The following is a 60948-nucleotide window of genomic DNA, read 5'->3' on the forward strand; positions in this document are numbered from 1 at the left end:
CTGTTGTTGCTGAAAACTTCTGCAAAAACTGTATCTGTGCAGCTCACAATGCAGCGGGCGCTCCAAAAGTCCCACAGCACAGTCCTCCGCCCCTACAGGCCCAGGACAACATTGGATGATGGATTTCATTGAACTCTCAGTCTGTGAAGGTAAAAAGTGCTGTTTGGTCATGGTGGACATGTTCAGTAAATGGGTTGAAGTTTTCCTCTCCAGCAAACAGGATTCAACAGCAGTGGCAAAAGCACTGCTCATGAGTGATTCCCCGGTGGGGGATCCCTGGTAAGATAAGCTGTGGTAATGGTCTTGCTGTCATTCATCAAGCCATCTGCGTCCATCTCCATCCACAGTGTATGTTTTTATTTATTCAGTATCTTTTAATGTGTCAGTTGTGATTTTGAGTTTTGTTTAGAAACTGATTTTGTATTTCTATGTGCCTGATTGTGTTGTAGTGTTACATGTGGTGTCTTGACGGTGATTTGGGGGTTTGATTTAAAACACCACTGCTCCCATCAGCCTCGGGGTGCAGGTGCAGTAGAGCGTGAAAATGGTTCCTTTAATGCTAAAGCTAAATGCTAAAGCTGAGGATGCTGAACTTCTATGGGTAAAGATGTATCTGCTCATGCTGTTTCACATGCGGACGCGGGTGTGTGCGGAGGTGGATTGTGCTGCGGTTGTGGCTTCTTGTAACGTTGTATCACTTTCTGCTAATAATGACTTAGAGAGGGAGAAACAGAGTAACGCTGAGAAGCAGCAGGCATCTGTGGCTGCAGAAGACCTGAGCAGCTCTCAGTCTGCAGCTGCTGCAGGACAAACACAGGCTGAAGGGCATGATGAGGAAGAAGCTTCCACAAGGTGTGCAGGAAGAGATGTGCTCACTGGTGAAGGACAGGCAGTGTGCAGTCAGGCATCATGTGGGGGAGAGGACATGGAGGAAGATTGTGAATCAGATAATGTGTCCACAGCTGAAGCATCCAACAGGAGCACAGAGCTTTACTCTCTGGGAGAAATTAACCAGTTCATGGATGAAACATTCAATAAGAAGTCTGTTAAAGTGAGTGACTATTTTAGTGACATCGAAACATTCATCACATCCGTCAGCACGCTGAAAAGACAGGTTTGTTTTGACCTCCTGGAAGAAAAGAAACGCTTCCGTCTAAAGAAACACCTCACTGCACCGAGAAGAGCCGGCAGTCAAACTGTTAAAAAGATTAAAGAATAAAATGATCATGCCTCACAGGGTGTCGTCCTCTCTTCACTGTCCTCTGCTTGGTCTGTTTCTCCTCTCTGACCTCTTCATGCAGAGCCTTAAGATCGGGTCCTCAAACATTGCTGGTGGGAGAGACAGACAGAAAAGGGCTTTAATATCTGAACCACTCAGAAGATGATTGATGTGTTGTTTCTGCAAGAGACACACACTAATCCATCCGATGAGACAGACTGGGGTTTATGCTGGGAGGGTTCATATCACCTCAGTCATGGAACCAACTTCAGTGCAGGTGTAGCGGTTCTGTTCAGAGCGTCTGCCAAAGCTTCTGTTTTATCTTGTGCTGAGGTGGTGCGGGGCCGCCTCTTAATTGTTCAGGCAGAAATAGAAAGCTCTACTTTCTGTTGCCCCAAACAATGGAGCAGAGCGAGTAGGTTTTTACACCCTGCTGAAAAACCAGTTAAATGCATACCAGCAGGACCAAATTATTATTGGTGGGGATTTTAACTGTACTTTGGACTTCACTGTTGACAGGATCGGTGAAGAACCCCACCCCCAGTCCTCCAGGACTCTGAGCTCTGTCATATTCGACCTCGATCTGTTTGACACATTCAGAACAAAACATCCACAGTCCAGACAGTTCACATGGGTCAGGGTCAGCGACAACAGGGTGTGTGCAGCCAGACTGGATAGAATATACATGTCAAAAACCCTCAGCCCGTACAAAAGGTTAAATCCTACTGGCACTTTAATAACAGACTCTTACAGGATAGTGTTTTCTGCCAAAGTTTTGAACGCTTTTGGCACCAGTGGAAAACAGAAAAAGCTGAATTTGGTTGCCTGAAGTTGTGGTGGGAGGTAGGCAAAGCTCAGGTTGGGGTCTTCTGCCAGCAGTACACCTCTCACTCTTCTGCCTGGATTAAGGCAGCTGTCAAAGATCTGGAGGTCCAAATTAAAAACATTGAGGAGGGTTTAAATAGGAGCTCTGAACCCACCACTGGTCCTCTGCTGCGGGAGAAGAGGTTGGAGTTGAGCTCCTTCCTGCAGGAGAAAGTAAAGGGAGCGCTGGTCCGGTCATGTTTCCTCCAGCTTAAGGACATGGACGCCCCGAGCACTTTCTTCTTCAACCTGGAGAGATCGGTGGCACAGAGGAAGCTGATGTCTTGTCTGAAGCTACCAGGGGGCAGAGTGACCACAGATCCGGCTGAGATGAGGAGCCATGCTGTGGAGTTCTACTCACACCTTTTTGGGGCAGAAACCTGCAGCTTGGAGTGCCGTGGGGAGCTCCTGGAGGGTCTTCCTCAGCTCAGTCAGGAGGAAACAGCTGCTCTGGACTGTGAGCTGACTCTGGAGGAGTTAACGTTTGCCATCAATCAGATGACATCTGGGCGGGCACCGGGGATTGATGGCCTTTCCACTGACTTTTATAAAAGGTTCTGGAACGTTCTTGGTCACGATCTACACAGTGTTTTGGTGGAGAGCTTTAAAACAGGATCTCTTCCTGTTTCCTGTCAGCGAGCGGTGCTTTCTTTGTTGCCAAAGAAAGGAGACCTGGCCTTACTGAAGAACTGGAGGCCGGTGGCTCTTCTCTGTTCGGATTACAAAATACTTTCCAGAGCTTTATCCAATAGACTTAGGGACATCCTGGGAAACATCACACACACCGATCAGAGCTACTGTGTACCAGACCGGACAATCATGGACAATATTTTCCTCATCACAGATGTAATTGATGTTTGTGGATTTTATGATGGAAATGTTGGTCTTGTGTCTTTGGATCAGCAGAAGGTGTTTGACAGGGTGGATCACTCGTACTTGTTTTCTGCACTGAAGGCTTTTGGTTTTGGTGACGGGTTTTTGTCTTGGGTTGGTACGTTGTTTCAGAACGCACAGTGTTTGGTGAAGATGGGGGCAGGGCTGAGTCGGCCCATCCCTGTACAGCGGGGGATCAGACAGGGTTGTCCCATCTCAGGCCAGCTCAGAGCCCTTGCTGTGCAGGTTGAGGGACCGGCTCAGCGGGCTCTCTTTGCCCGGGTCCTGTGGCACTGAGCGTCCCCCAACACTCTCTGCTTATGCGGATGATGTAAACATTTTTGTTTCCAGTCAGGGGGATGTTCGCTGATGTAAAGCTAATGGTGTTAAAACTAAAAAAGTGTCAAAGAAAGAGCAACAGGCATCTTCTTCTCAGCCAGAGGGGAACTCACAGAGCACACAGGGTGACATACAGAGCACACAGGGTGACATACAGAGCACACAGGGTGACATACAGAGTACACAGGGTGACATGCAGAGCACACAGGGTGTCACAAGTCGAGTACGACTCAGAGACCAAAGTTCACAAAAAAAATAGTTTCTTTACTGAAACAGTAAACAGATTACAAGGAAAAAAATATCCAGGCAGGCAAACCAAGTAAGAGGGATCAGGCTGAGGCAGAGTCGGGAAACAGGCAGGGTCGATAACAGGATCAAAAACAGATAATCAGGCAGGATACAAAACGCTGGAAGGTATAGGTACGAGACACTATGACAATCTGGCAGAGGGTGAGTGGGGAAGCACATGTTAAATAGTGTGGGGAGTGATTAGGGAATGAGGAGCAGGTGAGGTGAGACTACAGGTGCAGGGACTTGTCTAGATGAGGTAGGAGTGGTTAGGAGCTGGAACTGGAGAGGAGGCGGGGTGAGTGAACTATGGGTGAGGGGAGCCGAGAGATGAGGATGACCGGGTCTGAAATGACAGGAGAATTAGTAAACAGAATATTGCAGGCAAACAGAATGAATATTGCAGGTGTATAACTAAAACCATGACACAGGGTGACATACAGAACACGCAGGGTGACATACAGAGCACACAGAGCACACAGGAGAGCGATGGTGAGAGTGAGAACATGCAGGTTGAGATGCAGACTGGGTACTCGGTTCAGAGAGTCAGAACGTTTCTTAAAGAAACAAAGGGTCTGCGAGCTGTAAAGGTGGAGGAGTACTTCCCTGACTTGCAGCTGTTTCATGTCAGGTTTTTCATGAAGAATGCTGGTAACTCGGGGCAGCCTTCTTTCACTGATCCTGAGGTTTTCAGGTTAAAGAAACTGTTGCTGAAAGTTCGAGCTCAAATAGCTAATGATGATTAAGGGCCCGATCAGACAGAACGTTCTTTGCAGGCTGTAAAACACGAGGCGCACCGCACTGCCTTTTTTGTGGAAGTAAACACCCGATCAGACAGAGCGCGTTTTAGCAGCTGGGGCGGCTTTTTTCCCCTACTGTTGTTAAGACAACCACCGAATCATTAGCTGTCATTAACCTAACCGTTACATCGTAAACTGACAGAAGGCCCGCCTCTCCTTTCATCTGATTGGACAATGAGAAAAAACGCCCATGACGTCAGGCGCTTTTCTGCTTTGAGTTGAAGTTTTTTCAACTCCTGGCGCTCGGAGCGTTTCCTCAAAAACGCGAGGCGCACAGAGCGGAAAAAAAGCGAGGCGCTCTGCAAAGCAAAAGCAGCGCGCAAAAAGCCTCTCATTGAAAACAATGACGAAAAAGCCGCCCCCAGCCCCCCCTGTCTGGTCGGGCCCTAAGTGTACTTTGTTTTTCTTTTCTTTGCTTGTGTCTTTGTTGGGATGCAGCTCTATCACTAAAATGTGTGACATTAAGCTGGGATCTTTGAATGTTAATGGTGCTTGAGAAGAGGTTAAAAGAGCCTCTCTGTTTGCTCTGTTTCAGAGTAAAAAGTTAAATGTCATTTTCCTCCAGGAAACTCACAGCAGTGCTGATAATGAATGTGGCTGGAAGAAGGGATGGAGCGGGGAGGCTTATAAAAGCAGTAACAGTGGAGGGGTTGGTATTCTCTTCTCCAGAGATTTCTTACCTTTGTCTTGTGCTGTTGAGGAAATCATTCCAGGTCGCTTATTAAAACTAGACGCTGAATTTGAAGAAGTCAAAATGGTGTTTCTAAATGTGTACGCTCCAACGCTGGGCTCAGAAAGAAAAATGTGCTCAGCAACTGTAACAGTGACGAGTTTCTGTTTCTGGGAGGTGATTTGAACTGCACAGAAAATCCTGTGTTAGACAGGAATCTTGACCGAGTGTATTGTTTTAAACATCATATGAATGTATTTAAAGGTTGCTCTATAAGTCTGGTGGGTTGATCAGATCATTCCCTGGAGCACTGCCTGATCTTTATCAAAGATGTGAAGTGTCAAAGTGCTTACTGGCACTTTAACATCACTCTGCTGTCTGATAACGTGTTCAAAGATATATTCAGGTCTTTCTGGTATAACTACAGACACACTCAATGTGAGTACAGCTCCCTGCAGCAGTGGTGGCATGTAGGTAAAGTCCAAATGAAACAGCTTTGCCTACAGTACACTCTCAATGTCACAAAGGACATGGCCAGATCTATGAGAGCTCTGGAGAATGAAGTGGTGGAGCTGCAGGACGTAGCAGACTCCACAGGAGAACGAGAACATATTAAAGGTCTCAGGGTGCTCTGGTTTGATCCAGGTTTCACAACGTTGCTAAAATGGATGCTCCCTCTCACTTCTTCTTCGGTCTCGAGCCTAAGAACGGCCAGAGGAGGCCGATACACTCTCTGCGCTCTGACACCGGGCAACTGCTGCAGGAACCTGCTGATATTCATCAATGTGCTGTTGGTTTTTATCAAGAACTTGATAAAACAGAGTTCCAGGAGGAGCCAGAGGTGGCGCTGTCCTTCTATGATGGCCTTCCTCAGGGCTCTGAGGAGGACAATGCAGAGCTGGAGGCTCAGCTCTCTGCTCAGGAGCTACAGGAGGCCCTGCAGAGCCTGCAGAGCGGCAAGGCTCCGGGGATAGACGGCCTCCCTGCTGACTTTTATAAGACTTTCTGGCCTGTGATAGGTGAAGATGTGTTGTCTGTTCTCAGGGACAGTCTGAGAAAGGGGCGGCTGCCTCTGAGCTGCAGGAGAGCTGTCTCACTCTCCTTCAGGAGATGAAGAACTGGCGTCCTGTGTCTTTGCTCTGTACGGACTACAAACTGCTGTCTAAAGTGTTGGCAAGGAGACTGAGAAAGGTGATGGAGCATGTCATCCATGTGGACCAGACATGCTGTGTACCCAGCAGGTTGATATCTGACAACATTACTCTGATTCGGGACATTTTGGACCTCTCCGGTTCATTGGGCTGTGAGCTCGGTCTGATTTCTATGGACCAAGAAAAGGCTTTTGACCGAGTTGAACACCAGTACTTGTGGCAGATGCTGCAGGCTTTTGGGTTCAGCTCTGGTCTCATAGCCAAGATCCCGGTCTTGTTCAGTGACATTGAGAGTGTACTCAAGATTAACGGTGGTTTAAGTGCTCCTTTTAAGGTTCAGAGGGGAGTCAGGCAGGGAAGAGGAGGGATTCAATATCTTTACCTCGGAGATGAAATCTTTTCCAGTAAGAACTGGGACAATGTTCTTGAGAAGGTTGATTAAAAAATGGAAATGGATTTTACCGTCTTTTAAAGGTTGGATCCTGATCTTTAATCATTTGGTGTCTTCCATGTTGTGGCACCAACTGACGTGTTTGGACCCTCCTTCAAACCTGCTGTCTCGGGTGCAGTCTGTTCTGGTGGACTTCTTCTGGGACCATCTGCACTGGGTCCAACAGAGCGTCCTGTTCCTGCCGAAGGAGGAAGGGGGACACGGACTTGTCCACCTGGCGAGCAGGGGGGATGCTCTCAGGCTCCCGTTTATCCAGAGACTTCTTACTGGACCTGCTGGGTGTTACAACCCCGTCTAGGGGGTGAGGGTGCAACATATAGGCAACAGGAGAAAAAGTGTAACTGCAAACAATGAGCAGTTTATTTGCAATAACAAATAATTTTATGTACAACAAATCGTTTGTACAATGTACACAAGACAAAGTAAATGAATGAACGAAGCTCAGGCTTCAGGGTGAATCCAGGCCAAAGTAATAAACAAAACGAAGCTACCGAAAACCCAGAGAAAAACTACACTGGTCTGGCACTGAACAAAAATATGAACGCAACACTTTTGTTTTTGCTGACTGGTTTTCTGACCCCCCCGGACCCCCCCAATACAGTGAAACTGCAAATTTTAGAGTGGCCTTTTATTGTGGCCAGCCTAAGGCACACCTGTGCAATAATCATGCTGTCTAATCAGCATCTTGATATGCCACACCTGTGAGGTGGATGGATTATTTTGTGTACATAGAAAAAGTCTTAGATCTTTGAGTTCAGCTCATGAAAAATGGGAGCAAAAACAAAAGTGTTGCATTTATATTTTTGTGTAATTCACCAGCAAAAAGGCAAAATTCAAAGTAGACATCTGTCTATTGCAAGAAATGCATCTCATCAATTAAAATCTTGATCAGTTAAAACCAAATTGGGGCGACCAGGTATTCGCTGCTTCTGATAACTCTAAGAAAAGAGGTGTTGCAGTGTCGATCAACAGAAAAACACCATTTAGCAATAACTCAACCATAACAGATCCCGAGGGACGATATATAATAATCAATGGATCCATTGGGGAAGTTCAGTTAACAATAGCCATCTGTACGGTCCAAACGAAGATAATGCAGCATTTTTTCATGAATTCTGGAAACTTAAAAACCCCACCAAACGAGAGTATACATTTTACTCACCCCATCACAACTCTTCCTCCAGAATAGATTATTTCCTCACTAGCAGCTCCATCATATCAAAGACACAAGTAAAAATCCATCCCATCATCATTTGTGACCACGCTCCAGTAAGCTTTATCTTTATTAATGAAACCATCCTTAAACGTTGCACAAGATGGCGTTTTAACACATCGTTACTTGCAGATCATAACTTCAATGCATACCTACATAGAGAGTGAAGCCAAAACATTTCGGGCGCCCCCTGCTGACTGGCTGCAGTATAGGTCATAAAGCCCGCCTCCTCCATGTTAACAGATGGGACATGAGTCAAACTATAAAATCAAAATTCACGCCCGAGGAGTTTTTCTCAAACATGGTTTCTGTCATTATAGTTAGTTATTATCATGCTGACTGACGTCCAAGTGTTCATTTTCTGACAAGTTTATTTTTAATTAGTTATTTGATGCTGTCAAAATGATGATTGACAGCTCTGTTGACAAATTAGGCTCCTGCAGCCAATCAGTTCCAGGTGAGCAGAGCGGAGGACGATCCGCGTGTAGAAACGTAACTACAACAATCACTACAGTCATTGAAGTTTCCATACCTGTGAACGTTAACCTCAGACCAACACAGAGAAGCTGTTCTGCTGTAAACACGCCTGCGTGCGGGATCCTTGCTGTTTCTTCGGTAAGTCAAGTGTGTGTTTTGGTTAGCGGAAGTGGCTACCGCCGCTTCGCTCGCCGATCTCTACTGGGCAGACTCTGGCTCCGTATGACGTCACCATCGCAAGATGGCAGCGCCTATCACAGGGGCTATTTTGGCATCAGTTACGTACAATGGGAGCAGATGGAGACACGTTGTCCATCTATATATACAGTCATTGCTTTAAACATGTAGTAGTACATGAGAGAGACAATCATGTTCCTCTGTGTTATGCCTCGCCTAGGGGGGGCCGAGGCATAAAATGAAAGAGACCCATTTCCCTCAAGTCCCAAGCAGCCACAGACACAAAAGTTACCTTTCCAAAGATAAGACAGATTTATTTTATAACAAAAAGTATAAGTTTAACAATGCCAAAATGTATTAAACTGAACTTCAGGGTGAATCAAAATAACAAACAAGCAATTCTAACTCAGAAGGCAAATGATCTAACCTAACACTTTCCTCCCTGACTAAGATAAACAGGAGAAAACAACCTTAAACAAATAAGATTCACCATTTCATCTTTTTATATGAAACTAAACAGACTGAATTTGAAACAAAGGAAAGCGTGGCCGGTTGGAAGGAGAGGGAGACGAGGTTCCCCAAGCTGCTGCGGTGATGTCACATTGGCTTATCCCAGCCATCTCCAGGCGCAGCCAACCACCTGCGGACACTGATGTGGTGCCAGCCAATCAGCTCCGGGGACCTTCTATTTACATATACGCTGACTCAGGCAGGACTGAGCGCTGCGGAGAGAGAGGGGGAGGGACCAGGAGGTTGTAATCTTTCAAATTTTAAAGAAAAGTCCGCTCTCTTCTCCATCTTACCTACTGCAGCTTTAAAAACTCAGAGGGAGCTACTATGTGCACCCCAAATGATATATCAACAACATTTGGAACTTTCTATAGTAACCTCTATAAACCAGATTGCACGCCAAACTTAACTACACACATTTTTTGATGATATTGATCTTCCCAAGCTGCCAGAACATCATGCAAATAACCTAGACAGACACATCACAGCACAACGTGGCAACGGCTCGACTTGTTGGCTGAACATCTTTCACTGCATTTAATAATAACCAAACAATTACATGTCATGACACCTGGGAGCCATTAAAGCTCTGAATTTGCCTGTAAACTAAATCCTCAATTCCTCACATATTTATGTACTTATTTTATAATTCTTTTTTTATTTTTTAACTGTGGATTTTCTGAAACATTTTGATATGTATCTACTTATTATTATTATTATTATTATTATTATTTTGCAGTAATGTTGTTGTAAGTTAAAATATCTTTGTTGAGCTATGATATCATCTCCTTGTTTTCTTATGAATGTGTGTGTATATATGCATGGGCGTATGTGTATGTATGTGCATGTGTGCATGTACACGCAGTGTGTGTATGGGTGTATGTATGCGTATGTAAGTTCATTAAGTACATATACATGAATAGAGAGGTGTTTTTGTTGGGTACCTTTTTTCTGTCCTTGTTTTGTTTTTAGTTTTTTTCTCTTGCACCATATGAACATATCAATGTATACTCCAGCTGTACATCAATATCTAGTGGGATTAACTACAAAGCAATTGAGTTTTGTCTGTCTGGCTGTCTGTGTCCGTCCGTCCATCTGTCTGTCATCTTTCTCTGGGGGGTCTGCTTTTGGTTTCTTGCTTTTTGTTTGCTGTTTACACTTTGTCTTGGTTCTGGAGCGGCCAAATCTTGTCTGTAAACGGTGAAAAAAAATACAGAAATAACACAAATAAATAAATGTAATGATAATGAGACATGAGTGAGTACTGACTAACTGTAGAGGAGACAGAGTGAATCTTTCACATGTTGTCTCTCCTGATACGGGACAGAAAAGAATCAGAAATTATTACAGTTTTTTCAATCGCTAAGAAGCGCTTACCCATACTTCAGATACTTTTTCTAAACTCTTAACACAGACTCACACCTACAAACCACAATTGGCCAAATGGATAATTTTCTTCTCAAAAACACATTTTGTTAAATATATACTAACTCTTCATTTCAAAATAGAACACATCTTTCTCTGCACACACTAACTTTACCAAAACACTGGAAATCTGACTCAAAATGAAATTATTCTGTCAAAGAATAACTCTTGTTTTCACTTCACAAGGTACATGCAGTCAATCAAAGTACACCAGGTTTCAAAATACTGGCTATTGCTGACATTACAAAAACTGCATAGACTTTTATGTTTCAGTTTTACAGGTATTTGCATGCAAAACATGCAATCCACTGTTTTTACACTAAATTTCTTGGTTGGGAACTGTATGTCCACATGTAATGTTCACATTCAAAAGCATTCCAGTAAAAAGCAAATCAGTTTTTTTTCCCTTTACTGTTTACTACAGGAGGTACAGTAGAAAGACTGTTTACAGTATGATAGAACAGAAAAAGTTTTACAGTATTGCTTACAGTGAACAAAATGTCCATGAAACACACAAGAGCATTCTGAACAAAAAACAACGGCAAAAAGCCCAGATAAAAAGGGGGGGGACTAAAAAAAGCACAAAATTCCTGTATCTAATCTCTGCGATCTTCAGGGTTAGGCCACATGTTTTCATCAACATCGCATCTGATATTATCTAAGGCGATGCACCTGGGATAAAACCGCTTGGAATGTTGGATCCACCCTTGGCAATCATCAACTGTGATGTCTCTGCAGCCAGCATCCATGGCTTCAAGGAGGGACATCTGGTCATGTGGCTGATGGTCATAAACCTTCCACCTCCATGCAGAAAAGAACTCCTCTATGGGGTTGAGGAAAGGTGAATAGGGTAGAAGGAAGAGACGTACCAGTCTTGGGTGGACTTCAAACCATGTCGTTATTGCTTGCGAATGATGGAAAGCCACATTGTCCCAGGTGATTACAAAGGTCCTCATGTTTTCACCCTCCTGATCCTGCTCCGGAACCAGGCGCTGGTGGAGATCATTGAGAAAGGCAAGGAGGCGCTCGGTATTGTAGGGTCCAACCTGACATCTGTGAAGGAGTAATCCTGCATTTGCAATCGCTGCACACCTGGTAATGTTTGCCCCTCTCTGTCCTGGCACATCAACTGTGGCCCTTTTTCCAATGACATTTCGTCCACGTCGACACCTTTTGGCCAGATTGAATCCTGCCTCATCTATGTATATGAATTCATGAGGGGCCTGGTTGGCCTCCAATTCCATAACTCTCTGAAACAAAGTTTATGTAAATCATGTCATTACTGTATACCATACTGTACTGTAACCTATTACTGTGTAGGTTACCTACTTGAAAAGTGCAAAGCTTATAGAACTGGACATTGAATTGAATATACACTATACCTGGACATATTGTCGTCGTAGCTCCTTGACTCTCTCACTGTTCCTCTCAAAGGGAACAGTGTAGAGCTGCTTCATCCACACTCTGTGTTTGGACAATGTCCGCGTAATGGTTGTGAGGCTGATGCTATCGATATTGTCAAATATCTCATGGTCCTCCACAATTCTACTTTGAATTTCATGCAGTTTTATTGCATTATTTGCAACAACCATTTCTACAATGGCAAGCTCTTGATCATTATTGAGGAGCTTTCCTCTTCCCCCAGAGGGAGGAAGACGTTGCATTCTTTAGGGACAATAAATTCAACATATGCATTACTGTATGGCCTTATTGACATGTCAAGTGAGAATAGAAACAATCCATGTAAAATGCAATACTTACCTGTTGGTTTGTTGAAAGATGCGTATAATGGAGGCAACCATTGACCGCCTCAAATTGGGCTGCACTCTTTCACCAGCCTCTCTTAGTGAAAGACCGTGGTTGATTACATGGTCAATGATAGTGGCACGAATTCCATCACTGACTACTGTTCTTGCAGCCCTTGGAATGCCACCACCACGCATTCTTACACCTCTACCTTGCCCTCTCCTTGGGCCTGCTCTTCTCCCTGGCCCTGCTCCTCTCACTGCACCTTCTCCTCTCACTGCTCCTGCACCTCTCACTGCATCTCTCACTGCTCCTGCACCTCTCACTGCATCTCTCACTGGGCCTGCTCTTCTCCCTGGGCCCCTTGCTCTTACTCTTCCTCGTCCAGACTTTACAGTGTTTGTCTTTTTCTGTTTCTGTTTCCAAAAACATCACTCCTCAAAGTCCTCCTTTTACTGTATAAGTAATGCCACTGAGTCTAAGCCAGACTGGAATCAGCTGTGGTTTGCCCAATTTACCCAAAATAAATCAGCTGTGTGTCAATTATTCAATTGTTTGTTTATTATCAGCTGAGATATATTGTTTTAGAACTGATATCATTGCAGAAGAGGTTTTTAGACTGTATCCCAGGTTTGGAATACTGTTTTTGCCATTGTGGGATGTTGTGTGTTAACATTCGTAAATAATACAAAAACAATCCATAATTTTGTTGGGAGGTATAGCTTGTCTGTTAAGAAAATGTAAGCATTGTGGAAATGTGTTCACTGACTGCATATTGTGTGAAAACGACATGAAATGTGTGAATGGTATGGCCACAAAAGACCGATGCTGTGCTAATTGTGTTTAGAGTTTTGAAAATGTGACCACTGGTTGGACAAACGCTTGTTAGCGACTGAAAAAAACTGTAACATCACAGAACATGTCACAGCACTATCATCCTATTGGCTGTCCTGCAAGGCTGTCAGGCTAGGGGTGGGCTTACCTAGTTGTGGGGCATGCCAAAGTCATTAAGAGAGACAAGTGGACACAGGTGGAGGCCAGCGGTTTGCACAGAGATGATTGCTGAGCGTCGCAACCACGTTTGAGAGTGACAGTGTCCTCCTTTTCCCGACAGTTTTGTTTTCCAGGGTTACACTCATTTCCTGTCTTCACCAGAGTGAAGGGAGTTCGACTTCTCTATAAATGAATGACTATTTGAATATTCCAAATTCATGACCCATCCCTCACAGGTAGCCCAGAGTTTCACAGAATTCAGTGTTTCGATGATGCCCATGTCGTAGGGTTGTAATCGGGGGTCTGTGGGTTCTCACCCAGGACATTTTGAGCATCTAACACTTAATTTCCTGCATTCCTGTGATTTTAATGCATCAGTTTGTGGTGGAATTTTTTTTTTTTTGGTAAAAGGGAAAAACTAAATTATTAATTGATTAACTAATTATTTCAGAAAAAATACCTTCTTGCATGAAGCTCACATTCTGTGAAGATTGAATCTGTCATTATTCCCACGGTCATTTTCTGACTGAGTAGTTTAATGTAACACAAACACAAATCACAGAACAGAATTCTGTTGACTGCTTTATCACTTGAAATAAATCAATAATGAATCAATAAACAGTCTTTCCATAGTAGTAGACTTCACATACAAACATTCTGTCATCCAAACATATATAACCAGAGATTTCAGCACAAGAAGAGGATTCATTTCATGTTTAATTTCTGCAAAGGAACGTTTGTGTTTGAAAATCACTTTTTAGTTTTGAGTTGATCCACCATGGACACACACCTCGTTCAATACTCTGCAAGACCTAGAAACACTTTTTAAACACATTTTTAAAATCTAAATCTAGTTTCTTTCTGACAAATTTAGGGCACCTTTAAATCTCTATCATTTGGCCAAGTGAAGTAGTCGTAATATTTATTTGATTTCTTCTTCTTCCTGTTTTGTTTTCTTGGTTTTGTTTCCTCATCGTAGTCTCGATGCATCGAGGCCTTCATGCCTGGGCCTGTTATGTTCCCCAACCACAGGTCACTGTGAGTTCCTCCTTTCATCAGATAGATAGAAAGCTAAAGTTAGCTTGTTGGTGTGATATGTAGTGATATCATTTAATGCTGAGTGGCTTTACTTGATATACAAACTGTAGCCCTGTCACATATTCCCCAGTCAAATATAGAGCTTCTATAAAGTCACCAGCAGAGGTCCACATCCTCTCCATGAAGTTACACTGACATGGTTTTAAATGCTAATTAAAGTTATAGTTGATTTAAATATAACTTACATCTCACACAACAAAACAATGAAACTACATTTCCCAAACACACTCCTGTCTTCTGTTGATTTGACTGACACCATGGCCTCTCCTGTAAAGTGTTAACTAATGACACCACACACACACCAACATGATCACTGCCTTTATTACACGTCATCACTGTGACTTGAATTATTCCAGAGTTGTTGTGATTTCTTCACACAGCAAACAATCAGTTCTATAAATTCATCACACACAAGCTGTCTACATGCTGTTTAAAAAGCCCCCAAAGCAAACTGTTCATAATGACATGTTCAAATGTCATTTTTTACACTCGGAGCAGAAGAAATAAAAACTCCATTCACCTTCATTGATTTGAGAAGACGACAGATTTGTGAAAACCTCGGCACATGAAACAAAGTATCTGAGAACCTGGTTACAAAAGAGAGAGAGAGAAAATACACGTCTGTCATCTGAACTGAGCCAAGTTTCATCTGTTTATCATGTAAGCTGTAAAAATGTGACTTTATGTAAAGATAAGAACAACATGTGAGCAGTTCATCACCTGACTCCATCATCATCATCGTCTCTGCCTTTACTGTCCCACTGTTACAGAGACCTTCACTGGTGAGATCTTCTGAGGACGTGAATCTGCAGTCAAAATGTATGGAAACAGCTTGTCAGAGAAAGTGTGTGTGAAGGTGTGTATGTGTGTGTTAGTGTCAGGATCAGAGAATGACAGCTTTCCTCTGTCCCAGTCCAGATGCACTCTGATCCTCTGAGGCCGTCCTCTCACTGACAGATCAATGTGTTCACCTGACGGGGTGAATGCTGTGTATTCATCACTATAAAACTCTATTCTCCATAATCCATAGTCAATGTCTTCCTTCCTGTCTGCAGACTCCTCACACACAGCCACTACCCAGCTTGTGTTCTGTCCAACCTCGACGTCCCAGCTGTGAGTCCCTGAGTTGAAGCCCTCAGAGCCCAGGACAGAGCAGGGATAATCCTGGATCCTCTCTGGATTATCAGGAAGCTGCTGTCTCTCTCCTCGTCTCACACTGGTCAGATCTTCAGACAGGATGAGGTCTGAACCAGCAGTGTTTGGGTCCAGAATCACAGGAGTGCAGGAGACCATGTCCTTCATCTTGTTCCAGATGTTGAAGCTCAGGTTGCCCAGGTGTTTGGCCACATCTATCAGAGCTCCTGAGGGCAGCTGTGGATCCTCCAGCAGGGGGCGCTGCTGGACTCTTTGCACTGCAGCCTTGTAGTTGAGCAGGAATGAGACGTCTGCAGCTCTCAGCTCCTCCTCTGTGGCTCTGACTGTGTCTGAAAGAGCTGCTATCTCTCTGCTCACAGCCTCCATCTCCTCCTTCATCCTCTGACTCTTCTGCTCCTCTTCCTCCCTCAGTGCAGAGATTCTGGCCTCCTCTTCCTCCTCTAGAAACTGGTGAAGCTTCTTAAACTGCTCCTTTATCTGCCTCTCTGTGTTTGCAGCCTGGGCCTTGATGTGTTTTCCTGTTTCATCACGGTCTTGTTTGACTTTTTTAAAGCGCTCCAGTTTCTCCTCTAAGGGCTTCAGGGATTTCTGGAGTTGTTCCCTGAGATCTTGAGCAGCTTCATCGATGGGTCTGAATGTGTGGTTGGAGTGTTTTTTAGAGTCTCTGCAGACGACACACGCTGGCTGCTGATGATCCAGACAGAAGAGTCTGAGTTTCTCAGAGTGCAGACTGCAGAGAGCCTCAGAGTCTGATGAAGCTCTCTGATCTCTCTGCAGTAAGAAGGCCTCACACAGGTTCTTTAACACCAAGCTACTAATTGGTTCAGGCTTTGAAGATCTCCTCTTACAGATGGGACACTCCTGGGTCTGTTTCTCCGTCCACCAGCTCTGCAGACAGGCTTTACAGAAGCTGTGGCTACATGACAGGACGACAGGATGTTTGAAGATGTCATGGCAGACAGAACAGCACAGATCCTCCTCTGAACAAGAAGCCATTTTCCTCTGAGTGAAGCTAAACTCACGACAGGCAGACAGCTCACACAGGTCAGACTGCTGAGGCTCCACTCACTCCTGCACAGAGTTTCTGTAACTTACTTTCACTTTGACTCGTGTGTTTTCTAAAGCTCCGTACAGTGTGCAGTCAGTAACTGGTTGAAGTGGCAGTATTCCAGTATTCCCAGTATTCCCTCCTGAAGCTGTCCTCTCTCTGTGGAAGTCGTCTCTTTTATTTCTCACAGTGAAAGTTATCTTCTGTCTGCGTGTGTGTCAGTGTGTGTGTGCGCCTGTTTCCTGGTGTGTCTGTGTTGAGTCATAAACAGGGAGGAGCTTTGTCGGCCTGTTTCTGGTTTTAAAGTCACAGTGGAGCAGAGACGATAAAGTTGGAGCCTTAAAGACAGAGTGTTAGTACTGGGTGTTACAGCAGCTCTGTTTTCTACCTTTGTTTACATGGAGGAATGTTGGTTCTTCAACACAGACATGAAATCACCCAAAGCTCAGGTTTTACAGAGTTTAACTCACAAACATTTATTGAAACTAAGTTTGTTTCATGATCAAAGAAAAATAGAGCGACACAACAAACATCTCATCCCCCTGCAGCTCAGCACGTCACTCCTAGTGTTTCACTTTTGCCTATTTCGTAGAGGACAATTGTCTGTTTTAGTTCAGAGTGCTGCAGGGTAGCCTAAAGTCTTCTCATGCTTCTGTTGTACATGTACTGTAGAAATACAACCTTTGTTTTATTGTTGATTGTTCTTTTTATTAATAAGGGGTCACAGACACGCGGTGATTCTAAAACGTACATTTTTAATCTGGTCAGTAAATGACGGTCGGCTATCGCTTGTGAAAACACTCTGAATTAGCATACCTAATATTTATATGTTTATATGATGTCTATGGTTCAGGTCATGCAGTGACAGAAAGCTCCATGGAGGTCATTGCAAAATATCAAGTGCCAGTTCACGGCCGGAGTTTGTATGACAGGAAGTTAGAGCTGATGTTGTTATGACTTGAAACGTCTCATGTGATAACAACATAACTTATTCAATCATCACATAATATGTCTCATGTTATTACAAGATAAATCAAGTTTTAACACTGATCTGATTGTTTGCTGGGGTGGCAGCAGCACCATCCTGTGAGAACATGTGGAGATCTTCCAGCTGAGACTCTTCACAGTTTGGGTCGGGGCACGTCTGCGCCCACGGCCTCCACCTGTCCACAGTTCTGGGAGCTGAGAAAGGTGTGGTCCTGATTCAAGTAGGAGGTGATGAATTCTGGGAAATCTCTCTTTAGGACCACCTCCAGGAACATGTCTGCTGCTGTGTGTGACCTCTGTTTAGCCCTGAAGAGCACAGACAGAGAGAGAAGCCACAGAGCAGATATCATCACTTTCCATCCTTCTTACACTGATTCAAAAAACAACTATAGAAGAGGAAAATAAGAGTTCATGTCGTGGAAAAAATCTGCATTTTACAACCAAACAAACAAAAACAGCTTAAGGCGGTTTATCATCAAGCTTGGTGAGTCGTTACTACGGTGACAATCAGGCTGCGACGGCCCAAACGGTTTTCATGATAAGAAACAGGCTGCAAATTCAGATACGATACCAGCTGATAGTACCGCTAGCTGCAAGTTAGATCTGTAGCTAATTGAAGCAACACTTAGCTCTTGCTCTTAGCTCGTTCGCTCAGCACCCCCTACAGGCCTGGAGCTCTTCTGTTGTGTTGACTGGATTTGCAGCGTTTTTCTTTCGCATGTGTTTTCTGGGTTTGTGTGTTTTTGTCTTTGCATTGTTCTTGTATTTGCAGCACGTTTGATGTTAACGCATTTGTTTCAGACTTTTGCAGCATGTTCTTTTATTTGCTGCGTGTTTCTGTCGTTGCATTTGTTTTGGACTCATGCATGTGTCTTTATTTTGCATCGTTTTTGAACTTGCACCCTGTTTCTTCTGATAGAAGCCGTTTGGGCCGTTGCAGCGTGATTGCACTTGTCGGTCACCGTACATTACAGGAGATAAATATCGATCTCTAGCGACAAACAGGAACTCTGTTACTTTTATTTACGAAGGTCTCCTGCAGAAGCTCCCTTAGTACATCGTACGTCTTCTAACATGTCAAACGGCCGCTCACAGAGCAGATCCCCGGCCTGTTTAACTCGTGTTAGATAAACACTGAACTTAGACAGACTACCTTCCACTACTTCACCTGTTATTAATTAAATCAATTACATGTGATTTTATAACTTGAATGTCTCATCCCGCTCACTCTTTTTTAACTTTCATCTTTGAATGTATTTGTCTGTGTCTGCAGTCGTCTTTGATGCTGTTGTGGCAAGGATGGCTGGTGTTTTATCAACAACGAGAATCTCACTGACCAGACAACGCCACCTGGAGGATTTCACCCCAGGAAATACATCATATTGACAACCGAATCATGCAAAAGGCAACACAGGTTCAAAAACTGAGCAAGACAGAGACGTGGTTCCACAAGGAAAAACAGATTTTATTGATGACTTAAGGAATGATGACTGGAAGTGTCTGCAAGGAGGAGGGAATTGGTTAGGTTTGTAAATAATTTCAAATATTTTATGAAATTTATTACAATGATTTAATTCTTTTGTATAAAAACTAAAACAATATTTAAAATTGAAAAGGGGAAGGTGAGTGGAGGCCAGCAATGGGGAGGCAACCACTTCAGGGTGTGTTCCAGGAGTGCAACTTACCCACCACTCGTGAACTCACTGCTCTTACGTGCTCTTACCACCACAACCAGTGCAGGGAACCACCTCGAGTGCCTAGCCTCCACCACAAGCCGGCTGCCAACTTCACTAAAAGAGGATAACAACACACATTAAGCAAAATAAAACAAATGGCAAACAAACCAGTTGGTTCAATCTAAAAGTTACAAGTTTGGTATCAGTCAGGCAATGATAATACAAACACTGGGTAAAACAGACTGGTAACTAGCAGCAACAACAAGGCAGTGCACTAGTGGCAGCTGACTAAGGCAACAATAGCTAAGGACAAACAGCAGCCGATGAAGGCCTGGAATACAAGAAGAAACATTTCATATTCAAAGATGTTTAAAACACAGTAACATTACCTCAGGCATTAACCACGCCCTACTTACCAATAACTAAAATAACTCATACCTGGACATCAAGGTGCATTTACAAGGATGACTCGAGGGAATCATACACAATTCATGATGAAGGCACTCAGCCAAAGAGACACTCATACGACCAGGTAGAACGAGACCAGCAGACAGGAGACCATTCCAAACAAATTCAGCTTAGTCATTAAGTAACTGCAAAATCACTTTGACTAATGTACAACAAACTTTGAAACAATCTTTGGACCGCATTACCTACCTCAGAGTCAGAGAGAGACAGAGACAAGGGAAAGAGTCAGCCGTTCTTCTTCTCTCGGTTTATTGGCGGATCACAAACAACTTTGAGGTGCATACCGCCACCTGCTGTAGAAGAGTGTGTACCATCATGTCAAACTACTCCCTTATATTCTTCCCATTAAACATGTGTCATTTAAAAAAGTAAAGAGTGCCTTCCTGGTGATTATGATCCCCTCTCCTTCTCTTCCCAACATCCCCTTCAGACTCCACTCCCATTCCATCTCTCTGACTTTGTCACATAACCTCTCTCTTTCCACTTCATGGCGCATTGCAATAAAAGATGTTCCACATTTTCTTTAACTCCACAGTTTGTACACTTGTCGCTGTTTCTTTTCCCTAGCATATACATAGTGCCATTTAATCCCGTGTGATCTAATCTGAGCCTTGTTATTATGATTTCCTCCCTTCTGTTCCTTTTTTTAAAGATCTTTGTTATGACTGACTTTTGTATTTTATAATACCCCCTTCCTTTCTGGTCTTCTTCCCATCTTTTGTGCCATATCTCTATTCCTTTCTTCTTAATCACTGCTTTTCCTTCTCCCCTTCCAAGTGGAACTGGAGCTGTTATTTCCCTTTGCAATGCCCCTTTTGCTAGATTATCAGCACACTCATTCCCTCATGTGCTGGCACCCAACAGAACTGTACATGGACACCACCTCTGTGAAGTCTTAGTAAGCTATGGAAAAGTTCAATACGTAAATCTTCTCTGACAGATGTTGTTGACTGTATGCTTTCCAAGACAGCTAATGAGTCTGTCCATATCACCACTCTATCAGGTCTGACCTCTTCAACCCACTGCAGACCAATAATGGCGGCCACTATTTCTGCTGTATATACAGACAACTGGTCAGACAGTCTTTTGGAAATGGAGATCTTAAACTCAGGGATAAACACACCAACTCCCACACACTGTTGTTTATTCTTAGAGCCATCTGTGTAGATTTTAAGATCCCTGTAGTAACTATTTCTCAGATAGACGCTCGTTTTAACTCCCACTTCATTCATTCGCCACTCTCTCTTCTTTTCCAGGATACTCATGTCGATCTTTACTTCTGGGAAAAGCCATGGGGGTATATTACTCACTGGAGTAGCTCTGGTGAACTCTAATGCCTCCATTTCATACATCTTCACTCTTTCTTCCCTTTTCCACCCAAACCCCTGGAACTTGGAATATTCCCAGCATTCCTGCAGCGTCTTCTTTGCAGGGTTGTCTTCCCCGCTCCCTTTTAGCCCGACCCAGTACGCAAGCGCAAGCTTCTCCCTTGGTAACTCCAGTGGTGTCTCTCCTGCTTCCATCAGTACTGCTTTAGTGGGGGTTGACTTAATAGCTCCTATACATAACCGTAATACTCTATGCTGTAGCCTATCCACTTTCTGTAGTGATGTCTTTGCTGCTGCTCCATATATTATACAACCACAATCTATAGTTGACCTCATAATCGCCCTATATATGTCAATGAATGCCCGTCTGTCTGCCCCCCAGTCACACCCGGCCACAGCACGAATAAGATGTATGACTTTTTGTTGTTTCTAAATGTTTGATATGTGTTTTCCATGTATATCTGCCATCTAACCACAAACCCAGGTACTTAAGTTCACCCTCTCCATCGGCTGACCATATCATGTTAGTTTATCAACATCAATCTTTCCTTTGTTTGTAAAAATCAGGACTTGCTTGTCGACATTTTGAACCCCCACTGATACGACCACTTCTCTACTTCCTTTATTGCTTTTCCTATATTCTCTAATACATGTGATGGATTTCTTCCCCTCATCCATGTTGCCCCGTCATCAGCGTACAGCGCCGATTTGATGCCTGTAAAGATGGTAAGTTTGTAAAGATGTCATTTATCATGATGTTGAACAGTAAAGGGCTGATAGCACTCCCCTGTGGGATTCCATTTTCTATATCAAAGTCCTTTGATATTTCTACTTCAACCTTCACTCTGAATTTCCTGCCTACCAAAAAGTCCATTATCCAGTTATACACCCTCCCCCCAATACCCATTTACTTAATTTGATAAGTAACGCTTCCCTCCACATAGAATCGTACTGTACGCCTTTTCAATGTCAAAATATGCTATTGCCATTAACTCTTTCATTTTCAATGTTTTTCCCACCTCATTAGTTACTCTAGAGGAGGGGTCACCAACACGGTCAAGGACCACATGAGTCGCCTGCAGGCCTGTTCTAAAAATAGCACAACTCACTAGTGAGCTGCGTCTAAAATTTAATTTTATTCTGTTGCTATTCTTTTTTTCACACTTGCATTTATATAGATTTAAAAATGACAATATCTTAAAAATATGTTTATTATAAATGAAGTTTAGATAAGTTTAGGTGAACTCTGCCCTACTCTAGTTCAAAGGTCAGTATTGTGCGCGTGACAAAACCAGTGCTCGTGGAGAGTAAGCTAGCGGGCGCAGCGAAGATGGGCGCTGAATGCAGTTTCTTACCCCAAAAACATGGCAGAAACGGGAAGCACACTACAGGCAGAAAAAGCCTGTGAGCTAAAGGCAGCTTTGGGTAAGCAACAGTCTTTTTTCACGAGGCCGGCGAAAAAGTCACAAAAAGCAACCGAAGCCTCGTTTAGAGCTACACATTTTCTGATCAAGAAGAAGAAGGCATTTTCAGACGGAGAAGTTGCCAAAGAAGCAATGATGATAATTGCTAACACAGTACTTGAAGACAGAAAAATGGAACCGATCTAATCTCCACTCTCTCCGACGTCCAACTGGGGGCATCTACGATGGCTAGACGAGTGTCAGCTATGTCTGGTAACTTGGCCGATCAGCTGGACCGGGATCTGGCGAAGTGCAGGTGGTTTAGCATCCAGTGCGACGAGTCCGTGGACAGCAGCAGTACAGCGCAGCTGTTGGTTTTTATCTGGATGGTGTTTGAAGATTTCTCCACAAGAGAAGAACTCCTGACACTACTGCCCTAAAAGACAACTACGAGGGGAGTTGACATTTATAACACGGTGAAGGAGTTTTTCGTGCAGAAAAAGGTACCATTGGAAAAGCTGGTAGCGGTGACTACAGACGGGGCTCCTGCTATGATCGGCCGACATACAGGTGTCATCGCTCACTGTAAAGGTGACCCAGACTTCCCAAAATTTCTGCATTACCACTGCATCATTCACCAGCAGGCGTTATGTGCAAAAGTGATCGGCTAAGGGCACGTGATGACTCCCGTTGTGAAAATCATAAACAACATCCGCTCCAAAGCAAAACAGCACAGGATTTTCAAGGTGCTATTGGAGGAGATGTCAGCTGAATATGGTGACCTGCTGCTACACACAGAAATCCGATGGCTCAGCAGAGGACGGGTTTTACTTCGTTTTTTGTCACTTTTGGGTGAAATCAAAGAGTTCATGCAGTCCAAAGGCGAAGACGTCTCACTGCTAGAGGACACAGAGTGGACACTTGACCTTGCATTTTTGACGGACATTACTGGGAAACTAAACCACTTGATCTGCGAGCTGCAAGGCAAAGGTAAGACTGTTGTTGATATGATAAGTGCTTTAAATGTATTTAAAGCCAAGATGAACATTTTCTCTGTGGATTTACAGAGAAAAAAGGTGCTGCACTTTCCCTCTGTGCAGTCGGTGCTGAAAGACAATGCTTCTGCATCTGAGACATTTGACAAAGTTGCAGAAAAGTACTGTGAAGTCATAAACAGACTTGGGCAAGAGTTTGAGAATAGGTTTTGGGACCTTGATCAGCTTGAGCCATGTGTGTCATTCATTTCCAATCCCTTCATGAATGTGGACACAACATGCTTTGCTGAGCAACTCAGTGCAACGTTCAACTTGGATGCTGGACAGGTGGAGATTGAAATCATAACATTGCAAAATGACCTCCACCTAAAAGCCTACCAGGCTGCACCAAACTTTTGGTGCCTTGTTGACACAGAGACGTACAGTGGTGTATGCACAGCAGCTATGAAGGTTGCCAGCCTGTTTGGTTCAACCTATCTCTGTGACTCAGCGTTTTCTGACATGAACTTCATCAAGAACAAACACAGAACCCGCCTCACTGATGCACATCTGAAAGACTCACTCACAGTTGCAGTGTCAAGTTACACAGCAGATTACAATACACTGGTGAACAGCATGCAACGCCAGTCTTCCCACTAACAAAGAAACAGATAGCAGATGTTGTCAGTGGCAACATGGCAGTGCCATGGCAAAGTTGAATTAAAATATTGAAGAATTGTGTTCAATTTAAAAGTGTGTTCATGACATGTAACAGTTATAATTTTGTTAAAAATGCCGCAGATTTGGTCATTAGTTCAAAATGTGGCGAGATTTATTTAAAAATATGTAAGTTGATTTTTCTTTAACATTACATAATTGATAACTTTTTGAAACATGGTGCAACATAGTTCATGATTTGTTAAGAGGGTTTGTCAGTGACTAGTGAAAATGGGACATTTTTCCTATGAAATGTAGTGATGTAAGTGATCATCTGAAAATTTAACCATTACTGAGATTAATAGATGAAAGTGCTGAATATTGATATCTGTTTCCCACCTTGTTGTCATTGTTGATAATTATTGTGAGAAATCATTAACGTGATCAGTGTCTTCACATAGATGAGTATCATTAATCATTATTAATAATGTATAACTAAAGGCAAACTGAGCAAATTTGTTATTTCAGAAGAGCGTATCAGACCGGTAGCCCTTCATATGACTCAGTACCCATGAAGTGGCTCTCAGTTTCAGAAAGGTTGGTGACCCCTGCTCTAGAGCGTCTATTGTGGAACGTCCTTTTCGAAATCCATTCTGAAAATGACTCATTAATCCTATGTGTTCCAGAACATGTGATAGCCTCCGGACAATTATCCTCTCCATCCATTTACAAACATGGGACGTCAACGCTATGGGCCTATAGCTTCCAGGATTAGCAGGATCCTTCCCTGGCTTAGTGAAAGGTAATATTACTGCCCTTTCCAACAACTAGGTATAACGCCCTCTCTCCAGATCTTGTTAAATAGTCTTAGCACTAGTTGCAGTGTCTCCACTGGTAGCTGCCGAAACATTGCGTAACACAGCTGGCCTTGTCCTGGCGCTGTATAACCAGTAGCTTGCACGGCTGTTTTTAATTCAGACATTGTCATTTCTACATCAAGCGTTGACATTTCCTCTCTTTTCCCTGACATGTTCATTTTCTCTGAGTGTCTTTCTGCTGCCTGTGACTATCATCAAGGTGCTCAGCACTATGGACGGCAGCAAATGCCCTGCCTAACCCATCTGCCTTTTCTTTATCTGACACTGCCAGTCCCTCTCCATCCACCAATGCTGGGATTTTGACTGATTTTCTTTCCCCATTCATTTGTTTAAACATAGACCAGACATCCCCGAACTTTACTCCCCTGCCAATGAACAGAATTCTCTCCATGTCCTCTTTTTTGTGGATTTAACTCTTCTACGAGCCACCGCCCTTTTCCTTTGGTACTCTATGAGATTCTCTTGTGACATATTTTTCCTCCAGGCTCAGAAGGCCTTGCTTCGCTCTTTAACAGCTTTGCTGCAATCCTCATCCCACCAAGGTTTTGACAAGGAAGAGGAACGTGCGGATTAAAGAAAAAAAGACAGATTATCTGTTTTTGCTGCATCAATTTACATCATTAATTGTTGAATGGACTACCTGCTGAAACCTCCCTGCCTGGCTCACGACACAGACTGCGGAAAGTTACCAGCAAACTAACTAACCGCTGAGTTAACAGCTGGTCATACCGACAGCCGGCCGGCAAACAGCTGATCTGAATCAACAATATCTGGCTATATGGGACCAAAGAAGGCCCAGACGGTTGAGGAAAACATCGACATTTAAAAGTCGCTCGACTTTCTTGCAGAAGAAATCTCTGCTGTCAGGCTGCAGCAGAAAAGTATTCTGGAGTTGGTCGAGGAGGTTAAAACGCTCCGCATCCAGAATGCAGAAAAGGATAAGCGGCTCGCCTTTTTGGAGAGCAGGGTGGCAGACCTGGAACAGTACACCCGTATGAATGATCATCACAGGGCTCCAAGTAAAACCCTGCACATACGCTCGGGCAGTGAGCGGCACCAGTGGGGGGAGCCTGACGAGCTGGACGTCAGATCCACGGAGGAACAGGTTGCTGCTTTCCTGGAGTCCAAAGGGATCCAACTGGACTGCAATAACATCGAGGCGTGTCACCCTCGGCCCAGGAAAAGTGCCACCCACGAATCGGCTATTATTCTCCGATCTGTTAATAGGAAGCACAAGTTGGCACGACTAAAACAGGAGAAAACTAAATGGAACAAATGTTTTCAATGAACACCTGGACGAACAACTGTAAAATATTTATGAAGCTGAACGGGCCACAAGACAAAGTGCTGGTTATCAGGAGGATGGAGGAGCTGGAAACATATGAATGACCAACATGAACGGGACTATTAGGTTAACAACCATCCATACACGACCATGACACACCGACAGAACTCATTCAACTTCATCTGGAAGTAATATTAAGCACTTAACTGAGAGGATAAATGATCACGATTATCTGGCACTGAGAACTTTTGAATTCACTGAACACAATTCACAGGATTTGGAACAGATTGTAGACCCTGATAATAATTTTTTCCATAGCATTAACAACAATTGCACTTACTACAGTGAAGAACAATACAATCAGAACATTAAAGCAAAGGACAATCCATCAATTATCCATTTCAACAGCAGAAGCCTCTATGCCAACTTCAATAGCATTAAGGAATATTTACAGACATTTTCACAGCCATTTAGCATAATTGCAATAACAGAAACCTGGATCAATACTGAAAAAGGGATGGACTTTGAGCTGGAGGGTTATGAGTTAAGGAATATAAAGAGGAAAAACAAAGGTGGAGGAGGAGTTGTCATATATGTGGATAAAAACCTGAACTACAAAGTACTGGAAAGTATGACAACTGTGGCTGACAACCTATTAGAATGTCTGACCATTGAAATATGTAAAGAAAAGAATAAGAATATTATAGTTAGCTGCATATACAGGACACCAGGTACAAATATTGACATTTTCAGAGGATGGATAGAGGGTATGTTTTCAAAAAAAAGCAACAAAGTTGTTTTCATATGTGGGGATTTCAACATTGACATATTAAATCCATATAAGCCTAAAACAACAGATGAATTTATCAATACAATAATATATATATATATGATAATAATACAGTTTGAGTCTTTTTCCAACAATCACCAGACCCACCAGAATCACATTCAATTGTGCCACTTTGATTGACAACATATGCACTAATGACATCGAAGACAAAACAATAAGTGGTATTCTAATTAATGACATCAGTGACCATCTACCAGTTTTTATTATCTATGATTATAATTACAGGAACAAAAAGACAAACAAATAGAGTACAGAAGAATGAGGTCAGGGGAATCAAGGGACGCATACAGGAATGAGTTACTGGCACAGAATTGGGAGGCAATATATCAAGAAAACAATGTGGACAATGCATATGAAATATTTTTGAGGGTATTTAAACAATTATTTGACAAATGCTGTCCAATTAAAGAATATACAAGGAAACTGAAATATAGCAACTGTCCATGGATCACAAAGGGATTGCAAAACGCCTGCAAAAAGAAAAATACACTATACAGAGAATTCAGAAGACTGAGAACCAAAGAGGCTGAAAATAAATATAAAAGATATAAAAATAAGTTAACTAATATTATAAGGACAAGCAAGAAAGATTATTATGGGAAAATATTAGACAATAACAAAACAATATTAAAGGAATATGGGATATATTAAACAGTATTATAAGAAATGGTTATAAACAAACAGAATATCCAGAGTATTGTATTGATAAGGATAATGTAATTTGTAATAGAAGTGATATGGCTGACAATCTAAATACATTTTTTGTAAACATAGGACCCGACCTTGCAGAAAGAATCTCTGATCCAGGGACAGTTGGAAAAAACATGGATAGATTGATAGAACGAAATCCCAACTCAATGTTTCTCAAAGCAGTGGAAGAGAAAGAAATACTGGACATTGTTAAAAAATGTAAAAACAAAAAGTCAGCTGATTCTAATGACATTGATATGACAATAGTGAAAGAGGTCATTGAAGGGATTTCAAAACCATTAACATACATCTGTAATTGATCATTTCAAACTGGTTCATTTCCAAACAAAATGAAAATAGCCAAAGTCATTCCGCTGTACAAAACTGGGAACAAACATCATTTCACCAACTACAGACCTGTCTCCTTACTTCCACAATTTTCCAAAATATTAGAAAACCTCTTCAATAATAGACTGCATACCTTCATAGCAAAACACAACCTACTCTCTGACAGTCAATATGGTTTCAGACCAAACAGGTCAACATCACTGGCAATAATAGAAGCAATTGAAGAAATCACAAATGCTATTGAGCAAAAGAAATATGCAGTTGGAATTTTTATTGATATCAAGAAAGCCTTTGATACAATCAATCATGACATATTACTAAAAAAGCTGGAAAGATTCGGCATCAGAGGTATTGTGTCAGACTGGATTAAAAGCTATCTACAGAAGAGACAGCAGTTTGTTGTGCTGGGTGATGCTTGTTCTTCATGTTTGGATATTGTTTGTGGTGTCCCCCAGGGGTCAGTGTTGGGCCCCAAACTATTTATTTTGTATATGAATTATATTTGTAGGGTGTCACAGGTATTGACGTTGGTATTATTTGCTGATGATACAAACATTTTCTGTTCTGGGGAGAATTTAAAAGAAATACTGGAGGAAGTCACTAAAGAAATGAGTAAATTGAAAATATGGTTTGACAGAAACAAATTATCATTAAACTTAAATAAAACAAAATGAATGTTATTTGGGAATTGCAGAATTAACAACAAATACAGATAGGTGGGGTGCAGATTGAAAGGGTTCATGACAATACATTCCTTGGTGTGATGATAGATGAGAAAATTAGTTGGAAACCACACATCAAATATGTAAAGGACCTCAATACACAGTGCGGTATGTGTTTAATTCATGTGTTCATAATATGTAATTCATGGTTTTATTTTGATATTTGTGGTTTTATTTTGATATATTTCCTGTTATACCGGAAGTGAAGTGAAGCGGCGCAGCAGTGTAAACATAGACAAGGAGACAAGGAGAAATCGGGAGAGTAACGGGAGAGATAAAGTGATACACAAGTAAGATAAACTGATGAAAGTGTAAAGATAAATGAAACAGAATTAAGGACGAACGGGGAGAGAAAGAAAGGAGATTAGCGCCAGTCGAGAGGGCAACAAGGTAACTATTTCATTTGTAATTGGTAAATTTGAGTTTAAAATAGTATCTTCCTGGTGCTAACAGTAATGTATTGTCTTCCTTTCTGTTTGTTTAATTTCTGTTACGTTGGTCCATGTATGTTGTTAAGAAGATTGTCGCAAATGAACAGCATTAGACCATCAGTCCAGGCTTGCTTAATTCGGCTGGGAGCTACAAAACATGTTCAAAGTAATCTATCAAGAAGCATTTCAGTTCTAAACAAAGCAAAACAGGTTCTGGATCATAAATCACTACGCATCCTGTACTGTTCCATTGTCTTACCATATTTCAATTACTGTGTAGAGATCTGGGGCAATAATGACATGAGTTCAATCAATTCACTAACTATTTAACAAAAACGGGCAATACGGGTCATTCATAATGTCGGCTATCAGGATCATACTCACTCACTCTTCATTCAGACAAAATTATTAACATTTACAGACATAGTGAAATTCCAAACAGCACAAATCATGTACAAAGCTAGTAATAACTTTCTGCCACAAAATATACAAAAGTTGTTTAAGAATCGAGAAGGGGGATATCAATTAAGAGGAAAATACAACTTCAAAATGAACAAAATCCGTACAAATAGAAAAAGATGTTGCATTTCATTCTGTGGGGTGAGACTGTGGAACAGTGTAGGTGAGGAGATCAAGCAATGTCCAAACATGCAACAGTTTAAAACAAAATATAAAGAAAATGTTTTCACGGGATACAGGGATGAAGTGGGGGTGTGACAGTCACTAGGTGTGCACAGGATACTGTTATTGATTATTATTTCTTTAATTAATGTTTTTATACTTATTTATGTTCATTATTAGTTGGTTCTTTTCTTTGATGTTGTGTTTTGTTATTGTTAGGTCCTTTTGTCTCAGTCTTTTTCTATAAATGTAGATGATATATGGTGTATATTTAGTATAAATCATGTTCATTATTACTATTACTATTATTATTATGATTGTTATTAATAGTAGTATTTCTAAGGAAGGATAGATTTATAGATGTATAAATCATCGTGCAGGGAGAAGGGGTGGGATTACATAAGTTTCCACTTCTTCCCACTCCTTTTTGAACAAACTTTTCATTGTCTGTGTTGTTGTTGTTTTCTTTTCTTTCTTGTTTTGGCACCACCTTCTTCCTACCTTGTGTTGTTCTTTTTGGTAACTCAAATGTGTGCTCCGTAACTTGATTTGTACATTCCTTTATATTTCCTTCTGATGTTACTAAGTGAGCTGACTCCTCACAGCTTGTCCTAAATGTCACCCAGTCAGCCTGACCAAAGCACCATCTGGTAAATGTACTCCCTTCTTGTATACACACGTTAGTATTTACTATCGTGAGAACTGGGAAATGATGACTTCCTATAGTAGACTCACTCTTCACACGCCATTCGCATACATTCACCAGACTATCTGACACCAGTGTAAGATCCAAGTATGACACCTTTCTCCTGTTTACATCTACTCTCGTGTCATGCCCATCATTAGGCACACCAGTGATCTTTCATCCAATATTTCTTCCACTATATTCCCATTACTGTCTGTGTGATTGCTGCCCCCTAAGCTACTATGTGCATTAAAGTCCCCACACCATATTTCTTTCCCGTCCCTGCCATGTCTTTAAACATGTCAACAGTCGGATTATAAAAACTGATTAACTTAATATTACCTTCTTTCCTTGGACTACAAATTTCAACTATTACACATTCAATCTCTTCAGGGGAGGGAGCCTCCCTATAGGACAGCCATCTTTGATAAAAGTGACACATCCTCCACCATTCTGATCGTTAGGTCTGTCGTGTCTTATAGCACTGAACCCTGGGATCACAAAGTCTAAATGAGGTCGTAACCAAGTTTCTTGCACACATACTACATCTGGAACTACATCTAATTCACAAATATACTTTTTAAGCTCTTGTCCATTTGCTATGAGGCTCCTTGCATTCCATTGTAGTATGTGAAGCAGCATTATTCAAAAGTTAGCCTTCAACATCATTTCCTTCAGCTTCATTTGCTGCCAGCAGAGCATGTATCTGACCTGCTTTTACATCTCGGATATCTAGGAATCTTTGTGCTGCCTCCACGATGGCTTTGATTTGATCCCTTTTCTTTTTCCTCTGTGATGTGACACTGATAGTGTGGCACATGAAGGCCACAAAGTTCACTTTATTTACAAGTAGTTTGTCATGTCTCGTCATTTATGTTAAGTTCACACCTTTCAGTTCAGTCCTGTCTTTTGTGTTTCCCGTCCTGTTTTATTTTGTAGTAATGTCTCTCCTCTCGTTTCAGAAAGCTTCACTTCCTGTCCTGATGTGTTTCCCGCCTTTGTGATTGTCGTCCCCGCCCTCATTGTTTCCACCTGTGTCCCATTACCTGGTGTGTGTATATATAGTCTGTGTCTCCCTTTGTCCTGTGCCTGTTCGTCTTGTCATGTCAGGAGATTTCAGATCAGTCAGGTTGTTATTCAGGATTTTTTTTAAAAGACCAGTTTATCTTTGAGGTTTCTAGTTAGTCTTCCTTTACTGATTCTTCCAGCCTTGCTGTGATTTTGTTTTGTTACTTTTGCTTTTGATGCCAGTTCTATACTGTGATTTTTGGTTAATATTTGGTGCAGTGTGTGTCTGGTCACACACATGAACAAGGACACACATTGGACCTCGTCTGTATGTAATTTGGAGATCTGTGACAATGTGATTTCTGATCATATGCCTGCATTGTTTGAAGTTGCGTTTTCCTGTGCGGAGGTTAAATCTGGCGCCCCTGTTCAGAAACGTCGGGTTCTTAACTCTTGCACTGCTGGTCAGTTCTCTGTGGCTTTTGATCAGCTCTGTGCCCGCCCTGCCTCTGTTAACACAGAGGAGCTCAGCTCCTGGTTCAATTCCTCCTGCCGAACCATACTGGACTCTGTAGCTCCAATAAAAACTGTGCAGCCCAAAGCTAAACCTGAGCCCTGGTTTAATGAGGGAACTCTTGTGGCTAGGAGGGAGTGCCGCAAGGCTGAGCGAAGGTGGAAGAAGGACAGGCTGCAGGTTTCCTTACAAATCCTAAAAGACTGCTGGCACTGCTACCAGAACACCGTTAAGGAGACCAAAAGACAATACCTGACAAATATTGTTGAGTCCAATCGTCACAACCCGCGAGTGTTATTCAAGACCATTGACTCTGTTCTTAATGCCCCACAGCCTGTCAGTGTGGAGGCATCTATTGAAATGTGCAATAGCTTCCTCCACTTCTTTCTTGATAAGGTTGCTACTGCTAGGGCTCTCACCTCAGCTCCTGCATTGGACCCCTAGGACTCTGTCCTTTGCTCTGTAGCTCTTGAAAAGTTTGAGCCCGTGTCGTTCTTAGAAGATCTGGTTGACCATATTAAGCCTTGGGGTTCCCCCTGTGACGCTGTCTCTCCTCGTCTCCTTAAAGAGGTTTTTCCTAGTATAGGGCAGTCAGTCCTAGGTATCATTAACAGCAGTCTGTCTTCTGGTGTTGTCCCCTTAAGTTTTAAACATGCAGTGGTGCAGCCACTACTTAAGAAACCTGGCCTTGATCGCAGCGTGCTGGCCAATTTTAGACCCATCTCCAAGCTGCCGTTTATCTCAAACATTTTGGAGAAAGTTGTTCATGCTCAGTTAAAATTGTTTCTAGATGAGCATGATGTCCTGGAGGTCTTTCAATCTGGCTTTAAAACTCTGCATAGCACCGAGTCAGCTCTATTACGAGTTTTTAATGACATCCTTCAGGCTAATGACTCTGGTGACCACGTAATCCTTGTTCTGTTGGACCTAACTGCAGCTTTTGACACTGTGGACCACAACACCTTAGTGGCTCGGTTACACCACCTAGTGGGTATTTGTGGTACTGCTCTAGAGTGGTTGAAATCTTATCTGGCTGACAGGCGCATGAGTGTAAGCCTGGGAAATTTGGAGTCCAGCGTTGCTCCACTGTTGTATGGGGTTCCACAGGGGTCCATTTTAGGGCCCCTGCTTTTCTCTCTGTATTTACTGCCTCTGGGATCCATCCTGAGAAAGCATGGCATCTCTTTTCATTGTTATGCGGACGACAGTCAGATATATGTGCCGCTGAAAAAGAAAAATGCTTTCTCCCTCACACAACTTTTGTCATGTCCTGAAGACATCAAATCCTGGATGGCCTTGAACTTTTTAAAGCCCCTGGAAACTCAGATTGAAATAGCAAAAATGCATATATGATATCAGTTGTGAGTGTGTCATAAAGCATCCACAAAAATCTGAGTGAAAATAAACGTTCAGAACCACGAGAAAATCTTCTTGAAAAACAGCTCGTTTGGCTGTGCAGACAATTTCTCAGGACTGTGTAGGCGTGGCAGCTCCCGTGTTGATTGACACCTGCCGGGGTCCGCCTGTCCGAGTTCTCATGGCAACTGTCAACACAACAATGGCGCATGGGAAAGCAGTGTTTCCTCTAGGATTTTTTTCAGCAGCAGGGTAGAGGGTGTTGTACCACCCAGGTATGTGCGCATGTGCACATCATATCAAAACTATTGCTGTCAGGTGATTAAAAAAATGAATCTAATTATTTACAGGCTTTATAATCAATTGATTTCAATGAATCTCATATATCAATGATTTCTGTGAGAAGCACATCACATGTAGACTTACCCTCTTTATCGATGGTTCTTTCTTACTTCCACACTTTAATTGTACTTTCTTCTTCACCTCATTAAGTTTTAATTCACAAACTACTTTAACCTGATCACTTTGCTTCAGTCCCCCAGCACACCTGCACCTGTGCTCTCTGCACCGCTGCTGGCCCCGCCCCCTCTTTCTGTCTGTCTCTCTGTCTGCTGTGTTGACTGTCTTCCTCAGCAGTCTGTTTAATTAAGTCACAAAAGTTACATATTTTCTCTTTCGCAATTCAGTCCTCGCGTGAGTCGCGTGTGCACGAGGGACGTTATTAATGACGTAGCGATCTAAACGATCGATCAATTGTTACCAAATGACATCTCCTTTTATAAGCTTTACAAACCGCGACAATCAATCAGTAGGGACGTACGGAGTTAGACAGACAATATCTCCTCATTTCAGTATAATATCGTGCAGCTTGCTGAGGGAGATCGCCAGGGGGCTGAAAGTTTGATACTGAGCGCACAGCTGATATGGGCACGTGGATTGTTTACACTGCGTATTAGAACTGCGTATGTATGCCGATGTCAGCGATGCGGAGCGGACCCTCTTTTGCCGTTAGAAGTAAACTGGTTCCGCTGTTGTTTATGTGGTTGCCAAGACTTCACGAGTTCACTGTTTCAGGGCTCTTCCTCAATGAGAGGCGGTTGGACGATCGTTGATTTGCAGCGAAAATCTCCAAAGAGTCGTTCAATTATAACTTCTGAAGCAGCGGCTGCAACAATTCATTAAATGTATGTGGCTGAAAAACTGCTGCTTCTCCAAGTCCGCCGCATTTAGAAAATAAAAGAATGACACGTTGTCATCTCAGATGGTGGATGTGCACCCGGGGACAGCACACACAGGCATGATGGGGAAAAAAGGCGAGCGTTAGGTAGGTAACTGCAACAGGTATGTGCAGAGATGTTCAAGGTGTGTGGACACGAGTTAGCGCAGACTCAGAGAGAGGGATTGATCGCGAGCCCAGAAGTGTTATTTGCACCTGTGAGGGCGGGGCAACTGCTGTTGATTATTTCATGATTGGTTCGAGAACATTTATGACGACATAAATATCTTCACTGACCACGCCCAATTTAACCCCCGCGTCAGGGAAGTTAACAAAGTAAGAATGGCAATAACTCCAGTTTGGATTAAAAGTAATTTCTAAACCTTTTAACATGCTTACAAGTATGTACACAAGACTTTAAATTGCATAGTGAGAAGGATTTTGTGGATTTGGGTTTCCAGGGGCTTTAAATTTGAAAGAGGAAAAAACAGAAGTGATGGTGTTTGGCCCCAGTGGCTCTTGTGAACCCCCGCCCGTTGACTTGGGCCCTTTGGCAAGCTATGTGAAGCCAACAGTCACAACTCGGGTTTTAAGATGGACAGTGATTTTAAATTGGATCGGCAAATTAGTGCTGTAGTGAAGTCCAGCTTTTTTCAGATTAGGCAGCTGGCAAAGGTGAAGCCTTTCCTTGCACAAAAGCACTTTGAGACAGTGATCCACGCCTTTATAACATCTCGGCTGGATTACTGCACTTTACTTTATTTTGGAGTCAGCCAATCCTCCCTCGCACGTCTCCAGCTGGTGCAAAATCCAGCCGCTCGCCTGCTAACTGGAGCACGTAAGAGGGAGCACATAACCCCCATCCTGGCCTCCCTCCACTGGCTGCCTGTGCACTTTAGAGTCCATTTTAAGAGACTTTTATTTGTTTTTAAGTCTTTAAATGGTCTCGCCCCGCCTTACCTCTCTGAGCTCCTCCAGCCCTATACTCCTGCTCGGTGCCTCAGGTCAGCTGACCTGCTGCTCCTGGAGGTACCGAGGTCAAAACGGAAGCTCAGAGGGGACAGAGCTTTTTCTGTTGCTGCTCCTAAATTATGGAATGAGCTACTATTACACATCAGACAAGCCTCCTCACTGTCCATTTTTAAAACTCGTCTTAAAACCCGTTTTTACTCCCTGGCTTTCAACCCCGCAGGAGACTCTGCTCTTGTTTTATTGTTTTCTGGTCTGTTTTTATTTATTGTTTTATTGTTTTTGATTGTTTTAAAAACAATGAAACAACTATTTTAGTGTTATTCTTGTTTTATTTCATATTATTTATTCTATTGCTTGTAATTGTTTTACTTTTGTCTATTTGTGTACAGCACTTTGTTTTCAGCTGTGGTTGTTTTTAAAGTGCTATATAAATAAAGTTGAGTTGAGTTGAGTTGAGTTAATACTTTGGCTTGTTCTTTACTCGAATGAAGAGTCTTTCTGGTTGAACTTTTGAGTCGTGCCTGGGTCCTTTACTTGGTTCTTGTCATAGTTTGTCATTACCCACTTTACATTAGTGGGCACAAGCATTCTGGACCGTAACACGGGTTCGGGCCTCATTTGCTGATGTGCTGTCACTTTGTTCTGCATTTCTCTGGGCCATGCCACTATGATTCCTCTTGTTTCTGATCCCCTTACTGTCTTTAGAGCTTCTGCATATGAAACTTTGTTCATTATCTTAACTCTCTGGCTCCTTTCAGTACTTCACAGCCTCTGAACGCAGCACTGTGCTCTCCTCCACAGTTACAGCATTTCATCTTTGCATCTTTTTCACATTTTCCATATCCATGTTGACCTCCACATCTCGCACACCTTAACTTTCCTTTACACTGTTGTGCTGTGTGCCCTTTTCTTTGGCAAGCATAACACCTGAGTGGTTTGGGAATGTATTCCCTCACGCTGTAGTTGGTGTAGCCCGTTTGCACAGATTTAGAACGAGTCTTTTCAAACCGAATCATTACAGAGAGTGTTTCTTTCAATGAGCCATCCCTTTTACTCGTAATTGTTGTGGCATCGGTTACTATTCCTCCTCCAATCTCATTTTAACAACATTCTGAGTATCTATAGTAGAGAGCAGGCTATGAACGCTTCTAATCAGAGAGATAACAACTAAAGCCAACAAAATAATGGCCAACTGTCTGTGTGATTACTTTCTTTCTGCTCAGGCTCACAGCTCCTTCTCTCTCTGCACAATGAATGAGTGAAGTTTGCTGCACTTCATTAATGATTTAAATCCTAAAAGGGAAAAACTAAATTATTAATTGATTAACTCAGAAAAAATACCTTCTTGCATGAAGCTCACATTCTGTGAAGATTGAATCTGTCATTATTCCCACGGTCATTTTCTGACTGAGTAGTTTAATGTAACACAAACACAAATCACAGAACAGAATTCTGTTGACTGCTTTATCACTTGAAATAAATCAATAATGAATCAATAAACAGTCTTTCCATAGTAGTAGACTTCACACACAAACATTCTATCATCCAAACATATATAACCAGAGATTTCAGCACAAGAAGAGGATTCATTTCATGTTTAATTTCTGCAAAGGAACGTTTGTGTTTGAAAATCACTTTTTAGTTTTGAGTTGATCCACCATGGACACACACCTCGTTCAATACTCTGCAAGACCTAGAAACACTTTTTAAACACATTTTTAAAATCTAAATCTAGTTTCTTTCTGACAAATTTAGGGCACCTTTAAATCTCTATCATTTGGCCAAGTGAAGTAGTCGTAATATTTATTTGATTTCTTCTTCTTCCTGTTTTGTTTTCTTGGTTTTGTTTCCTCATCGTAGTCTGGATGCATCGAGGCCTTCATGCCTGGGCCTGTTATGTTCCCCAACCACAGGTCACTGTGAGTTCCTCCTTTCATCAGATAGATAGAAAGCTAAAGTTAGCTTGTTGGTGTGATATGTAGTGATATCATTTAATGCTGAGTGGCTTTACTTGATATACAAACTGTAGCCCTGTCACATATTCCCCAGTCAAATATAGAGCTTCTATAAAGTCACCAGCAGAGGTCCACATCCTCTCCATGAAGTTACACTGACATGGTTTTAAATGCTAATTAAAGTTATAGTTGATTTAAATATAACTTACACCTCACACAACAAAACAATGAAACTACATTTCCCAAACACACTCCTGTCTTCTGTTGATTTGACTGACACCATGGCCTCTCCTGTAAAGTGTTAACTAATGACACCACACACACACCAACATGATCACTGCCTTTATTACACGTCATCACTGTGACTTGAATTATTCCAGAGTTGTTGTGATTTCTTCACACAGCAAACAATCAGTTCTATAAATTCATCACACACAAGCTGTCTACATGCTGTTTAAAAAGCCCCCAAAGCAAACTGTTCATAATGACATGTTCAAATGTCCTTTTTTACACTCGGAGCAGAAGAAATAAAAACTCCATTCACCTTCATTGATTTGAGAAGACGACAGATTTGTGAAAACCTCGGCACATGAAACAAAGTATCTGAGAACCTGATTACAAAAGAGAGAGAGAGAAAATACACGTCTGTCATCTGAACTGAGCCAAGTTTCATCTGTTTATCATGTAAGCTGTAAAAATGTGACTTTATGTAAAGATAAGAACAACATGTGAGCAGTTCATCACCTGACTCCATCATCATCATCGTCTCTGCCTTTACTGTCCCACTGTTACAGAGACCTTCACTGGTGAGATCTTCAGAGGAGGTGAATCATAAGTCAAAATGTATGGAAACAGCTTGTCAGTGAAAGTGTGTGTGAAGGTGTGTATGTGTGTGTTAGTGTCAGGATCAGAGAATGACAGCTTTCCTCTGTCCCAGTCCAGATGCACTCTGATCCTCTGACGCCGTCCTCTCACTGACAGAGCAATGGGTTCACCTGACGGGGTGAATGCTCTGTATTTATTAATAATAAACTGTATTCTCCATAATGCAGAGTTAATGTTTCTTTTCCTGTCTGCAGACTCCTCACACACAGCCACGTCCCAGCACGTGTTCTGTCCAACCTCGACGTCCCAGCTGTGAGTCCCTGAGTTGAAGCCCTCAGAGCCCAGGACAGAGCAGGGATAATGAATCCTCTCTGGATTATCAGGAAGCTGCTGCTCCTCTCCTTCTCTCACACTGGTCAGATCTTCAGACAGGATGAGGCATGAACCAGCAGTGTTTGGGTCCAGAATCACAGGAGTGTAGGAGACCATGTCCTTCATCTTGTTCCAGATGTTGAAGCTCAGGTTGCCCAGGTGTTTGGCCACATCTATCAGAGCTCCTGAGGGCAGCTGTGGATCCTCCAGCAGGGGGCGCTGCTGGACTCTTTGCACTGCAGCCTTGTAGTTGAGCAGGAATGAGACGTCTGCAGCTCTCAGCTCCTCCTCTGTGGCTCTGACTGTGTCTGAAAGAGCTGCTATCTCTCTGCTCACAGCCTCCATCTCCTCCTTCATCCTCTGACTCTTCTGCTCCTCTTCCTCCCTCAGTGCAGAGATTCTGGCCTCCTCTTCCTCCTCTAGAAACTGGTGAAGCTTCTTAAACTGCTCCTTTATCTGCCTCTCTGTGTTTGCAGCCTGGGCCTTGATGTGTTTTCCTGTTTCATCACAGTCTTGTTTGACTTTTTTAAAGCGCTCCAGTTTCTCCTCTAAGGGCTTCAGGGATTTCTGGAGTTGTTCCCTGAGATCTTGAGCAGCTTCATCGATGGGTCTGAATGTGTGGTTGGAGTGTTTTTTAGAGTCTCTGCAGACGAGACACGCTGGCTGCTGATGATTCAGACAGAAGAGTCTGAGTTTCTCAGAGTGCAGACTGCAGAGAGCCTCAGAGTCTGATGAAGCTCTCTGATCTCTCTGCAGTAAGAAGGCCTCACACAGGTTCTTTAACGCCAAGTTACAAGGTGGTTCATACATTGAAGGTCTCTTACACATGGGACACTCCTGGGCCTGTTTATCCGTCCACCAGCTCTGCAGACAGGCTTTACAGAAGCTGTGGCTACATGACAGGAGGACAGGATGTTTGAAGATGTCATGGCAGACAGAACAGCACAGATCCTCCTCTGAACAAGAAGCCATTTTCCTCTGAGTGAAGCTAAACTCACGACAGGCAGACAGCTCACACAGGTCAGACTGCTGAGGCTCCACTCCCTCCTGCACAGAGTTTCTCTAACTTACTTTCACTTTGACTCGTGTGTTTTCTAAAGCTCCGTACAGTGTGCAGTCAGTAACTGGTTGAAGTGGCAGTATTCCAGTATTCCCAGTATTCCCTCCTGAAGCTGTCCTCTCTCTGTGGAAGTCGTCTCTTTTATTTCTCACAGTGAAAGTTATCTTCTGTCTGCGTGTGTGTCAGTGTGTGTGTGCGCCTGTTTCCTGGTGTGTCTGTGTTGAGTCATAAACAGGGAGGAGCTTTGTCGGCCTGTTTCTGGTTTTAAAGTCACAGTGGAGCAGAGACGATAAAGTTGGAGCCTTAAAGACAGAGTGTTAGTACTGGGTGTTACAGCAGCTCTGTTTTCTACCTTTGTTTACATGGAGGAATGTTGGTTCTTCAACACAGACATGAAATCACCCAAAGCTCAGGTTTTACAGACTTTAACTCACAAACATTTATTGAAACTAAGTTTGTTTCATGATCAAAGAAAAATAGAGCGACACAACAAACATCTCATCCCCCTGCAGCTCAGCACGTCACTCCTAGTGTTTCACTTTTGCCTTTTTCGTAGAGGACAATTGTCTGTTTTAGTTCAGAGTGCTGCAGGGTAGCCTAAAGTCTTCTCATGCTTCTGTTGTACATGTACTGTAGAAATACAACCTTTGCTTTATTGTTGATTGTTCTTTTTATTAATAAGGGGTCACAGACACGCGGTGATTCTAAAACGTACATTTTTAATCTGGTCAGTAAATGACGGTCGGCTATCGCTTGTGAAAACACTCTGAATTAGCATACCTAATATTTATATGTTTATATGATGTCTATGGTTCAGGTCATGCAGTGACAGAAAGCTCCATGGAGGTCATTGCAAAATATCAAGTGCCACTTCACGGCCGGAGTTTGTATGACAGGAAGTTAGAGCTGATGTTGTTATGACTTGAAACGTCTCATGTGATAACAACATAACTTATTAAATCATCACATAATATGTCTCATGTTATTACAAGATAAATCAAGTTTTAACACTGATCTGATTGTTTGCTGGGGTGGCAGCAGCACCATCCTGTGAGAACATGTGGAGATCTTCCAGCTGAGACTCTTCACAGTTTGGGTCGGGGCACGTCTGCGCCCACGGCCTCCACCTGTCCACAGTTCTGGGAGCTGAGAAAGGTGTGGTCCTGATTCAAGTAGGAGGTGATGAATTCTGGGAAATCTCTCTTTAGGACCACCTCCAGGAACATGTCTGCTGCTGTGTGTGACCTCTGTTTAGCCCTGAAGAGCACAGACAGAGAGAGAAGCCACAGAGCAGATATCATCACTTTCCATCCTTCTTACACTGATTCAAAAAACAACTATAGAAGAGGAAAATAAGAGTTCATGTCGTGGAAAAAATCTGCATTTTACAACCAAACAAACAAAAACAGCTTAAGGCGGTTTATCATCAAGCTTGGTGAGTCGTTACTACGGTGACAATCAGGCTGCGACGGCCCGAACGGTTTTCATGATAAGAAACAGGCTGCAAATTCAGATACGATACCAGCTGATAGTACCGCTAGCTGCAAGTTAGATCTGTAGCTAATTGAAGCAACACTTAGCTCTTGCTCTTAGCTCGTTCGCTCAGCGCCCCCTACAGGCCTGGAGCTCTTCTGTTGTGTTGACTGGATTTGCAGCGTTTTTCTTTCGCATGTGTTTTCTGGGTTTGTGTGTTTTTGACTTTGCATTGTTTCTGGATTTGCAGCACGTTTGATGTTAACGCATTTGTTTCAGACTTTTGCAGCATGTTCTTTTATTTGCTGCGTGTTTCTGACGTTGCATTTGTTTTGGACTCATGCATGTGTCTTTATTTTGCATCGTTTTTGAACTTGCAGCCTGTTTCTTCTGATAGAAGCCGTTTGGGCCGTTGCAGCGTGATTGCACTTGTCGGTCACCGTACATTACAGGAGATAAATATCGATCTCTAGCGACAAACAGGAACTCTGTTACTTTTATTTACGAAGGTCTCCTGCAGAAGCTCCCTTAGTACATCGTATGTCACACAAAAGGTGTGATGTACTGAGGACACACACACACACACACACACACACACAAAAGGTGTCCATCAGTGTCTGCTCACCTCACAGAGTGACGGGGAGCGCTGAGCTCCATCGCGACCTCGTGGGTGAGGTCAGTCACCAGCCGCCTGCTCACCACCCTGCTGTCGTCCTCCAGCCTCGTCTGATGACGGATCCACTGCCACACCTGACACATCAGGTTTATCTTAAGTTACTCCTACTCATAGCTGCTGCAGCTTGAAATTGCTGGTTAATGATGAAATCTGAAACACGGCCTGTTCCCTTCATGTTCACATTAAAGGTTAAAAACATGGATTTAGAAAACAAGATTTATTAGAAGCCCTGAAAACCTATTTCCTCTCTCAGCATCTCACAGTGAGCGATAATGTCCGACATGAACACACACATTTACACGTCTCTCTTTCTGTTCTTGTCTGTGCTTTTATGACTGGTTTGAAGTAAGCAGGGCTCGGTTTTTCAAAACACACGCCAGTTCCAGTTTTCATCCTTTTTCTTTTTACTACACTTTTTTTTGCCCTTAAAAAGTGCGTAGTTTGTACAATATGCATACAATAATAGTATACTTGCAAAAAATAGGCCCTTTTCTCTGCAAATGAGCCTCACTGCAAATAAAGTCCATTTTACAAACACCAGCCCTAACAGCCAGTAAGAGGGAATCATTTCCAGAGAGGTGTTGGTAAATGCAACACAGTCCACTGATCATGACAACAACTTCCAGCAGTTTCCTTAAAACAAAAAAAACTATTTTAACATTAAAATGAATGCACAGTTTTTCCAGATGTGTGGAGGTGCCTGGAGCCGTTACACAGGAATAAGAGGATAGTGGACCAGCTGTTCCTGCCAGCTCGTTTTAAGGGGGAGGCTTGGTTAAAGACGCTGAAACTGGTATCACATCCGTCGAGTCTGGCTTCCCCATAAATAAGAAAGAGCTGCCCCTGCCCCTCCAGGCTCATCTTTTATATGAGGTTTGAACTGAGCTCAGCAGAGTGGAGGTGCAAACAGCTTCACTCTAAAATCAGACTCAAAACAAGAGCAAACTGCACTGAGCTGCAAAACATCATGATTGAGTCTGTGCTGGAGTATCATCTGCAGGACTTCCTTTGGGCATCGGACCTTGAGACGGGGACGACACCAAGGGGAGGGAAATCCATGGTGCCATCAGGGCGCACAATCAATCAAAGGCAGATTAAAACATGTTGAATACTTTCAAGAAATAAACTGCGTGTACTGGTGAGTGCATCTTTAGTTTCCCTCTACTCTAAAGCTCTGCTCAGTCTCATTAAAGAATTCTTTAGTCCTAAACCCACCTGTGATCTGGAGATCTCTGCTGTGGCTGAATCTTCAACCTGGCCTCTGTAGAAAAAGTGTCCAGTACCTGGGAAACAGAGCCTGTACTTTAAACAGTCTGCACAATAAGAGCTCTTCATTTCCTGCCCTCCCTAACGTCCAGCAGTCTGAGTGTGGGAATGTACATACCTGATAGCCACGCATTGATAAAGAGGACACCAACTGCAATGTTATGCTTCAAACCGTAGAGGGTGACTCCTCCCTGAGGAAAAACAGAATACATCAAAATAAACTTTTGTTTGTTTGTTTACAAAATGCTAAAGGGATAGTTCAGTTTGTTTGAAGTGGGGTTGTGTGAGGTACTCATCAATAGTACTGTAAAATTCGGTGTATAAGACGGATTTTGAATACATTTCTTTCATTTAAAAAGTGGTCTGTGTCCTTTGTATCAGTGCGACCAACATACCAGTATAAAATGCAGGGAGAGGTATTCTATTGTATGACGGTATTTTACCCAGACGATGGCGCTGTTCCGGTTGTTAAATGGCGACGTCACATCTCTGCCTTAAACTGTTTCCAGGTCCAAGCCGCTACGACGTCTCCTCGTTACAATATTGCCGCAGTGCTGTTTTATGTTTTACTCTCTGTTTTAAAGCTGCAGTAGGTAAGATGGAGAAGAGAGCGGACTTTGCTTCAAAATTTGAAAGATTACAACCTCCAGGTCCCTCCCCCTCTCTCTGCGCGGTGGTCAGTCCTGCCTCCAAACATTTTTTGAAAGCAAATACAGCAGAAATGAAGCTGGGGTAATTAACTGTCGAGCAGAGCTGTCTAACTCAGCATCGCTTTTTAATCCTCTCAGGTCCCGTAGCTCTCTCCACCTCAGAAATGCCGCTCCAATGTTTATTCTCGTTTTTATTCTGTCTCGGTCCAACTCTTTCTTTTTAGCCTCCTTTTCCTCATTTCTCTTCTTCGGTTTAACGGTCTTTGTAGTGTAAGCTGTAGTTGGTAATGGAGGGATGGGCAGTTTTTTCATTCCTGGTGGTTGTTTTTAAGCCTTTGTGGACACAAACCGGCTGACGCTGCGCACACTGAAGAAATTGAGGACAGTGTAAACATGCGCGGAGGAGTGCTGCGCAGTGTGTGATTGACAGCAGCCTGAGAGACTGCTCGGCTGTGATTGGTTGTTGTGTTTCAGGAGCGTTTTACTAATGCCATCAGGAGCAGTAGGAGGAGCCAGAGGAACTTTTTTTTTTTACAGATTATTAGCAGGGTATCACAACAGCTGATTATATCCGCGGTTTGTAGAAGAAAATACAAGAAAATACAATATAAAGGAAACATCGAAACCTCCAGGTCTTCCTGAGATAACGGCTTCCCAACAATGGGGATGACAGACAAATATTGTGTCCAGCAACAAGGAAGCATAAAAAGAGCAGAGGGATGAACAAGTTTGGATGTGAAAATAGTCGGGAATATCAGGGTCCAGAGACACTTTTCTTCAGGAAGAACTGGAGGTCAGATTCTAAAGGTGTGTTCACACAGAAAACAAAGAAAATATTTGCCCAGAGATCATTTCCGTGAGATTGAACTCAAGATAATTTCGGTGTGTTCAGCCTAAAAGCGAAGATTGACCCCTTTAGATTTGTAAGCAAAAAAAAGGCATTTCATGGTTTATTACGTCCTACAGAGCTGCATACAGCTGGGCTAATCTCCCTCCTTCTCCAAGAACTGTCTGAATTCTGGTGCATCCCAATCAGTAGTTGAATCTGAATGAATCATTAAGTGATGGTGAAATGTTGCAGCTCTGCAGGGAATCTCCTGCTGTTAAATTCTGTGATGCTAAATGACTGACCGAAGGCATGGACAGCAGGTCGTCAGGAGTCACAGTGACATCATGCCGAAGCTGGTGAAGCTGGTTATCCCCATCAGTGTGAAGCTTGAAGAGCTGGAGGAGGTGAAGATGTAATCATTAGCTTCTCTGTATTTAAAACAAGCTTTGTAAGGCTCATGATTGGTGCTTACTTTCTGCATGGGCTCGATCAAGCTCAGGTCGTACACCATGAAACCGTCCACACCGGCCTCGATCTCCAGCAACTTCAGTCTAAGAGGAGGGAGAACACAGAGCGGTCGACAATCTGATAAATGTCTCAACTTTTAGGAAATACTCTGGTGTCTTCACTGCTGCTTTTATCGGGCACCTTCATATGGAGTGGGACTCATCAACCTGAAAACCAAAAACATGAAGGAGAAGCTTGTTCTGGCTGTGTCCGTCAGTCCTGAAGGGTTCAATATCCCAGACAGAAATAAACAGAACAGAGAAAGAAAGGTGCATTTGTGGGAGCACTTTAGGCATGATGTCTACCATGTCGTTGTCACTGATTGATTATTTCATGCACCCAAATCGGCCACGTGTTTCATCTCTTTGCATCCACCGTTGCATGCTCATATTGAAAAAAACAAGGGCATTACTGGTTAATGATACAAAGGTGGTTCCTGTAAAAAACGTGATATGGACACAGGCCCTAATATCTGTCTCACAGCATGGAGCAGAGACCCCCAGCGTAAACATATGCAGATGATGCTGTGACGTTTGTTAAGACTTTCTATCCGTCATATTTCTTGGAAGTAGTGAAATGAATGCTGGCTGATAATTACATTTTAATTTTGACCCTCCATCTTCAGTTCTGACCCTCTGACCTCTGTTGTCTGTTAATTTAACTTCTCTGCACACTGGTGAAGGGACTATTCAGATCCTTTAAAAAGTAACAACACAACTTTGTTGCGGACCCGCTTCTGGCTCCAAAAAAACAACATGATGACAGCTAAATGCCAAAATCAAGGCTTCAAAATGACAGTCAAAAACCAATGCGTGACATCACGGTGGTTCCGTCCGTCCATCCATCCATTATCTTCCGTTTATCCGTGGCCAGGTCGCGGTGGCAGCTAAGCAAATTGAGCCAGACGAGCCAGCAACGTTTTCAAGCTCCTCCTGGGAGATCCCGAGGCGTTCTCAGGCCAGAAGGGATATATAATCCCTCCAGCGAGCTCTGGGTCTGCCCCGAGGTCTCTTCTCAGCTGGACATGCCCGGAATTCCTCCAAAGGAAAGCTCCCAGGAGGTGGCTACGTCCATTTGTTATCAACAGTATATTGTTGTGCCCGTCCAAAGCTTATTTTTTCTTTATTGTCTCTAATCTTAGCTGTTGTTCATTTTGGAACCTACAACAGTTAAAATAAAACCATTTGGATATAAAGTGAAAATGTATCTGCAGTCGACCTGCTATCAATTGAAACTTGACAATGAGCTCCAACTAGTCCCTGTTTTCTTAAGAGGTCTTAAGAAGCCTAAAAAGAAACCACTGAGGTAATCTATAACACCTACAAACATTTCAGTTACAAGCATACCTTTGCAGTGCCTCAGGACAGCAGTGTTACTTTGTCGGACACTTCAACACATTTGTCAACTCCTCGACCTTTCATCACACTTTCCCCTTGATTTTGATCCATGAAAGGTTAAATCAACCACTGTAGGCCAATTTCTTTTTAAGAGAGGCTTTGAAACTTGTGCTCAGCAGCAGCTGCCGACAAAGGACAATTTCCAGTTGTACTGTATCCTGACCTTTAGACAATTTTCCCTTTTCTGTGCCTAAAAGATTCTATAGGTTATAATACCTTAAAAGTGTGTCATTGAATAATATCTCTATTTTCTCTTTTATTAGAATCAAGTCACTTACAGACCTTCTTTTAGGAGAACTTAGGAATTATTTAGAAAGACCTGTCCAGGCTCCGACACAGCAGACCTACAGGCAGGTGTTGACCAATGTCGGGCCATATGTGTTACCTGCACATTTGACACAATTCCACCCTTGTCGGTGGCTTTTAGCCCAAAGATTTTGAATCATCCTCTCATTGGCTGTTCCGCTAAGTGAGTAAGTGTGCAAAAAGAAATGGTCTCCTGGTTAAAAGCTCTGTGTTGTTTGACCCCTCCATCACCAACCACTGCCACTAAAGAGAATTATATGGCTCTTTACTTCAACCTCCATGCAGGATGGCCGGAGCTCAGGATAATGGGGGTTATGGATTATAGTGCATTACATTTGCTAGTCGTATAAGAACAAACGCTGAATTAGAACATCCTCAACAATGATGTTTCTACCTGGTTACACTGGCCAACACCCTCTGGTGGGAGTCGCTGAGCGGGTCCTGAGGCAGCAGCGGGGCGGCCATGCCTCCTGTGGCCAGCGCTCCCCTCCGATGACAGGTCTGAACCAACAGGTCCATGTAGCTGCGCAGAAAACGCTTCTCCATGTTCACATATTTACTGCGGTCAGGCAACAGGAAGTTGGGACGGTGACCTGGAGGAGAAGCAGATGACTACTCAACTTCAATGACACTATTACCCCTTTCCCACCAAAATTAGCGCGTTGACGTTATTGTCTCTTTTCCCATTGCCAGTGGAGTATACTCCTTTTTGATCTCTTTTCTGCTGCGTCACCGTCTGACGTCACAAACGCACTGGAAACAGGTCGCCTTATTTCTTCTTAGAAGAATCTCTGTCACATCATTGTCTTGCCAGCGTTGCTGCATCTTGCACGAAACAAAGAACAAATTCGCCGCTGTATGTTGCTCTTCTGTGTTTACGCGACAGCGGCCAGAACTTCAATGCACTTCATAGTATCGCGCCGATACTGCGAGCGTGTCGACTCAGGTTTTGTGTTACCTTCATTGCCGATCGGAGCCAAGGTGATAATTACCCGGGTCTACTGCAGTCATTTGACCCAGGTCTGAATGCTGATTGTAGCCTTTCTGTTTTTTGACCAATGGGGAAGGGGCTTAACGTTACATTTGGCCCTGGATCTCAGGCAGGAGTTAGGTGCAGAGGCTCAGAGGAAAACAGAAGGGTTATAGGGGTGTCAAAAGCAGCTAAAAGCCAGAATGCATCACTCACCAAACTTATTGACAAAGGAGGCTGAATAATCCCAGATGCCACAGTTGAGTCCAGCCGAATGATCCCTCAGCTCGTAGAGAATCTCCTCCATCTCAAACGCTGCTAATACATTTTCTATGAGCACCGTTGCCTTGATGCAGCCGTGTGGCAGGCCCAGCTAGACAGACACATAGACACACAGATTTCTTAGGCACCTTTCACACATGCACTGCACTCCTGAACATTACTCCGGAGAGTTGCATGTGAGAATGCAATTGCCGAAAACTGGAAATACAAACACGAAAGATGACAAGGACTTTAACCTGCCAGCAGTCTAACGTCCTTGTAAGCTGATGTGTGAATGCAGCAGGGAATTGTTCGGGACATTCACAGTGAACGAGTGTAGATGTTGCTGATGTGGCATTTTGCTTTGTACTCTTTTGCTGATCTTGCAGATATGTCAAAACATGTTGAGTCCTCCTCTTCCTGCACTCTCTACACAAGGTAAAATATAAAATTGGTAAGCCCGTTAAAAGGGTGAAAGTTATCTTCTAGAAATTAAATCTGTTCTTTATTTGAACTTTCTGTTTATAAGTGTTAAAGGTTTTCTTTCCTTCTAAAAGAACTCTTGAGCGTTTCAACATTGACAAAATAAAAAGGTTGAGTGTTACTCGCTTGTTTTTTACTGACAGAATATTTGTTCGAGTCGTAATACTGTATGCAGACGATCATGTGGTCTCTGGTCAAATACAGTGTAAAAGTGTTTTCTTGATCTGTCGAACCAAAGAGAAACCAATAGAGAGTTGTCTGATAACATCCTTAGTGTCTGTGATGGGGTAAAATATCCTCGATGTTTTATCACATATGATGATGATATTTAGATGCAATGCTGGTGAAGTTTGGAAACCAGGAAACACTCTTTTACTGAAGTTCACTTTGTCTTACAGCTGTTCATTCCCCTGTTCTGTTATGTCTTCCCAGCTCTTGCCTGGTGATTGCTCATTGAGGTTCCCCTGGTCTTGGATGCTTAAAACCTCAGTCATGACATCTGATGAGAGAGGCTTCTGGAGTGGGGACTGCTGCGTTCTGTGCCTCTCAGACAGCGAAATTAATGCTTCGTTGATTTTATTTGTCTTTATGATTTGGTTGTTTGTGTGTACTTAAATAAATCCCATGTATGTGAATGCCTTAAGGTGTTTCACATGGTTATTTTGGGTCAGATTGTGGATAGTTGTTAGCCCCATAGGGCCACCTTATGGTGGGGTGTAACACTTTGGATTAAGAGGTGTACAATCCTGGCTGTTTTCACAACTACAGGATCCTGTTAACCTTTTAGTCCTGTAAACTGAACACTGCTGCTGGTTGACGCAATCAATCAGTGTAATCTGCTTATTTCAATCAAAACTTTTTTTTGAAACATAAATACAATTTAATTGCTATGGTTTAATAAACATCACCAGAAAAATATGCCACCTTCTCTTGTGTCCAGAAAAAGATCTTGTTCCATAGTCGCGCCTCCATGAAGCTCTCCACCTGGACAAGGAGGACACAAGAAGAGGAGAGCTTTATGATGACTTTATTCATATAACAGATAGCATCTGTGCCTGAGTGATTGAGTGTTACTTTTGAGAGGTAGAAAAAGGGTCCACTCTTGTTTTCAAACAGCATCTTTCCACAGTGAAACATGAGGAGTCCAAAGTCAAAGAGAGGACCAGGAGCCTCCTTTCCTTCCACCTGACAATCAGCCACAGAAGAACAGAGATTTTCTCAGAAATTTAATCTGCAATGCACCAAAATTAAGACACTCATCACAAGCAACCACAACACTAAATTGACAAGATAAAACTGTTTATTTCAATTTTAATTTATCAACTGCACAAGTAAACACATCAGTTTTCTCCAACAGTACAAGCATTTGTTTGACCAGTTTTCTAACTATACAATTGTAACTTCCCCCTCTAAATCCTCCACAATCTCTCACAGAATCCCTGAATTCTAAAATGAGACAGGACCCTGTAACATTTTATGCTTTCAAATTATTCTGACAGCAAACGTTTTGTAACAATCCCATTTTTAAACGTATTGTTTGTTTGTTTTAAAGGTATGACTCGAAGCTGCCAAGATCACATTTCCAAATTACAGCAGCCCAAAACATAGTTCAAGGACTCGCCCACCCGGCAGCTCAGTCTGTCTCAAAACATTTCTTTCACTCCACCACTCTGCTCAATGGCTACACTCGTCCAGTGGGCCAATCAGAAGAAAGCAGGCTTGTAGGGGAGGGGTTTCTTAAAGAGACAGAGCTGACCGAGTTGTTTCAGGCAGAGGCTGTATGAGGGCCTGCACAGACTGTATAAAAAGATCGACGACATGACAGCTCCCTAAAAGTAAGGCTTAAACCTCTCTATCTATTTTCTGACAAGTTTATTTTTAATTAGTTATTTAATGCTGTCATAATGATGATTGACAGCTCTGTTGACCAATACGGCTCCTGCAGCCAATCAGTTCTGGATTAGCAGAGTGGAGGACGAACGACGAGAGGAAACGTATCAAAAACAATCACTACAGTCATTGAAGTTTCCATACCTGTAAACGTTAACCTCAGACCAACACAAATAAGATGTTCTGCTGTTAAACAGGCCAGTGTGTGGGATCTGTTTTTTGCTGTTTTTTTGTGAAGTTAAGTGTGTTTCTTGGTTAGCGGAAGTGGCTAAGGCGGTGTCACCCGCCGATCTATACTTCGCAGCTCTGGCTCCAAATGACGTCACCGTCATGGGGGCTATTTTGGCATCACTTTTGTACAATGGGAGCAGATGGAGGTGCTTCGTCCATCTATATATACAGTCATTGGAGCCTGCACATAGCACCAGTGTGAGAAAAATACGTTTTTTTAACTGTAAATTATGATACTCCACAGGTATCACAGAGTGAAATATGAAGCTTGAAATTAGCATACCCCCCCACACACACACAAACGCAGAAAACAAAAAGAGACATGCACTAGAAGTCCTGTAGGGGGAGCCGTAAGTGGACAAGAGAGAGAGAGAGAAGAAAACAGACACTGAGTTTACTGATTATCTAATCTTTATTTACAGATTCAGCACAAAAATGCAGAATCCGTCAACGCAGGATCCGATTTTGGTATCAGTGGTCTGGTTTCTGTTTGTAATGCAAGTATTATCAGCCAGCTTCGGTGCCATGCAGGAAATACAGTCCATGTGGAGAGCAAAAGGTTGGAACACATCCGCTGTAATGATAACGATTTAGCTTTTTTGTAATATTTAAGAAAAAAGATATCTGCTTACAAGTGCAGCTAACAATCTGTTCTAAGAGGTCGTCTCTCAACTCCAACACCAACTCTCACTTCTCAAGTTGTTAGACTGTAAACAATGCAGCGAATGGAAAAGAAGGTCATGGCTGGACGTCATTGCTAACTGCTGGATGCACTGGACGTTTCAAGATTGATTCTGCTGATTGATTGATTGCTTCTGATTGATACTGTGCGGCACGCCTCACTGACAACTTTACAAAAACACCATTTTAAAACTTTTAAATGATTTTGGCAGGGGGGTCGACCTGGGTTGCCAGAGGCCGAACCCACCGTATTCCCCTTCATCAAACTGACCTCTGTTGGTCATAGGGGCGGTGCCAGCCTGTCCATGTCTCCTCCCTGTTGGCCTGAAAACCCCTTCCTGAAGGCCCAGAGCTTCTATGCAAATGCAAACATTCCTCTGATACATCAGAAGGAAAACTACAAATTATTTTGAGTAGGTTACTGCAGTGAGTGCTCCCCCTACAGGCCTGGAGACTTCCATGATGATGTATTTCTGTCTCAGTTGTGTTCTGGGGTTGTTTCTAACTTTGCACAGTGTCTGTATTTTCAGTTGTTGTTGTTTTCTGCTGCAGGTTTTTTTTATTCATTTTGGATTTTTTTCTTTAATTGCCATTGTTTCTGAATTTGCAGCATGTTTCTTATAATGGAAATGTATCAAGCTGTTGTAGCATGTTTTTCCTTTCAGGCCACCGTACACATTTGCAAAACAAACAAAAGCTGTATTTTTTCCCCAAAATAAAACCAGTGTAGCTTCATTTCAATCAACCACTTCAGCTGCAGCTAAGTTAAAATGCTTTATTACCATCATGTTGTGCTCCACCATGTTCCAGGCGCGGGGGCGGAGCATCAGCACTGGAGCCTTTGATATGTGTGGAACATCTGTTATCACATGGACAGAGGTGTGTATATGAGAGCACTGTGACTGTGACAGTACTGCTGAAGTACCAACATGAGAATGAACTTTGAGCTAACTTTTACCTGGGAACTGGTTGTGAACAGCCTTAAAAACATTATGAATGCCTTTGATCTGATTGAAGAATGTGGGGCAGTTTCCATCATCAAAGTCAACCTGAGGAAACATGACAAAGAAAACGCATATCCACATGGACAGAGTTACTTTATAAATACGTTATAAATACAAGTTCACACTTATTTTTCTGGTCTGGTCAGTGTTGTGGAAGCTTTAGGGTGGAGATATTATTGCTTCTAACTACACTATTAGGCCGGCTCTGCTCGTCCTTAGAAATGAATGCTACACAGTCCTAAGATGCAGTATGCCATGACCTGTAGGGGCAGTGTAGAGGCAGAGGGGATGTGACAGAGTGGTCAACACAGCAGCAGGGACAACAATGATAGAAAGTTCTGAAGACACGAGCTGTGTCTCAATTCATGGGCTGCATCCTTCGAAGGGCGCGGTCTACGGAGGATGAGTCATTCGTAGCCTGCGTAGAGGCTTAAGCCGAACTGAAATGAGATGGTCTGGTCTACGGAGGATTTCCTATTTACATCACCAGCTGTTCCCGTGTCACCAAACGCCCTCCTATTACCTAGCAACAAGTAACTAGTGAGCTAACTAGTGTATTCCCCTGGATGGATCCTTCGTGGCTCAGGAAAAGGAGGACACATTTGTCAGCCGCATCTGAAGCCGCATCTGAAGGAAAAATGGGACAGCATCGACGCACCGCTGTGATGCAATCGGCCTTCGAATATGCCCCCTGGATTGTCCTCAAGTCCTAAATTACCCATATCTGTGCTATGTGTCATTGCCACTACACAGCAACAAACATGCCTGTCAAACAGGTGGAGACAGATAAGTTCCATTTTAGAAGTCCACGTGGAAACCTGCATAACATGCACAGAGGAACATGTTAGAGAAACAGAGTGGGGACGGTGTGTTCTGTCCACCGGTCATCAGCCACCTGAGCTGGCTGCAAAATTGAGCCACCGGGCCACTGAGAATACAGAATGAACATAACAGTAACGTGTTTATGTAAATATGAACTCCTGCAAGCTTCTTTACAATGTAGTATAATGTACTTAACTACTCCTCATCACTGGTCACAGGAAAATGAGAGATGCACCTGTAAGCCCTGTGCTGGAGACTGGAGAGCTTTAATGAAGCGCTGGGTATCACAGGGAGCCAGATCCCCAACATCCACATGTCTTCTCTGCAGCCTCGAGGGGACGGGCAGCACCCTCCAGGCCGGGTCTCTCCTGATGTGTGAGGTTGTTTCCAGAAAGCTGGGCAGGTCGCCTGAAAGGTCCAAGTGGGCCTTTCTGGACACTCTTAACCGCAGGACCTGAGGACAGTCGAGGAGAGAAAAGGTTTATCTTTAAACAACCAAGTTAAACAAGTCTACCAGGCAACAAACAAAAAGCTTTCCTACCTGATCCACCTCCTCGTCAAAGGTGGAGATCAGCTCATGCAGGAAGAGGAGGGAGTCGGAGGTGAAGAGTGTCTCGTACTCTTCTCTTAGGTCTGAGGGAGGGGGACACAGCTCCATGCTGACTGGACCCTGTGGATGAAAACCATCACATGAAAGCTGATTGAATGTCTTCTTGATTTTACATATTTACATGTTTTCTCTGAAATCAGGAAGCTTAGAGGGACATTCAAACACAAACACAGTGATGACCGACAACTTATAGCCTGCTTGTAGGTCTTATAAAAAGGGTTTTATTGGATGAAATATTAGTATTCAATCCTGAGTGCATGGTTGGTTATTTTTTTGCTTTGTTTTTTTTTATTTTATTATTTTCTCAAATAATAAATCATGAGTTTGGTCTGGGGTGCTGGTTTAGCTCAGCTGGTAGAGCAGGCACCCCATAAACAGAAGCTACAGTCCTGGATGAACTGATCGCAGGCTGGACTTCCGGTCTGTGATCATTTGGTGCATGTCATCCCCCACTCTCTGCTCCCCACATTTCCTGTTTCTCTCCAGCTGTCCTATAAATAAAGGCAAAAGCCAAAAAAACAAACAAAATAATGAGTGTGGTCTAAAACAGGAAACAGTCATTCTCATTTTATCACCAGTCTGCTGTGTCCATGTCACAGTCCTGAGTTTAGTTTTTAGTCTCAACTGTTCCCCAGCTGGAATCTCCCACTCACACACCAGGGGCCTGAACTACAAAGCACGTTCAACATACCCAGGGTGTCTTTTCCTGATCTGGCTTCACTAAAAAAGTGGACATATTTTCACTATGCAGTCAATTATTGTTATAATGTGTTTTTGAATCACGAAATTATGCAGTTTTTACTTTTTCCTCTGTGAACAATAAACACACTAAACGGTCACACGACGCTGGTTATAAACTCAATAAGCCAACCCAGGGTTTCTATGAGCGCGTTCACATAAAAGGGGCGGAGTCTGCAGGATAAGACCAATCACACACAGGGACAAGTCTGCCATCAGCTGATCGGCATATTTAGAAACTCAGAGAAACTATGATTTTACAAAGATATGAAGAAGTTAATCCAGACTGAAATCCACTCAGCTGCAGCTGCTGAATGCATGAAGGACAACAGACTGTGTGAATGTGTAAATGAAGTCTATAATATCACTGCTTCATCATAAGAGCACCATATATTGACTATAATCATACTCGTGTATTATATGAAATAAATATGTTGCACAGAAGTATTTTTGTGGCGTTCATGACAGATTCAGACTCATCCTCTCAGCCCAGTCGTATCAAATGGACTTATGGAGCAAATAAATATAAAACCATAATTTAAAGCAGTAACAACGCTCTCTTTTATATCTTATAAGTACAACAAGTACAAGGCCTCAGTGCTGTGATCAGTCTTTGTTGTAGATGTATATCAGTAAAGCTCGATGAATGTCTTTCATGAAGATATTTCATATAAAAATTGATACAGTAAAGCGTAAGTGTTTTACCACTCTCTCTCTCCCTCCCTCTAACCATCAGCTCACAGAGCTCCTGAAGCAATAGACCTGATTGGTCAGTAAACTATATATTTTGCATTAAAAGTCACATCAGTGATAGTTTCGTTACTATCATGCGCAGGTGTCAGCTTGCTGCTTCAAGAGCAGTTTGTGTGAATAACAGGCAGGTCCTAAGCACTTTAGTTATTGTTTGATCAGAGCAGTTAAACAGTTGGTTTCCCTTTCTAGCGTGTTATTTCATGGAGGGAAAAGCACAGACATGTCTGCAGCGGCACTCCAACTCTCACATGACAATCAAGCTAAACTGCTCCAGTTCAAAGGTCACCATGCAGCACTCTGTTAACCCCTCCTGACAGTCGTTTCTCTCATCGGCCATAATGTCATTCAGTAGAGAATAATAAAGTAATAAAATACTACTCACAGACATGTTGATGAAAGGTCTCTGCTCACTCAGCAGAAGTGGACTTTGGTTAGGGACTGACTCGGGTCAATGTTTAAACAGGAACATGTTTGTTTGGATGTGGAGTTTAAAGTCCTGTATGTGTACAGTCCCTATGCATCGACATTTTTTGACCCTTTACAAGTATTTCCAACATATTTTCACTTTTATTCATCAAATGTTCTTGTCTTAACTTTAATCTAACTGCTTTGCTTTGAGCAACAGTTACTCTGTGATGCTGTGGAAGGATTAGCAGGACTCGCTCTGAGGCAAGATCCCAAGACCTGCTCTCCTCTCACCAGACTGTAAAACATGACAGCCATATTTACTTCTTTTCTTTAACTCAAAGAGCCCTGACAAGTTTTAGATTGTGAACTCAACTGAATGAGTTTTAGAACTTGCAGGTATTTATTGTGTTACTACCTAAAACTTTTGACAGATCTGGACATGTTCATTAAACTTGTTTTTTAAGTCATCAGTTTAAAAAAGGAACTTTGAACATACACCAATCAGCCGTAACATTATGATTACCTGCCTTATGTTGTGTACGTCCCCTTTTGCCCTCAATAGAGCACTGACGTGTCGAGGCATGGACTCCACTAGACCTCTGAAGGTGTGCTGAGGTATCTGGCACCAAGACGTGAGCAGCAGATCCTTTAATAGTTATGAACCTGATGTAATCTCTACCACAGCAAAAAAAGGAAAAGACAATGACTTTGACTTAACCCCCGGAGTCTGAGTGGGTTTTTATTTGTATAATTTTATTTATTTTTTGCTGAAATTTGCTGCAAATTTTGCTGCTTTTAATGAAGGCTATACTTTATTCCAAATTGTTGTTCTTATGAGAAATTATTTTGTGTAGTATATAAATATAAATTGCATTGTGATAAAAAATATTAAACTATATGAAACCGGAATATGTCAGCTAAAACAAATTGATGTTGATATCGTTGTTAAAAGTAAACAGCCTTTCAAATCTCCATAGTAACCGTCACGAGCTGCTGCAGGCTGGCAGGTGAGTGACGTCAAAACAGATTCTAACATTTAGTTATTCGAACAAAAACAAACTCAAAGTCTTTTGAACAAAAACAAACTCAGAGTCAGCAGAAAATATCCGCAGTGGTTTTCAAAGTAACAAATTTCCGCCGGAAAACCGCCATCGAGACTTTTGTCCCCCAGACGTCAACTGAGCATCAACATGGAGCAGAACTGTTTCAGCATGAAGACGTGAGATTTACTCTTTTAAACAACGGCTGGTTTTACTGCAGAGACGTTCAGAGCACTGAGGCTGAACGAAGACATGATGAGGAGTTTGTTCAATTACATTTTTATAGGGTGAATTCATCTAATTTGATGTTTGACAAAACTGAACTGTATGTGACAATGTAGGGAGTTTCTCTGTGGGCACTGTGCCCAAAGCACGGCACATAGATTGCTGGGCTACGCCGTGCGCCCTTACCCTTCGATTCCACAGGATCCGTCTCTGGCGCGTTCCGTCTGCGCCGCGTTTCTGGTCCGTCAACGGCGAGAGCGCTGGCCCAAGCAGCGGGAGAGCTACATTATCGTGCGAGAATTGAGAAATCACACGATAACACGGTAAATGGACTGTACTTATACAGTACTTTTCTAGTCTTTGCGACCACTCAAAGGTGCTTTTACACTACATATCACATTCACCCATTCACACAGAGGCAGAGGCTGCTACGGAAGTGCCCAACTGTCAATCAGATATCACATTCATACCCGTTGGCTATGCCACCGGGAGCAATTTGGGGTTCAGTGTCTTGCCCAAGGACACTTCGACATGTAGCCTGAGGGAGCTGGGGATGGAACCTCCGACCTTCCGATTGAAAGACGACCAACTCTACCACTGAGCCACAGCCGCCCCAGCTAGCAGAGCAACACACAAACTACAGTTCAGTTTGCACATCCGAGGTTGATTATCTGCTCATTTTGAAATCATTCCGTGATTTTTGTGCTTCTACCATTGAGGAGTACACTACTTTATTAAAAGTGTTCTTTTTGGAATTTGTGGTACTCAAGTGGGCCATGACAGAAAAGTTCCGGGAGTATCTGTTGGGGCACAAGTGCACGGTCTTCACCGATAAAAACCCGTTGAGTTACCTCCAGTCCGACAAGCTTGGGGCTACTGAATACCGTTGGGCTGCACACCTTGCGGCGTTTGATTTTGATATTAAGTATCGATCAAGTCGCAGTAAACGGAATGCTGATTCACTCTCTCGGCAGTACGTGTCCGGCTCCTGCCTGGCTGAGGATGTCGTGCCTGGTACTTCAGTCCCCAGCACCCTCCAGCAGGTCCTACGTCCGAACCCTGGGGTGGTGGCAACCCAGGGCATGGTCTCTGTTTTCCCATGCCATTCTCCTGCTGATATCAGTGCCTTGCAGGGGGCAGATCCCCTCTTAAAGGAAGTCCTTGTCTTTTGGCGGAGGCACTCTCGACCAACTCCAGCTGTGAGGCCTCAGGTCTCCAAGCCCGCTATGGCGCTGTTGCGCCAGTGGGAACGCTTGGTGGAAAAGGAGGGTGTGCTTTACCGGCAGGTCTTCCAGCCTGATGGAGGGGGTGGATCCCTCCAGCTTGTTCTGCCCGCAGTCCTTAAGCAAGAGACCGTGAAACAATTGCATCAAGAGCACGGCCACCAGGGCATTGATCGGACCACTGAACTGGTGAGGCAGCGCTGCTACTGGCCGGGTATGTCCTCGGATATCAAACAGTGGGTCCAAGAATGTGAGCGCTGCCAGGTTGCCAAAGACTCTGGGTTGGTGCCACATAGTTTCATGGGTCACTTGCTGGCCTCAAAGCCAAATGAGATCTTGGCCATTGATTTCACGCTGCTGGAACCCTCTCGGAGTGGCGTTGAAAATGTCCTCATCATGACTGACGTATTCAGTAAATATACTGAGGCCATTCCAACTCGGGACCAACGGGTCTCTACTGTGGCCCAGGCTCTCCTGATTGAATGGTTTTACAAGTTTGGTCTGCCGAGCCGCCTTCATTCAGACCGAACCCTAACAGAGCCCTTCACAACCTCCTACACACCCTTCCCGTGTCACGGAAACTGGATTGGGTCTCCTGCTTGCCTCAGGTGCTCTTCTGCTATAACACAACACTCCATCAGGGCATAGGGGAGTCAACTTCTTACTTGATGTTTGGACGGGAATCTCGCCTTCCCATAGACTTCCTTTTAGGTCACGTTCAGGATCGTGTATGTAGGGAAGTACAGGATTGGGTGGTGGAGCACCAAGCCGCGTTGCAGGTGGCTTTTGAGGGTGCTCGTGAGCGGCACCGACTCTGTGTTGGCGCTCTGTTTTGGCTCTGCCAAGACTCTGTATCGGCGCTCTGATTGGCTCTGCGTTCGCATTTCTCCGTTGATTTCTCCGGCTCTGGTCGGCTGTATAGTGATTTTGCACAGCTGTGTGCGCTGGTCCCGGCTGTCCTCCTGTTATTAGTCCGGCCCAGCACTCTAAGCCGGGCGCATAGTTTTAACTGAGTGGACTGAGTAACACTCATTTGTTCTGTTTAATTCCTTTCTGTTATTTTTGATTATGTGATTAATGTATAATTTGTTTATCTTTAGTTATTGCTTCTAGATTGTTTATCGTATGTTGTAAACTTGGGTATTTGTTTCTTTTGGTTGAGTGCATGTGTGTGTGAGTGTTCTAGATACGAGTGTTTCCTTTGCTTTGTGTTAAAAGTGGTTTTGGGGGTCTGTTCCATTGCATGTTTTAAATTTGTCTCTCTTTTGCATAGGTGCTGTGGGCCAAGTACGAGGCAGCGGCTCCCTGGTGGTTGTGCCTTTTCACTTTTTGGTTTGCTGTGTCACAGGTGCTGTGTTGTTGGATCCCACCCTTTTTGAGTTAGTCGCTGTCGTGGTAAGCCCCAGCCATGTCATGCTCCTCGACTGCCATATAGGCAGACGTTGGGCCCTCATTCCCATTGTTGATTTAAAGTTCACTGATTTTACCTTGGTTGCTATTCATTTCCATTTCAGTGGTATTTGTTAATAAATTATTTTTCCACTGGAATCACGCTTCCTGTCCAGTGGAGTTTTTGAACCCTGTGTGCCTTTGTTTAATTAGGAAATATATTTTTTAAATTATTTTATATATTTTCTTGGGTGAAATTCCCCAGGTGGCGTTGTCGCAAATTCGTCCTCCAAACTTCACATTGCCACATGTCTAAACAACTGAGCGCAGTAACACCAGAATATATCACCAATATAATTTAAACATTTTCAACTATTAGCCTACGTTATGAACGTTATTGATTCCCAGTATCACTTGTTTAAAAACAACTTAAAATAAATTAATCTAGCTCAGAGTGACATTCTGCCTGTGATTACAGCTCCACCTGCACGTCAGTCACAACAAATGACTTGTCCACCTGATGAGATGTTAAATGCTTAAATGTACAGTATGGCCTGCTGCTGCCCTGCTCTACTCAAACACAATGGCTCTCATTTATCAATCTTGCGTGAAAACGGGTGCAGATCTGAGTGCAGAATTGGTCATCACACGTGTGATTTATGAAACATTCGTATCTGACCAATCCCAGCGTACGATTGATAAATGCGGCGGCTGTATTCGACCGTCATTAACATGTTACGCCCTTAAGTATTCCTGGTTCGGAGGCCTCGCCCACTGAGGTCAAACATGGAGAGAAGAATCACTGGCAAGAAAAGAAACTTTTCCGAGATGGAAATCGGCATCCTCACATCTGAGGTGGAGCAAAACAAAGATGTGCTTTTTGGCATTCTAAAAACTGGAGTTAAAGGAGCTCATAAAACGTTGTGTGGAAGAGGATAACGGAGGCAGTCAACAGCGTTGCCTCACAGGAACGGACTCCGGCTGAGGGTTGAATAAAATTCTCAATAACTTAGAAATTTCTTACAAATAATTAGGCTTACACATGTTACATGGGTATACATTTTTATTGTATGTTTAAATGTTTCAGAGCCAGGCACCAGCATTATGTCGGCCAGCTCTCCTCCCCAGAGCGGTCCCACTGAGCCACACCCACCAAGTCAGGCTGCAGAGAGCGAGCGCGTGCCCTCTGCCCCCCGTGCTGTGCTGCCTCAGTTGTCGGCACACTTGAGACAATAAATAACACATTAAAAGAAATTAACGAAACCCTTAAAAAGCCTTAATAAAATGTTTAAATGACTAAATGCTGTCCATTGTCTGTGTTTAGTATGCCTTTAGTCA

The 60948-nt window shown here is 43.0% G+C and overlaps 4 protein-coding genes across 4 annotated transcripts in view; all 4 read right to left on the reverse strand.

Moving 5' to 3' along the window:
• The window catches only part of LOC138598057 (E3 ubiquitin-protein ligase TRIM39-like), a 9122-nt gene extending 6548 nt beyond the window's left edge, over window positions 1–2574 (reverse strand). Inside the window, exon 1 of the mRNA XM_069669734.1 lies at window positions 2551–2574. Within this exon, the coding sequence (XP_069525835.1) occupies window positions 2551–2574 (24 nt within the window). The remainder of the gene's footprint in view (window positions 1–2550) is intronic.
• Window positions 2575–14529: 11955 nt separating this feature from the next.
• LOC138598173 (E3 ubiquitin-protein ligase TRIM39-like) lies at window positions 14530–16854 on the reverse strand. Its single transcript, XM_069669885.1, has one exon. It carries the CDS (start codon window positions 16443–16445, stop codon window positions 15045–15047), a length of 1401 nt encoding a protein of 466 aa, XP_069525986.1. The 5' UTR covers window positions 16446–16854; the 3' UTR covers window positions 14530–15044.
• Window positions 16855–37813: 20959 nt separating this feature from the next.
• On the reverse strand, window positions 37814–40101 carry LOC138598078 (E3 ubiquitin-protein ligase TRIM39-like). Its single transcript, XM_069669765.1, has one exon. It carries the CDS (start codon window positions 39688–39690, stop codon window positions 38296–38298), a length of 1395 nt encoding a protein of 464 aa, XP_069525866.1. The 5' UTR covers window positions 39691–40101; the 3' UTR covers window positions 37814–38295.
• Window positions 40102–40279: 178 nt separating this feature from the next.
• Window positions 40280–53882, reverse strand: ugl (ureidoglycolate lyase). The gene is made up of 14 exons (XM_069669764.1): window positions 53766–53882; window positions 53460–53678; window positions 52357–52447; window positions 52181–52257; window positions 49671–49781; window positions 49521–49580; window positions 48069–48225; window positions 47277–47475; window positions 45145–45223; window positions 44975–45067; window positions 43312–43384; window positions 43143–43210; window positions 41877–42001; window positions 40280–41035 (listed from the first exon to the last, which is right to left on the reverse strand). The coding sequence occupies exons 1-14, from the start codon at window positions 53880–53882 to the stop codon at window positions 40864–40866; spliced, it is 1641 nt and encodes a 546-aa protein (XP_069525865.1). The 3' UTR covers window positions 40280–40863.
• Window positions 53883–60948: the final 7066 nt, after the last annotated feature.

The sequence above is a fragment of the Semicossyphus pulcher genome, unplaced genomic scaffold, assembly GCF_022749685.1.
Source record: "Semicossyphus pulcher isolate SPU_LCO1_2020_fin unplaced genomic scaffold, fSemPul1.0.p SCAF_2, whole genome shotgun sequence".
NCBI lineage: Eukaryota > Metazoa > Chordata > Actinopteri > Labriformes > Labridae > Semicossyphus > Semicossyphus pulcher.

Bases quoted from the DNA above. Each gene is read 5' to 3' on its own strand.
- LOC138598173 (XM_069669885.1), bottom strand. From the start codon at position 16,445: ATGGCTTCTTGTTCAGAGGAGGATCTGTGCTGTTCTGTCTGCCATGAC.
- LOC138598078 (XM_069669765.1), bottom strand. From the start codon at position 39,690: ATGGCTTCTTGTTCAGAGGAGGATCTGTGCTGTTCTGTCTGCCATGAC.
- ugl (XM_069669764.1), bottom strand. From the start codon at position 53,882: ATGGAGCTGTGTCCCCCTCCCTCAGACCTAAGAGAAGAGTACGAGACA. The intron at 52,448-53,459 runs GTGCATCTCTCA...ATGTTTCCTCAG, and splicing joins CTCCAGCACAGGGCTTACAG to GTTGACTTTGATGATGGAAA. The intron at 45,224-47,276 runs GTAGAAACATCA...CCCTCCTCTTAG, and splicing joins GTGTTGGCCAGTGTAACCAG to ACTGAAGTTGCTGGAGATCG.